The sequence below is a fragment of the Pongo abelii genome, chromosome 11 (assembly GCF_028885655.2).
Source record: "Pongo abelii isolate AG06213 chromosome 11, NHGRI_mPonAbe1-v2.0_pri, whole genome shotgun sequence".
NCBI lineage: Eukaryota > Metazoa > Chordata > Mammalia > Primates > Hominidae > Pongo > Pongo abelii.
The window spans coordinates 231,454-302,639 of NC_071996.2; the positions used below are offsets into that span (position 1 = coordinate 231,454).

The window sequence follows — 71,186 nt, forward strand, 5'->3', positions numbered from 1 at the left end:
TCATAACTTAATCCAGTCTGTGATAAAGCCGCTTCTGCTGCACCTCTCAAACTTCCATCTAATGACGAACCTTCTAAGGATGTATCTTGTGCTGCTAATGCAGATGCTGGCTCCTGTGAATTTGAGGCAAATGACCCTCTTGTCTACATTTAACATTTGGCGTCTTATCAGTACCAGGGTGAGCATCATTTTCTATTTATAACTGGTCGTTAGAATTCAAAGCAAGAGTTTCAATACCCTGATCTTGCTGATTTGACAGTTCAGTCACTCACTTTGTTTGGAAGACTAACATCATTAGAGTAGGTCTGATAATAATAATCTGAGATTGTCCAAGGAGCATGGTTCTCTGCGAGTACTTCTACATCAGACTTTTATTATCTCCATTTCTCCCGCAGCGGAGTACGTGACTGAGTTCTTCCAGCTGCGTGCGGAGCTCCTGGCGGTTGCTCGTGTCGCTCTGAGCAGCCGTCCTGTGCGAGGCCATAGCGTCTCCCGTTCCCGCACCTGCCGCCTGCAGCTCCGCGTTCTGGTTCCAGCTTCTCCGCCCTCCTTCTCCGCTGGGCCAGCTCGGGCTCGGAGAGGGGGAGGAGGGGCCACAGTGAAGGCGCTGGCGGCGGGTATGGGCCCGAGGCCGTGAGTTCGGGCGCTCGACGGCTGCGGCCTCGGAGGGGCTGCTCGGGTCCGAAGCGGAGGCCGGCGGAGCCACAGCCACGGGGGCCGCGGGAGGAGCGTCGAAGTCCAGGGGCCAGAAGCGCTCCAGCTGTTCCCGAGATGAGCTGCAAACAGTATCCAAGAGTGTTTTAAATCGAGTTTCCCTGTGGCTAGATATGACCTGCTGCTTACTCTTATTTTTTTTCTCCATTCGTTGAGCTATGATTGACAAATTGAAAAGTGTGTATTTTTAGGGTGTGCAATAGAGTGTTTTGAGATGTCAGTAGTCTTTACATTACCTCAGTTAAGCTAGTTAGCATATCTATCCCCTCACATAGTTAATACGTTTCTGTATGTGTGGTGAGAGCACCTGAGATCTACTCTTGTAGCAAATTTCAAGTACACAGTGTTGTTAACTATAGTCAATATTCTGTACATTAGGTCCCAGCAGTTACTCACCTTGTAACAGAAGGTGCCCCCCTTCCATGGAAATCTCCCCACTTTCCCCACTTCCTAGCCCATGGGAACCACCGTTCTACTGTTTCCATGGCTTTTTATTCTTTTATTTTTATTTACTTTTTTAGATTTTACATACAAAGGAGATCATGCAGTAGTTGTCCTGTATTCCGCTTATTTCACTTAGCATAATGTCTTCAAGATTTATCAATATTGTAGTAGATGAAAGAGTTTCATTTTTATTAAAGCTGAAATTATGTATCAGTTTATTTATCTGTATCAGAGGAGTGCACATACCCTTGCTGATCCTGATTTTATGTCCTTTGGCTATATACTCCAAATTGGGATTAATGGTAGTTCTAGTTTAAAAATTTTAAGGAACCTCCATACTGTTTTTCATAATAGCTGCACCAATTGACATCCTCAGCAACAGTGGACAAGTGTTCTGTTTTTCTACACCCTAACACTTTTTATCTTTTGACTGTTTGATAATAGGCATCCAAACACCACGATAAGGTGATACCTCATTGTGATTTTGATTTTAATTACTCTTATAATTAGTGATGTTGAGCATTTTTTATATACCTACTGGCCATTTGTATATCTTTGGAAAAATTGCTATGTGTATATTTTGCCCAATTATTAATCAAGAAATTGCTTTTAATTCTGCTGTGGGTTCTTTTTTTGTATTGATTAGTATGACATATATTTTAGATAGTAACATATTATCCTATATATGGTTTACAAATATTTTCTCCCATTTCCTATAATGCCTTTATATTTTGTTGATTGTTTCCTTTATTGTGCAGAAAATTTTTACTTTGACATAGTTCCACTTGTTCATTTTTGCTTTTGTTGACTGTGTTCTTGGTGTCATATCCAAAACATCATTGCCGTGACCAGTGTCAAGGAGGTTTTTCTCCATTTTTTTTTAAGAGGATTCATGATTTCAGTTCTTATGTTTAAGTCTTTATTTCATTTCAAATTCATTTTGTGATGATATGAGAGAAACGTTCACTTTTTTCTGTGCATATCTAGTTTTTCCTACACCACTCCTTGATGTGTTTATCCTTTCTCCATTCTGTGGGATTGGTTGACTGTATATCCTTGAGTGTATTTCTGGGTCCTCTATTCTGTTCTATTGGTTTTTATGTAGGTACTATACTATATTGATGACTACAGTTTTGTAATATAGTTTGAAATCAGGAAGTGTGAGGCTTTCAGCCTTTTTGTTCTTCTCAGCATTTGGCTATTTGAGGTCTTTTGTGGTTCCATACTAATTTTAAAATTGTTGTTCTACATTTTAATAAAATGGCATTAAAATTTTGATAGAAATTTAACTCTGTAGATCACTTTGTGTAGTATGGATATTTTAATATTATTAATTTTTAGAATCCATGAACACATATTTCTCATTTTGTATTCTTCATTTTCTTTCCTCAACATTTTATAGTTTTCAGTATGCAGATCTTCCATATTCTTTGTTAACTCATTCCTAAGTATTTCATTCTACTTGATAATATTGTAAATGGAACTATCTTTATTCCTGTTTCAGATATTTTGTTATTACTGTAAAAAAATGCAACTGATGTTCATATGTTAATATTATATCCTGAGAATTTACTGACTTGGTTAGTTATAACAGGTTTTTTTTTTTTTTTCCTGGTAAAATGGTGGTTATTCTGAATTCTGGTTAAACTTTAAATTGATAATTGCTATTATCATTTCACAATTATTTAAAATATGACCAGATGGATTCCTGCTTTCATGAATTCAATGGAATTCAAACCTTCCCATTTAAAATAATTTTGTCTGGTTGACCTAGGCCCCGGGGATTGAGGGCACCCCGTGGGAGCCCAGAGATTCGCTTGGGGGTGGGAGGGAGAAGCCATCAGAGAGGGGGCTGAGCTGGGGAAGCAGAGAGGGGCTCCGGGGACAGCCGGGAGGAGAGAGGGTTGTGTCGGAGACCCAGTGGGGAGAGAGAATGGGCCAGAAAAGGAGGAAGGGTGAGATTGGGCAACAGGACGGCTTCCCGGCGTGGCAGGGAACTTTGCTGAAACTGCGGGCCCCAGGGAACAGCGCGGGCAGGGTGGGAGGGAGTGGAGAGGACCCGGCACACCCCAAGGTCAGTGTGGAGAAAGGGACATTTCCCGGTTCCTTCGCCTCTGCCCAGCGTTCTGCGGGCATGGTCCCCCCAGGGGCAGGGCAGGGGAGGAGGTGGCTCCCGGCGGGCTCGGAGAACTAAGGGGCGCACACCCGCTTCGCAGGGCCGGGGTGACAGGGGAAGCCTGAGACGGCTGCGGATCTCGCTGGCCCCGTGGGTGGGCGCGGGGGGCGCGGGGGGTGCCGAGCACAGGGGGCCAGCGCCGGGGCCTGCAGGTGGCCCTGGAGGAATCTGCTGCAAGCACCCGCCCATGCAGCGGGCCTTCCGGGAGACCAGTGTGGACAGCGCCCTGGACACGCCCTTCCCAGCTGGAACATTTGTGAGGCTGGAATTTAAGCTCCGGCAGACAGAGAAGCGGCGGGAGGAAGGACTGGAAGAAACCCAAGTGCAAAGACCTGCCCGAGAGGAGGAAGCAGAAATGCCTGACCTGCGTCAAACTGGACTGTGAGGATAAGGTTCTGGGCACGATGGTTCGCTGCCCTCCAGAGACGCAGACTCGGCGGGAGCCTGAGGAGCACCAGGAGGCCCGGTGCAGCCGGGCGGAGCGGGCGGTGAGGACCCCACAGCTGCTGGTTCCCCGCACAGTTCGCCTTCTCCAAGGCACGGCCCCTAGCGGAGCCCAGCACTGAATCGCATGGCGCCCCCTGGAGCCCTGGCGGGGGTAACCAGTGGAAGACCCCACCTCCCAGGGAGAGGACCCCACTGTATCCCCAGATAATAAAACTGTTCTTTCCCCGCAAAAAATAAATAAATAATTTTGTCTGGTCTTTGAAAATGTGTGTCCTCCGTGTACTGGTCAAAATGCTGCCAATTTATCTATATGCCTAATTAGTCAAACTTTTTAATGAAGTTATTTAACATTCTTTTTTATTATGAAACAAAACAGTAAATTTGTTAGTGGTTTTAATATCATCTAATATGATTGAAAATATGTCAGTTTGTCATTGGCAATGAATCTTTGTGTTATTTATTTTACTCTGTTACATATTCTGTCCATAAAGGTCTAAGTGGCTTAGAATCTTGCCTAACATATTGGATGTGCTAAGTACTAACTACTCGAAATCATCAAATTATCTTTCTATACCATTCTTAAAATACAATATTATTTTTTATTTATTTTTATTAAAATTTTTTGCCTAATGTAATTATTTATGAAAATTATGAGGTCTATTCAGTTTGTCCTCTTGATAAAAGCCAAAGTTTTTTTTCTCTCTTTTTTTTTTTTTTTTTTTTTGAGACAGAGTCTCCCTCTGTTTCCAGGCTGGAGTGCAGTGACACAATCTCGGCTCACCACAACCTCCGCTTCCCGGGTTCAAGTGATTCTCCTGCCTCAGCCTCCCGAGTAGCTAGGACTACAGACATGTGCCACCACGCCCGGCTAATTTTTGTATTTTTAGTAGAGATGGGGTTTCACTATATTGGCCAGGCTGGTCTTGAACTCCTGGACCACGTGATCTGCCCGCCTCAGCCTCCCAAAGTGCTGGGATTATAGGCTTGAGCCACCGCACCAGGCCTTTTTTTTTTTTTTATCTCTTTATTAGTGCGTTAGAGAGTATAAATGCAGCTCTCTCACAGAAGCATGTTGCATAGTGATGAAGCATGGGCTTTTGGTGTGACAATCATCTGAATGTTGTTTATTGTCCCAATTAGTTATTTTCTCATTCCTAAACCCTCTCCAACCTCCCATCTTTCTGAGTTTCCAGTGTCTATTTTTCCAGTCTGTATATCTAAGTGTATGCGTAATTGAGTTCCCACTTACAAGTGAGAAAATACAGAATTTGATTTTCTGTTTCTGAGTTTTTTCACTTACAATAATGGCCTCCGGTTTTATTCATGTTGTTGCAAAACACAGGATTTTATTCTTCTTCATGGCTGAGTAGCATTCCATGGTATACTTGTATAACACATTTTCTTTATTCGATTATTGATTGATAAATTTAAATTGATTTCATATATCAGCTATTATGAATAGTTCTGTGATAAACATGTGAGCATGGGTATTTTCTTTATGTAACAAATTGTTTTCCTTTGGGTAGATACCAAGTAGTGGGAGTGCTGAATCAAATGGAAGTTCTATTTTTAGTCTATATTGAAATCTCCATACTGTTTTCCATAGAGGGTGTAGAAAGTTACTTTCCCACAAACAATGTATAAGTGTTCCCTTTTCTCTGTATCCTTGCTGATAGCTCATTTTTCTGCTTTTTAGTAATAGCCATTCTGCATGGTGTAAGTTGGTATCTCATTGTGGTTTTTAACTGGCATTTCTCTGATCATTGACAAGGTTGAGCATCTTTTACGTGCTTGTTGACCATTGACCATCAGTGTCTTTTTTTCTTTTTTAATGTTCATGTTCTTTGCTTGCTTTTTAATGAGGTTACTTGTTTTATTTTTGTTGAGCTGTTTGAGTTCCTTGCATATTCTTGACACTAGATCTTTGTCACATGCAAAACTCGTAAACATTTATCTCATTCCATAGGTTTTCTGTTCACTGTGTTAATTAGAAAGCTCATTTTCAGGAGATTTTTAGTTTAATTGAGTTCCTTTTGTCTATTTTTGTTATTGGTACATCTGCTTTTGAGATATTAGTCATAAATTCTTTGTCCAAGTCAATGTCTAGAAGAGTTTATCCTAGAGTTTCTTCTAGCATTTTTATAGTTTCAGGTATTACAATTTAGTCTTTTAATCCATATTGAGTTGATTTTTGTATATGGTGGGACATAGGGGTCCCATTCCGTTCTTCTGAATATGGCAATATAATTTTTCCAGCACAATTTGTTGAATAGCATGTCATTTCTCCAGTGTGTGTTTTTGTTGACTTTGTAAAAGATCAGTTGTTTGTAGGTATGTGGCTTTATTTCTAGGTTCTCTATTCTGTAACATTGATCTATGTGTCGATTTATATCAGTACCATGCTGTTTTTGTTACTACAGCCTTCTAGCACAATTTTAAGTCAAATAATGTAATATCTCCAGCTTTATTCTCTTTGCTTAGATTTTCTTTGAATATTCAGGCTCTTTTTGTGGTTCCATGTGAATTTTAGTGTTTTTTTTTCTAATTTTATAAAAAATAACATTGGCATTTTTGTAGGAATTGCATTTAATATGTAGATTGCTTTGGGCAGTAGAGTCATTTTATTGATCATAATTCTTCCAATCCATGAGCATGGGATGTTTTTCTCTTTTGTGTCATGTACAATTTCTTTCATCAGTGTTTTGTAGTTTTCCTTGCAGGGATCATTCATCTCTTTGACTAATTGTATTTCTAAGCATTTTACCTTTTTTTGTAGCTATTGTAAAAGGAAGTGACTTTTTAATTCAGTTCTCAGCTTGAGCATCATTAGTGTATAAAAATACTACCAATTTTTGTACACTGATTTTTGCATCTTGAAACATTATTAAATTTATTTATCAAACCTAAGAGTTTTTTTGGCGGTCTTTAGAATTTTTGTATATATCATATTATATAATCATCAAAGAGGGACAGTTTGACTTTCTAATTACAACCACTTAGATGCTTCCACCAAGATCAATAGACAGAGTCTCTGGGGAGGGCACAGGTGATGGTATTTCTTTAAGCTGGCCATGTGATTATGGCTGGAAGCATGGGCCGAGAGCCACTTAGCTAAGCATTGCCTCTCAAGTCTTTTTCTTTCCTTCTTTATTTCTTTCTTTCTTTCTTTCTTTCTTTCTTTCTTTCGTCTTTCTTTCTTTTCTTTCGACAGAGTTTTCACTCATTGTCCAGGCAGGAGTGCAGTGGCGCCATCTTGGCCCACTGCAACCTCCACCTCCCAGGTTCGAGTGATTCTGCAGTCTCAGCCACCCGAGTAGCTAGGATTACAGGCACCAGCCACCACACCTGGCTAATTTTTGTATGTTTTAGTAGAGACATGGTTTTGCCATGTTGCCCAGGCTGGTCTTGAACACCTGACCTCAGGTGATCTGCCCACTTCGGCCTCCCAAAGTGTTGGGATTACAGGCGTGAGTCACCGCACCCGGCTGCCTCTCAATCTTCAATGTGCATATGAATTATTTCTGATTCCAGGCTCTCTCTTAGTGATGTGATTCTGCAGGTTTGGAAGGGATCCATGAATTGGCTTCTTTAAAAAGTCTCCTCTTAATGCTGATGTTTCTTCCACTACATCCAATATAGTAGCACTCAGCTAGAGAAAGTAGGCACAGCACAGAGCTCCTGACACCCAACAATGTTACCACAACACAAATACTTTTGGCCCAAAGTGGAAGCCACCAATCACCATTTTCAAACATGTCATTTTCTGCTGGCTCTTTACAGTTTAGAAAGCCTAGAGAAGGCATCAATGTTTGAGTAAGTCTGCATTTGGAAAACATGTACACATGAGTTAATGCAATGTTTATTGAGCACATACTATGTGTTCAGAAGTCTGTTACAGAGCACTGTTCAGGAAACATTACATGATGTGAGTTAATCCTCATAGTACCCTGTGAGTTGGGTGCTAAGTTTTCTGTAATTTTCAGGATTTAAATGAAGGGCCTAGCGTTTCTATTTTTTCTTCCATTTTAAAAATTATTTACCTGGAAAATAAAATGTGCAGAATAAAATCTATATCGACAGATGAAAAGGGATAGGGAAAAAAGGGTGAACTGTTCAGAAAGATGTTTTATATTTATATTTACCTTCTTGTGCCTTGTGGAGCAGCTACTGAATTTGCAGGAATGGAAAACAAGTTGCTAGGTGGGGTGTCTCTAGAAGCACTGGCTTCAATGAAAAAGAAATTATCACCCCCAAATATAGAATTATTTGCTTCCACTTATCTGCTTTTCCATTTTAGGAAATTGTGGGCACCAGCACAGGAGAGGCAGCAGGAGCCCGCGCCCGAATCTCTGGTCTCCTTTAATCAGTTCTGTGACAGAAGATTCTAGGGTGAGGCCAGACCTGGATGAGGCCTTAGAAAAGGGTGGATCTCGGCAAGGCTGGAATAGAAAGTGGACCCCATATTTCTGATGTTCATGCTGGTGGAGTATTTCCAGTTCTGTCTTTCCTAAGCCTGCCCAACAGAGACTTGACTCTTAGAGCTTGTGTAATTTTAATCTGTTTTAGTAACTTCCCTGTCAATTTTTATAACACATGATAACAAGAAACTTATGCAAAACTCTTAGGGTTTTTTAGGACAATTATATGAGAAGCTAAAAACTTATTTTTACCAAGATAAAAGAAATAGAAATAATCACAACAATAACAATAATTCTTCTGTCCATGAATAGCCCTTCAGGTGGTGACATCGGAACTCAAGGAACAGCATAAGGGAAATGGAGCAAATGCAGCCAAGGCCCCCTGTGCAGCTCCCTTCTCCCTTCCAACTACAGGATGCTGAATTCAGCCATTAATCCATTTGCTCTAGATGAAAAGTTTCTGGACAGTAGAAACCATGAATTCTTCATCTGTTTTTCTGATGGTCATGTGATATAGTTTAGATGTCCCCTCCAAATCTCATATTGAATTTTAATCCCCAATGTGGCACGTGGGGCCTGGGGAGGAGGTGGTTGAATCACCAGGTGAGTCCCTCATGGCTCTGTGCTGTCCTTGTGATAGTGAGTACTCTCGAGATCTGGTTGTTTAGAAGTGTGGCCCATCCCTCCCCCATCTTTCTTGTTTCTGCTTCTACCATGTGAGATGCCTGCTTCTCTTTCACCATGATTGTAAGCTTCCCCAGGCCTTCCCAGAAGCAGACCCTGGTGCTATGCTTCCTGTACAGCCTGCAGAACCATGAGCCAATCAAACTCTTTTCTTATAAATTACCCAGTCTCAGGTTTTTTAAATAGCAATGCAAAATAGCTTAATACGTCATATGAAAAGAAAGCAATTGATATATTTACCAGTTTGAGTATTTACCAGTTTCAGTCTCCAGACCTCTGCCTTGCTTCAACTCAAAGAACAGGAAGGGAGCAACCCCCATCTACTGCTCCTGATTATGGGAGAATTTTCAGTTCATCTTAAAACATTTCAGTCAAAAGCCTCGTGTTTTATGTAGAAGAATGAGGGTGTCTAAAAGAATGGGTCTCTTTAAGTATTTATTTTTTCTGAGACAGGGTCTCTTTCCCTGTCATTCTGGTTGGGGTGCAGTGGCTCACTGCAGCTTTGACATTCTGTGCTCCAGCAATTCTCCCACCTCAGCCTCCCAAGTAGCTGGGACCACACGTGCACACTACCACAACCAGATAATATTTGTATTTTTGGCAGAGATGAGGTTTTGTTATGTTGAGCAGGCTGGTCTCGAACTCCTGAGCTCAAGTGATCCTCCAGCCTCTGCCTTTCAAAGTGCTGGGATTACAGGTGTGAGCCACCACACCCGGCAGATGGGTCTTAACTGATTTTAATCAGGATACCTGAGCATGGAAGACATGCCCTTAATTTTTTTCCTAATACAATATTTGACAGTTATATAACTATGATTTTTTTATTCCTGTGATTCATAAGGATAGGATAGTAAAAGGCCTTGAAAGCCTGTAGGAAAAAAGTGCTATATTGTGCTTGAAACCATCTTTTACTCTGAAAGCAAGTGCCATCCAGATACACCTGTTGAGAAGATATTTTCTCCTGCTGCATTTTAGTCAAACAGCTGAGTGTGTCTTGAAGTTGTTTTTTGATTTTTAACATGACAAGTGTATTTTCTAAGACCCCAAACTCAGGAGTGGCCATGGGGTAAATCACCGCTGCACACAAGGAATGCATGCGCAGCAAATACATTTCTCACCCCGAACCAGGGGTTGTTCCCCCTGGGTGCACACAGGAATCACCAGGGAGGCTTTTAAAATTACCTAAACTCAAAAGGCAATGGATAAATGAATTCAGAATCCCTGCGGTGGGACCTAAGCCACAGTGCTGTTTAAAGCTCTCTGGGTGACTATGGGGTACAACCAAACCCCCAAACTGCTGCTTTAAATCAGCCTCTTCGGGTGAACCAGTGGCAAATGGTTTCCGGAAATGAATGGTTTAAATCAGCCTCTTCCGGTGATCTAGTGGCAAATGGGTTCCTGAAATAAATGGAAATATTTGCTGCTGGGTTGTGCTCTTCTGATCTTACCTGGATTACCTACTTTTCCTTGCCAAACTGACCTCTGCTACATATTTTATTCCTGATTCAATCCAGTTCTACTCATACCAAATGCATAGTATGCACTAGGTGCCCTTGCATTGCTGAACCTCACTCTGGGGAGAGGACTTTGCTGAAAAATAATTGCATCCTAAAAAAACTCAAAATACTGGACTCGAATGATCCTCCTGCCTTGGCCTCCCAAAGAGCTGAGACTGTAGGCATGAGCCACCATGCTTGGCCTATACTCTAAAAACTTAAAACTATCTTACTTATTAAATTGATGTAAACATGGGAAGACCTAGAAGATCACCGAAGTGTTACAACATAAGTAAATACCTTGGAATATTAATATCCATCTGATGATGCCCTGAGCAAACATGTCCCACTTTAAAACAATACAAAACAGTGCTATTATTCTGAGATATAAAGTTAAAATTTTGTGCAAATAGGTAATATTTAAATTTTTATATATGTATAATATTCATGCAGAAAGACGTATACAAAGAAATCACGTAAAGTTCAATGAATTATTACAAGTGAACACGTGTGTAACCTAGAAATAGAACCAGCTTCACTGATGTCCTGGCAACCACTTTCTCTCTTTTTGCTCCCCCAAAGTCACTAAGATCTTAAGAGCTAACATTGTAGATCAACTTTGTATTATTATACATGTTTTATTACAGAAAATTTAAAACATACACAAAATAAAAGAAACAGTACAATAGGCCTGCTACCCAGGCTCAACGACAACTAATAACATGTCAATTTTGTATTATCTACACTTCAACTCATTTCTCACATAGACTTTGTTATTTATTATTATTTTTTGTGGTATAAAATGTGTGCTTATTGAAGGTAAAATCTTGGCTGAGCACAATGGCTTAAGCCTGTGTAATCCCATCACTTTGGAATGACAAGGCAGGAGGATCATTTGAGGTCAGGAGTTTGAGAGCAGCCTGGGCTGCATAGTGAGACCACATCTTTATTAATTTTTTTTTAATTAATCAGGGGCAGTGGTGCATGCCTGTAGTTCCAGTTACTTGGGATGTTGACATAGCAGGATCCCTTGATTCTACGAGTTTGAGGCTACAGTAAGTTGTGATTGTGCCACTGCACATCAGCCTGGATGACAGAGTGAGACTCTGTCTCAAAAAAATAAATAAATAAAGGTTCGACCTTAACTAGCTTTTTACACATAAACACACCCATATAAACAATCCCTCTTTTAACAATAGAATTACCAAAATAAAAATCATTAATGTGAACCCATTTTTAATGCAGACTTTATCTTTTAATAAGTTTCTTTTTTTTTTTTTTTTTTTTTGAGGTAAGATGTGCACTCATTGAAAGGTCTAATCTTGGCTGGGCACGGTGGCTCACATTCATAACCTCATCACTTTGGAAGCCAGAGCTCAGGAGTTTGAGACCAGCCTAGGCAACATAACAGGACCTCACTGGGACAAGATAGTGAGACCTCATCTCTACAACAATTTTTTAAAAGTTAGTTGGGCATAGTGGTGCACACTTGTAGTCACAGCTATTTGGGAGGCTGACTTGGGAGGATCACTGGAGTCTGAGAGGTCAAGGCTGCAGTGAGCTGTGATTGCACCACTGCACTCCATCCAGAGGGACAGAGTGAGGGTCTGTCAAAAAAAGGTACAATTTTAACTGTACGTGTTTGACACATCAACACATTCATATAAACAATCTCTCTCTTAAAAATAAAAGTACCCAATTTGACAGTTATTAATATTCATGGGAATTACCTAGAAATTTTTTGTTTGTTTTGGTTTGGATTTTTATTGAAAGGGGACACCTAGAAATGTTTCTTAAAATCTAGATTTTGATAAAAATAAGCCTGAGTTTTTTCTTTTTTTGAGAAGGAGTTTTGCTCTGGCACCCAGCTGGAGGGCAGTGGCGTGATCTCGGCTCACCAAAACCTCTGCCTCCTGGGTTCAAGCAATCCTCCTGCCTCCCAGGTAGCTGGGATTACAGGCGTGAACCACCACATTCAGTTATTTTTTTATTTTTTGTATTTTTAGTACAGATGTGGTTTCCTTATGTTGGCTAGGCTAGCCTTGAGCTCCTGACCTAAGGTGATCCACCTGCCTTGGCCTATCAAAGTGCTGGGATTACAGGCATTAGCCACCATGCCCAGCCAAGCCTGAGTTTTGCCTGATAATTTCTCTTTCTAAGAAAGTACATCATATGGCAGTTACAAGGTCTCTTTTATCTAAAATGAATAGAATTTAATAAATAAAAATTTAAAAAATTTACCTGAGATTAAAGGACAAATCAAAACACATGTGTAATATGCTGTCTGTAGGAGTATATTTTAACAATGACATAAATTATTAATAATCACTAAATGTTATAATAATTTATTAACTAAAATGAACAAAATTTCTATTACGATATCTATGAAAATACTTTCTTAGAGTAAAATATTCTCATATCTTGAGAGGTTAAAAGCAGCAAAGATGTGGAAGCCGATGTCTTATCAAGTACTTACTTATCAAGTAAGTAGCAGACCCCTCTTCATACCTTTTACAGAGTTATCCAACAAGCAGTCATTTACATAGAGCAGACAATTTTCCTAGCTTTCTATTGAGTTTATGTGTCAATGTTGTTACAAAATTTAACTCAATTTTCTTATAAAATTACCTGACCAAATTTTATATATCATAATATATAAAAATGTATTCAGATGTCAAATAAATTTTATATCATAATATTATAATATATAATGATATCATATTATGATAAGTTCCATTTACATTCAGACAATTTCACTAGGCAGTGTCTACCACTAATTCTTTTTTCGTTCCACTATTTGCACAGGCAGCACAGCTGGGAAAACACAGACTCACCCAACACAGTCTCTTCCCCGTGTCTTTCTCCTCCTCAAGGAATCAGTTCATCAGTCAATCAAGTCATTTAGGACTGGAGGCTGAGTACTCCCTAACATAGAAGGTCTCATTCCTGCATGCTTTCCTCAGCAGAGGGGGAGACAAGAAGGTCCTTTTAGGGGACACTTGCTTGGACATAGACTAGGCTAGTTGGAGGGCTCTGACCAGCAGAGACAGACTCCGCCGCAGTAGGAAGCGATGAGGAAGCTGTTCTGAACCTGGAGCTCTGCCACATCTTGTTCCGTCTCACTGAAGCAATTTTGAGAGGCTGCCCTGGAATGCGTCTTGCTGGTGGATGTTGAGAAACAACGTGGGCTTTGATGGGATTCAGGTGGTGTCTGCGGTGTGAAGACAGGAGCTGATGTTCAGAATCTAGGCTGTTTTTCTTGTGATCAGTTGATGGTTTACCTGTTTGAAACCAAGTCCATTTTCAGTAGGGAGCTTGAATAAATTCCACAGAACACAATGGCGCTCCCAGGATGACTGAGGAAGTGTGAGAAAGGGGGAAAGTTTTTCCACCTAGACTTTTTGCTGCCTCAGGAATCAGGGGCTGATTAGGTTAGCACTGGCTCAACCTAATCAATTCAATTTTATTGCATTTGATCTAATTATCTTCCCATTTTTAAGGTAGGAAGGGCCATTTCATTTGGTATTTATTTTTTCTCTGCATTTTTATTTCATCATATAGGTGTGGATCTAATACAATCAACCATAATTTAACATTTGTTGTTTCCAAGCATTTAAGAAGTTATAATATCTATGCATACAATGTTAACACTATGTATAATAAATTCTTCTTCTGAGCAAAATATATAACATATGTCAATATAGGCATGTTTAATTGTGCATCTTGAAAGGTGAACAGGATCATAAAACCTTCCAGGTAGGAACTGAAACAGAAATTGGAAGAAAAGATTCCCCGATCTTCCGATCCCTGTGCTCCCAGTTCTTTGTTTTCTTGACACTGTAAGAGGACCCTGAAAATGTCTCCCCTTAACTGTGTCTAGGTCCCCAGTAGAACTACAGCAAGAAACTTCTGATTGAGGCTCTAAGAAGCGGCAGAAATGAGAAAACTCTTCAGCCAATAAGAGTAAGCCACGCCCAGCCGAGGGAGGTATAAAAGGCAGGTCTTTCAGAAAAACCCACACTCTGCCTTTGGACGTGTGAGAGAGCGCACCTTTGACTTGAGCTTCAACATGGGAAAGGGAAATGAAGACGCCGATCTCCACTGCTCCTCCATCCAGTGCTCCACTGACCAGCCCCCTTTCCAGCAGATCTCCTTTACAGAAAAGGGCTCAGATGAGAAGAAACCATTCAAAGGAAAAGGCAAGACCGCCTTCTCCCATTCCAGTGAGAAGCACACACAAAGGCAAGGTAAGGCCTTGGGCTGCTCCTGTGGAGGCTGGAAGGAGGGTTGGAATCAGGGATACTGAGCTATATGTCTTTAGTAGGGTTTTATTTTGAGATTTGGGGATGAGAAATGGCTTGGTGCTCTCAGGGGACTTTGAGAAATGTTTTCACTCGTGACACTGGCAGAAGAGCTTCACATGAAAGACTGATCTGCAAAAATGCATCAGAGATAGACTATGGGACTCTTCCTAGGGAGAGGTGACTCATCTAAACTTTCTTTTGCAGCAGGATCAGAGCCCAATCCAAACAAGGAGAATTCTGAGGAAACCAAGCTCAAGGCCGGGAACAGCACTGCTGGATCAGGTAAGATTTGGCTCTTTCAAGGTGAGAAGGGACAGGGTAGCAACACAGGCTCCCCTGGCAAGGAAACTGGGAGCTCCTTGGCAGCGAGGGCCGTACAGATCCTTGACACTGGAGAACAGAAGAGAGCTGGAGTTTGCTGGTAACCTCAGCTCCTGTGTGTCCAGGATGGACTAGGAATTTCAGGGTGTTCAGTTGGAGGCACTTTCTCAAACTTTCATTGTGTTCACAGAACCAGAGTCCAGCTCATACCGGGAAAACTGCAGGAAAAGAAAAATCAGTTCCAAGGACAGCTGCAAAGACAGAGCAGGTAGAATCTTGGTGTTTGTTGTTGTTGTTGGTGGTGGTGGTTTTTTTGTTTTTGGTTTGCCCCAAAAAGCAAATAATCAGGAAACTTTTATATGAGGCTGGAGCGGAAAGGGAGTTACTTATTGACAAGTAAATTTTTGAGATCTTGGCACTCTGAGAATATCTGGGGACTCACAAGCGGTTCAGCCTCACTTCATTCCAGTGCTGAGATGGACAGGAAGAAGTGGGAGAAACAAGTGGGGTTCACCTGGGTGCACAAGGGGTTCTGGAAATCAGGGTCTGTGGGGACTGCTCTGATGAGTCTCTCACATGCTTTCTTTGCAGGGAACTGTCCAGAAGAGGAGTGCAGCTTGACGTTGAATAAAAAATCAAGATCCTCCACCGCTGTGCACAACAGTGAAATCCAGGAGACCTGTGATGTCCACCATAGGGGACGTTCCAGGGTTCGCACTGGGCGCAGCAAGCGGCATAGATCTCGGGCCCTAGGAGTCCAAACACCGTCACTTCGAAAAAGCTTGGTGACCTCTGTGCGAGCTATGTCAGAGGCTGTTTATCAAGACCTAGCCCAGGTGTGGGCACAGCAGATCCATTCTCCACTGACCTGTGAGCAGCGGATACTGCTCACTCAGCTCCGGGGGCCTCTGTGTGCCCAGGTGCAGACCTTGTATTCCATGGCCACCCAGGCAGCTTATGTCTTCCCTGCTGAGAGCTGGCTTGTCCCAGCCACACTGCCTGGTCCTGGGGATTCAGCCTTGGAGAGAGAAACCCATCCCTTCCCTGGGCAGGAGATAACTGAGCCTGTCAGTGGATCAGATAAGGCTAAGCTGGGAGCACCCTGACCCTATTCAGCAGAGATGCAGCTCTAGGAATGAGAACAAGGACCTGCTTCTTCTCAGATTCTTCCAGATGACTAGCAGTGACAATTTTAGACACACTGTGTTAATAAATGACAGAACCTGAAGAAGTCATAGGAAAGAAACTTGAGCGGTATACTCAGAATGCTGAGCCCTGCATTTTGCAGACCGCTAAGGCTATAGACAAATTTTATATTTCATGTTACACATTTGATGCCTTTTGGATGTCTGATGACAGTCGTGCATTTCTATATAATCAGAAAAATATTAGATTGTAATTGTGAATTTGCATATTTTAGATTGTAGAAAAGTAAATATAAAATTATATGCTCTTTTTTTTTTTGAGACAGTCTTGCTATGTCACTCAGGCTGGAGTGCAGTGGCACAATCTTAGCCCACTGCAACCTCTGCTTCCTAGGTTCAAACAATTCTCATGCCTCAGCCTCCCAAGTAGCTGGGACTACAGGCATGTACCGCCATGCCTGGCTAATTTTTTTTTCTTGTATTGTTAGTAGAGTTTTGTCACGTTGGCCAGGTTGGCCTCGGACTCAAATGATCTGCCAGCCTCCGCCTCCCAACGTGCTGGGGTTACAGGCATGAGCCGCTTTACCAAGAAATTGCTTCTCTTTTAATCCAGAAAATGTTGTAGGCTCTCACTCTTCCAGCCTGAACCCATGGAGTACTAATATCCACAAACCATTAGTAGCACTCCCTGTGGGAAAATGTCTATACATTTTTACAGTTTGATATAATTATAGTAAAATTACTATGCAATGTTTACTTTTAATATTTCTACATAAAATTTAAGTCAAGATATATTAAATGGTAAATGTTTGTACTTATTTATTGACATGTCTCATGTTTTATTTCATTTTAAACATCCTGAATTTATATTTTATTGTATTTTATACATTTCAATTGATTGTACTGTATTGCAGCATATGACTACAACACAGTGTATTTGTTATATTTGATGTATATTCTACTTGTATTTTGTACTGAGATCATACAATCTTTCATTATCTAAGTGTATTAATGACTTGTTTGGTTGCTTTATAATTTTCATTTTATGTAATGAAATAAACATTAATGTTGTTTGGAATTTTAAATTTATTTCATATGGAATTTGTATTTAATAAAGATGTGAAAAAGAGAATGTCTTATCTTCACTTCTGCATCATCCTAACCCTGACCTCCCCACAGTCCGCAGCTCTTGTCATAGTCCGGGAATAGTGTTCTGTCACTACAGGAAATGGGGCCAATTCAATGGTAATACACAGATACAAATTGGAGATATAGAGATTTTATTCTCAAGCACTGCAATAGAAAAGAATCACAGTAACGCGAGTCACACAATTTTTGGGTTGACACGGCTTATGAGTTATGCTTACACTACGCTGTAGAATAACTCTGAAATAAATTTATGTTTATTAAACAAATGCACATACATAAATAACATGTCTAAATAACAATATACATATCTTAATGAAAATGAACTTCATTGCTAAAAATGTTAACACACAGATACACACAATGGGATCATATAATGTTGAAAAATAGAGATGGAGAGAGGAACAGAAACAGAGAGAAAAGGAGGAATGGAGCGAGAAAAGGACAGATGGACAGAGGGACATTGGAAAGGAGAAAGTGGGGAGGGGGGAGGAAGGGAGGTAGGGAGGGGGGAGGGAGGAAGGGAAGGACAGAGAGAGAAAGGGAGCAAGAGACAGAGAGAGCAAGGCAGAGAGAAAAGCGGTCTTCTGCCTCCAGGACCAGCAGGACCTCGCACTCCCGGAAAATGTTGGGTGCCCAGTGCAGGCTGAGTGCTTGGCCCACAGCCGTGTCTGCCTGCGGGGCGCTCACGGGCCCTCCGGATGGCCCGCCTGGGTCACTTCATCCCGGAGCGATTCGGACGAATTCCGCCTCCCGAGGAATGAGCGAATTGCCCAGAGAGCAATGAGCCGAGACTCGGGTGATTGTCCGTTTTCATCCACATGGTTCACAGATGACATATCCCCACCTTGAGCCTGCAACAGACCGCGAGGGGGATAGTCCCGTCCACACAGGAGTCACACTCAGGCCCACCCCTTTGCCTTCTGCAAGGGGGCCTGTTGCTCAGGTGTCTCTGGCCCCCGAAAGCGTGACCTCATGACTGTTTGTTTCCCGAGCTCTGTGGGGACCCAGAAACCTCCAGCGAAGCGTGGAAAAGCAGCATCCTGTCTTCGCTCTCCTTTCCAGTTTCCAAACAGGTCACAGTGGAGACTCCCCTTGTTGCAGGAAACAGGAATCCGTCGTCAGGCCGTGATGCATGGGACGTTTCTTTTCTCTGTAGTTTCGCTCTCGTTTTCTACATGAAAATGAACGAGATCCACACCCTTGCGTGTGTGAGACTATCACGGCAACGGCGACATCCACAGGCATTGCCGCCTTCACGGAGAGGGCCTGGAAAACTCAAGACTGTCATGGAAGTTCAGTTCCACACTCCACCCTTCAGGGTGGTTTCTGCCTGGAAACTGGGAGTCAAGACAGCGGCATCCAGTTTCCATAGAATTACTGGAGAACCTCAGAGAGCCAGCCCCAAAGCCCCTCTTTACCCTCCAATCTGGCCCTACACCCACCCACCCCACAAGGCCCTGGTCCCTGTGGTTTTCGGCTTCGGAGGGCGGGCTACCCCGGGACCTTGGGCCCCGAGCTCATGCATGTTCATAACGGGGTGGAGGTGGTACGTCTTTCTAAGGGCTTCCTGGCTGCACCTGCGCCCAGTGCACAGCCCGGCTGAGGTGCCCGGGAGCCCGCGGGCCTCTCTCTGCCCGTGTCCGTCCGTGAAATTCCGGCCGGGGCTCCCCGCGATGGCTCTCCCGACACCTTCGGACGGCACCCTCCCCGCGGAAGCCCGAGGACGAGGACGGCGAAGGAGACTCGTCTGGACCCCGAGCCAAAGCGAGGCCCTGCGAGCCTGCTTTGAGCGGAACCCGTACCCGGGCATCGCCACCAGAGAAGGGCTGGCCCAGGCCATCGGCGTTCCGGAGCCCAGGGTCCAGATTTGGTTTCAGAATGAGAGGTCACGCCAGCTGAGGCAGCACCGGCGGGAATCTCGGCCCTGGCCCGGGAGACGCGGCCCGCAAGAAGGCAGGCGAAAGCGGACCGCCGTCACCGGATCCCAGACCGCGCTGCTCCTCCGCGCCTTTGAGAAGGATCGCTTTCCAGGCATCACCGCCAGGGAAGAACTGGCCAGAGAGACGGGCCTCCCGGAGTCCAGGATTCAGATCTGGTTTCAGAATCGACGGGCCAGGCACCCGGGACAGGGTGGCAGGGCACCCGAGCACGCAGGCGGCCTGTGCAACGCGGCCCCCGGCGGGTGTCACCCTGCTCCCTCGTGGGTCGCCTTCGGCCACGCCGGGGCGTGGGGGACGGGCCTTCCCTCACCCCACGTGCCCTGCGCGCCTGGGGCTCTCCCCCAGGGGGCTTTCGTGAGCCAGGGAGCGAGGGCCGTCCCCGTGCTCCAGCCCAGCCAGGCCGCGCCGGCACGAGGGATCTCCCAAGCGGCCCCGGCACGCGGGGCTTTGTGTTCCCTGCCCTGGCTCCTCCGGACGGGGCTCTCTCCCACCCTCAGACTCCTCGGAGGCCTCCGCACCCCAACAAATGCCAGGAGGACCGGGACCCGCAGCGTGACGACCTGCTGGGCGCGTGCTCGGTGGGACAGCCTAGGCCCCCTCAAGCTGAGTCACAGGGGCAAGGTGTGCTTGGACCACCCATGTCCCACCGGAGTCCGCGGTGGGGCTGCAGCCACAGGTCGCCAGGGCGGCGTGGGAACCCGAAGACGGGGCACCTCCGCCTCCGAAGCTCGCGACCCTGGAGGCCTCCTCGTCAAGCACAGATGCCAGCCATATGCAGCCGACTCCCAACCGCTCCTGTAGCCGGGGCGCTCGTCTGCACTCACCTCCAGCCTGTTAGATGAGCTCCTGTAGACCCCAGAGTTTCAGCAAAAGGCACAACCTTTCCTAGGTCCGGTGTCACTGGGGGAGCTGAAGGAGGTGGAAGAGCCCGCTCTGCTGGAACCACTCCTCAGCCAGGAAGAACACCGGGCTCTGCTGCAGGAGCTTTAGGACGCGGGGTTGGGGCGGGGCGGGGGCAGAGCGGCGGCCTCTCTTTCGCGGTGAACCTCTGGCTCGGTATGGAGAGGCGTGTCTTCTCTTCCAGCTGACCTGTCTAGGATCCCTAAGTTCCAGGTCCAGCGAGAGACTCCACACAGAGGAGGGCTGTCATTCTTTCCTGAGCATTCCCGGGATCCCAGGGCCCTTCCAGGTACCGGGAGGTGGACTGTCTACTGCACACGCGCGGGTTTGCAGGCAGCAGCCCAGGTTTTCTAACTAGCCCAGGAGGAGCTCTCATCCCTTTTTCCCCCGCGTTCTTCAGTCGGGTTGGCGGAGACCTCAGTCCGCGAAACACTGGGCCGGGACAGAAGCCAGGCCAGTTCTCCTTTCCGGGGCTCGACTCCTCTGCCCCTTCGCTCACGATCACTTGCCAACCCGTGTCCCGCCAGCCTCCTCGCCAGCACCGCGGAGGGCCTTGCAACTAAATAAAGACCCGAGACCCCGCGCAAACCGGGGTGGTGCCCTTTCCAGGCAAGAGAGAAGGCAGGTAGAGATGAGGACAGGAACGGAGACAGAGTGGGACGGAAGGATGGAGCTAGGAAAGCATGGATGGACGGAGGGACCCTGGAAGGGAGAGAAAGAGGGATGGAGGGAGAAAGGGAGGAAAAAATCGGGGGAGGGAGGGAAGAACAGAGGGAAGGATTGACCGAGGGACAAAAGGAGCAAGAAACAGATAAAGGAAGACAGACAGAAAAACGGTCTTCTGCCTCCAGAACCAACAGGACCCAGCACTCCGGGAAAACGCTCGGTGACCAGTGCAGGTTGAGTGCTGGGCCCACAGCCCCGTTGGCCGGCGGGGCGCTCAGCGGCCCTCCGGATCGCCAGCCTGGGTTACTTCATCCCGGAGCGATTCAGATGAATTCGAATTCCGTATCCGAAGGAATGAGCGAATTCCCCAGAGAGCAATGAGCCGAGACTCAGGTGGTTGTCTGTTTTTCATCCACATGGTTCACAGATGACAAATCCCCACGTTGAGCCCTGCAACAGAGCGCGAGGCGGATAGTCCCATCCACACGGGAGTCACACTCAGGCCGACTGAAGCGTGATTCTGGATTCTACGTTTCTTTGCCCTCGGCGGAGGTGCCTGTTGCTCAAGTCTCTGCCCGCCCCCCCCCTCCCCGAAAGCGTGACCATTTTGACTGTTTCCCGAGCTCTGTGGGGACCCAGAAATTTCCAGGAATGCGTGGAAGGCCAGCATCGTGTCGGTGCTCTCCTTTCCAGTTTACAAACAGGCTATATTGGAGACTCCCCATTTTGCAGGAAACAAGAATCCATAGTCAGGCCGTGATGCACGGGACGTTTCTTTTCTCTGTGGTTTCACTCTCTTTGTCTACATGAAAATGAACGAGATCCACACACCTGCGTGTGTGAGACTATCACGGCAACTGTGACACCCACGCGCTGGCAATAGAGTTGGCAGCCTGATCCCGGGACAAAGGTACTGACAGACATCCAGACACACCCCACCACAATCACTAGCAAATCCACTCCCAAACAGACACACACGGGGGCACGCGCGGGAACACAAGCATACACACAGACACACAAAGACACAGACAGCTTGAAGAAGAGCAAGGGACAGAGAGATGGAAAGATAGAAACAGAAGGAGAGAGAGAAACAGCGATAGAGCGAGAGCCAGAGAGGGACCGGAGAAACTGCGAGAGAGAGAGAGAGAGAGAGAGAGAGAGAGAGAGAGAGAGAGAGAGAAAGAGAGAGAGAGAGCGCGGGCAAGGTGGAGAGGGAAGTAGAGAAAGGGAGACTGTGAGGGAGCTAGAGAGGGAGAGCAACAGAGCCTTGGAGAGGGAGGCTCTGCTCTGGTAGACAGGGGCCCCTTTGGCCAGGGTAGGGTGGAGGATGCCTGGGCCGGGCTAGAACAGGGGGGCAGGGCCGCCCACGCGGGAAAACCAAGGGAGCCCTGAGACGTGTTTTTACTTGATTGGTTGGTTGCTTTGGGGGTGCGTTTCATAGCGTCATTCCTTTGCTGGCTCCTCCCTGTCCTCTTCGTGCTGTGGACCCTGAGAATTGTCGAGTGCGCCCGTTCCCGTGGCGGGAGCAGTGGCGCCGAGCATGCCCACGGGCCGAGGCCTGAGTCTCTCTCATGTTCAGAGTGGTATGGCCGTAGACAATGGCAGTGGTGCCTGGCTGGTCCAAGAGCCCGGTCCAGCTAGGCCCGCCTGATTCCAGGCGTCACCACCAACCCGGGGCCACGAGGCTGGGATCAGGCACCCCAGAGCCGCTTGCCCGCGACCGGGCTGCTCTCTCCCTCTATACGCCCAAGCACTACCAGTCGCCGCGCTGCGCTTTCCGCCGGCCTCCCAGAGCGTCCCGCTGTCGCCCGAGGCCAGACCACGCGCGGGACCGCCGAGGCTCCAGAGGCCTCCATCGCCTGCCAGGGCTCTGGACTCTCCAGGCGGCCTCCCTTTAGCTGACACTCCAGGCCTTCCCCTGGCTCTCGAGCTCCGAAGCTTCTAACACTTGGGGCCTGCTCAGGACGGGGTGTGCTCCCAGGCGTCAGGGCCCAGGGCAGAGGGCCCACGGTCCTGGGATCCCCTCTGGTCCTCCGCCTTGCCGCGGAAAAATTATTTTGATTCCTCGCCGCCCCTCCTGCAAGGCCCCCTCTTGCCCCACACACCCAGATAAGCCAGGATTGCCCAGGGGCAAACAGCCGGCCCAGCCCTGCGGGCCCTTTTTCTCACAACGCCCACACCATTGTCGCTTGTCCTGAGGAAGATCCAGCCCGTGGCCAACGGGGCAGGAAGGCCCTGCTTTGTCCCGCGCTGGCACTAGAGCCCCGGCAGCCTGATCCCGGGAAAGAGGGGCTGATGGACACCCAGACACACCCCACTACCACCACGAGCAAACGTGCCCCCCACACACACACATACGCACGGGCGCACGCACGCGCGCCGGCACCCACGCACACGGACACGCACGGACACACACACAAAGACAGACAGCTTCAAGGACAGCAAGGGAGAGAGATGGAGAGATAGAAACAAAGGATGAGACAGAGATAGAGATAGAGACAGAGAGGGTGGGGAGAGACGGAGAGAATGTGACAGAAGAGCTAGAGGTGGAGGGGAAGAAGAGAAAGAGAGAGGGTGAGGGAGCTGGAGAGTGACAGCGATAGAGCCTTGGAGAAAGAGGCTCTGCTCTGGTAGACAGAGAGCCTTTGAGCAGGCCGGGGTGGGGTGGAGGGTGCTTGGGCTGGGCCAGAACAGGGGGGCAGGGCCGTCCAAGGGAGAGGACTAACTGAGCCCTGAGATGTGTTTACTCTTGGATTGGTTGGTTACTTCAGTGGTGCGTTTGGTAGGGTCCTTCCTTCGTCTGCTCCTTTCTGTCTTCTTGATGCAGTAGGCTCCGAGAGTTGTAGAGTGCGCCTGTCCATCTGGCGGGAGCCATAAGGCCGAGCGTGCTCACAGGGCACAAGACCTGGGTCTCTCTCGTGTCCCTGAGACTGGATTTTACACGAAGTCGGTGGCAATGAAAATCCAAGTGCACAGGGACGGTTTTCCTGGTGGCTGATGAAGGCAATGTCCTTTCCCGGTGGAAAGCAGCCCATGCGTTGTGGAGCGCAGGCGTGCGGAAAAGTCGGAGTAGAGTCAGGGGCGGTTGGGAAGCACTGCGACAAAAGGGGGAAAGAGGGAGGGAGCGGGGAGCCAAAAGCCTTCAGCACCCAGTATTCCCAGGGGGTCTCATATCCCAAGTACTAACCAGGCCCAACTCTGCTTAGCTTTCAAGATCAGTCGAGATCCTGTGCGTTCAGGGTGGTGTGGCCATAAAGGCCGGCAGTGGTGCCTGGCTGCCACAAGAGCCCGGCCCAGTCACGCCTGCTCGACTCCAGGCGTCACCGCCACCCCGGGGCCGCGGGGCTCAGATCCGGGGCCCCAGAGCCGCTCCCCCGCGGCCGGGCTGCTCTCCCCATCAAGGCCCCAGCACCGCTGGCAGCCGCGCTGCGCCTTCCGCTGGCCTCCCAGAGACACCCCCCTTGCCTGCGGCCAGACCACGCGCGGGACCGCTGTGGCGCCGCCCTGCTGCAGCGCGGGAAAGCCAGAGACCTCAGCCCCCTGCCCAGGCTCCAGGCACACCAGGTGGCCTCCCTTTTTCGCAGACGCTCCAGGCCTTTCCCTGCTCGGGAGCTCCCAAGCTTCCAACACATAGGGCCCGCTCAGGACGGGGTGTGCTCCCAGGCGTCAGGGCCCAGAGCCAACGGTCCTGGCTTCCCCTCTGGTCCTCAGCCTTGCCGTGGAAAAATTATTTTGGATCCCTCGCCGCCCCTCCTGCAAGACCCCCTTTTGCCCCACACACCCAGAGCCGTCAGGGCCCTCCAGGGGCAAACAGCCGGCCCAGCCTCGTGGGCCCTTTTTCTCACAACTCCCACACCATTGTCGCTTGTCCCAATGAGGACTCGCTCCGTTGGCCAAGGCCCTGCTTTGCCCCGTGCTGGCACTAGAGCCCCGGCAGCCTGATCCCGGGAGAAAGGGGCTGATGGGACACCCAGACACACCCCACCACCATGAGCAAACCCATCCCGACGCACACACAGATACACACGGGAGCACGCGCGCGGGCACACATACAAGGAGACACACACGGGCACACACACATGGACACACAAAGACACAGACAAAGATAGCTTGAAGTAAGGGAGGAGACCACCCCTCATATTGTCTTATGCCCAGTTTCTGCGTACTGAGAGTATCACAGCAACTGTGACACCCATGCGCTGGCAATAGAGTCAGCAGCCTGATCCCAGGCCAAAGGTACTGACGGACATCCAGACACACCCCACCACAATCACGAGCAAACCCATTCCCAAACAGACACACATGGGCGCACCCCTTTTAGTTAAAAACTAAAAGGCAGAAATGAAATCCACAGGCAGACAGCCCGGTGCCACACCCTGGGCCTGGTAGTTAAAGATATAACCCTGACCTAATCGGTTATGTTATCTATAGATTACAGACATTGTATAGAAAAGCACTGTGAAAATCCCTGTCCTGTTTTGTTCTGATCTAATTACCGCTGCATGTAGCCCCCAGTCAGTACCCTCTGCTTCCTCAATGGATCACGACCCTCTGACGCAGACCCCCTTAGAGTTGTAAGCCCTTAAGAGGGACAGGAATTACTCAGTCTGGGAGCTCGGTTTTTGGAGAAGTGAGTCTGCCGATGATCCCAGCTGAATAAAGCCCTTCCTTCTACAACTTGGTGTCTGAGGGGTTTTGACTGCGGCTCTTCCTGTTACAGAAGGAGAGCAAGGGAGAGAGGAATGGAGAGATAGAACCAGAGGGAGAGAGAGAGACAGCGATAGAGAGAGAGACAGAGAGTGGGGGAGGAAAGAGAGAGGGAAAGAGAGAAAGAGAGAGCGCGACAGAAGAGCACGAGGTGGAGGGGGAAATAGAGAAAGGGAGAGGGTGAGGGAGTTGTAGAGCGAGAGCGACAGAGCCTTGGAGAGGGAGGCTCTGCTCAGGTAGACAGAGCCCCTTTGAGCAGGCCGGGGTGGGGTGGAGGGTGCTTAGGCCGGGCTACAACAGGGGGTCAGGGCCCCCCTTGTGGGAAAACCAAGCCCTGAGACGTCTTTTATTTTCTTGGATTTGTTGGTTGCTTTGGGGGTGTGTTTCATGGGGTCCTTCCTTTGTTTGCTTCTTTCTGTCTTCTCGGTGCGGTGGCCCCCAGATTTGTAGAGTACGCCCAATCCGTCAGGCAAGAGCCGTGGCTCTGAGCCTGTCCACGGGGCCAGGCCTGGGTCTCTCTTGTGTCCTGGGGACTGGAGTTTACACGAAGCCGGTGGCAAAGTGCACAGGGACGGATTTCCTCGTGGCTGGCGAAGGCAATGTCCTTCCCCCGGGGTAAAGCAGCCCACGGGTTCCGGAGCGGAGGTCTTGGCTGGCTTCTGTGGGACCCGCTGCCCTTGCCCGCCCCTTCCCCCAGCTTGGACGGTTGTGGCGGCGCTGGATGAATTAATTGAATTGCCTGGGCGTCCGGGGAGCGGGAAAGACACCCGGGACCTCAGGGAACCCGCGCCTGCGCCCTCGGGGTCGGTCCCGTCCGCCCGGGTTGGAGCCGGGCTCCTGGTGGGGCTGCAGCGAATGGGAAGAGGTGGGATGCTGCTGCCTGGTGGTGCTGCAGTGGCGGACCCTCAGGGGGAGGTCCTGGGCTTAGGCTGGGGCGCAGGGGCGGACAAGGTGGAGGGATGGGGGCGGTTGGGAAGCACGGAGGCAAAAGGGGGAAAGAGGGAGGGAGCGGGAAGCCAAAAGCCTAGGGTACCCGCTATTCCCAGGCGGACTCCATCCAAGTACTAACCGGGCCCGACCCTGCTTAGCTTCACGAGATCAGAGGAGATGCGGCGCGTTCAGGGTGGTGTGTCCTAGACGCCCGCAGCAGCGCCTGGCTGCCCCAAGAGCCCGGCCCAGCCACGCCTGCCCGACTCCAGGCGTCACCGCCACCCCGGGGCAGCGGGGCTCGGATCCCAGACCCCCGAGCCGCTCGCCCGTGCCCCCGGGCAGCTGTCTCCCTCTACGCCCGAGCACCGCCGGCCTCCCAGAGCGTCCCGCCGTCGCCGGCGGCCAGGCCTCGCGCAGGACCAATGTGGCGCCGCCCTGCTGTTGCTGGGGGGCGCAGGAGGCCTCGGTCCCCTGCCCAGGCTTCCGGCTCTCGGGGAGGCCTCCCTTCCGCCCGCGATCCTGGCCTTCCCCCGCTCCCCGGCTCCCAGCTTCCACCACGTCGGCCGGCTCAGGACGGGTGTGCTCATCCCTTCACTTTTTAACTTTTTGTTGTTTCTATTTATATTTTATTGTGCTATGTCTTGAAATGTTGTTGTAGTTATTACTTTTGATTGGATATTATTTAGTATTCCTGCTTTGAATAAGAGTAGTTTGCAGACCGCACAGCTATAGTTTTATAAGATTCTGTTTTGTTTTGTATCCTATTAGCAGTGAGCATTTTTTTTACCTTTAGGTGATCATTTATTGCTCATTAATGTCCTTTTCTTCCTGATTGAAGTACTCTCTTTAGCATTTCTTTAGGACAGATATGGTATTCATGAAATACTTCAGCTTTTGTTTGTCTGGAAAAGTCAGTATTTCTTCTTTTTATTTGAAGAACATTTTCACTGTATATGCTAATCTAAGGTAAAAGTTTTTTTTTCCTTTAGTACTTTAAATATTTATTGCTTCTCTCTCCTGGCCGGTAGGGTTTCCACTGTAAAGTCTCCTGCCAGGGGTGTTGGAGCTCACCGGTATGTTATTTGTTTCTTTTCTCTTTCTTCCTTTAGAACTTTTCTTTATCTTTGACTTTTGGAAGATCTATTGAATGCTTTGAAGTAGTCTTTTTTGGGTTAAATCTGCTTAATGTCCTATAACATTTTTGTAGTTGGTTATGGATATCTTTCTCTAGGTTTGGAAAGTTTTCTGTTATTATCCCTTTGAATAAATTTTTCTACCCCTGCCTCTTTCTCTACATCTTCTTTAAAACCAATAACTCTTAGATCTGTCTTTGTAAGGCTATTTTTCTAGATCCTGTAGGCATGATTTTTTGTTTTTATTCTTTTTCTTTAGTCTCTTCTGACTATGTATTTTCAAATAGCCTGTCTTCAAGCTCGCTATTTCTTCTGCTTAATCCATTCTGCTATTAAATGGTATTAAATGGCTCTAATGCATTCTTCAGCATGCCAATTGCATTTTTCAGCTCAGAATTTCTGCTGAATTTGTTGTAACTATTTCAATCTCTTTGTTGAGTTTAGCTGATAAAATTTGGAATTTCTTTACTTTGTTATTTTAAATTTCTTTCAGTTTTTTTTTTTTAATACAGCTATGTTGAATTCTCTGTCCAAAAGGTCACATATCTCTTTTTCTCCAGGATTTGTCCCCGGTGCCTTATTTAGTTCACTTGGTGAGGTCATGTTTTCCTGGTTGGTGTTGATGCTAGTAGATGTTCTTCAGTGTCTGGACATTAAAATCTTGGCCATGCAGCACCATATGAGAGGTTTAAAAAATAAAATTAAAAAAGAGAAAAGGTGAGTATTTATTGTAGTCTTCACTGTCTGGGCTTATTTGTAGCTGTCTTTCTTGGGAAGAGTTTTCACATATTTGAAAAGACTTCGGTGTTGTGATCTAAGCCATATCTGCTTTATGGGTACTTTGTACCCAATAATGCTGTAATTCTTCCAGACTCAGAGAAGTCCCACCTTGAAAGCCTTCAACAAGATCCAGGAGAATTTTCTGGATTACTAGCCAGAGACTCTTTTTCTCTACCGTTATTTTCTCACAGAGATACAGAGTCTTTCTCTCTGTTCTAAGCCACCTAAAGCTGGGAGAAGAAAGACACAAGCACCCCTGGCCACCACACTATGACTGCCCTGGATCAGACCTGAAGCTAGCACAGCACCGGGTCTTGCTCAAGTCTTGCGGCATGAACTTTCTGACGACTGCCTATGTTCACTCAAGGCCTTTGGTCTCTACAATTAGCAGGTGGCAAAGCCAGCCAGGCCTGTGTTCTTTCCTTTAGGGCAGTGAGTGCCCTCAGTCCCTGGCTGGGTCCAGAAGTGCCATTCAGAAGTCAGGGAGTAGAGTCAAAAATTTTAGAAGTCCACTTGGCATTCTATTGCATTGCAGCTGATCTGGCACTCAAACCATAAGACATAGTCCTTCCTATTCCTCCCTTCATTTCCTAAAGGCAGAGTAGCCACCGCCACTTCAGGCCACAATGAGTACTGCCAGGCTACCACCAATGTTCCCAGAAGGCCCAAAGCCTCTTGTCAGCTTGCGATGAATGCTGCCTGGCCTGGGTCTTGCTGTTTTCAGGGCAATGGGCTCCCTACTGGCCCTGGGCAGCTTCATAAATGCCAACCAAGAATCAAGCCCTGGAATCAGGGATTCTGAAATTTTGCTTGGTGCTCTACCCACCTCTGGCCTTGCTGGTACCTAAGGGGCAAGACAAAGTCCCCTTTAATTTTCCCTCTACTTTTCCCAAGAAGAAGGAGTTTTGCCTTTTAGCCACCACAGCTGGTAATGTGCTGAGTTCACCTAAGTCTAGCAAGTCTCTGAGGGTCATCCAAGGCCCTTGATGTAGTACCTGGGTATGGCTGCTGGTTATTCAGAGCCCAAAGGTTTTCAAGTTTGCAGGCGATAAATCCTGCCAGCACATGGTTCTTTTGTTCAAGGCAGCAGGTTTGCTTCTGGCCCAGGGTGTGTCTAGGAATGTCTAGGAGCCAGAGACTGGAAAGGAGGCCTCAGGATTCTGACCAGTGCACTATCTTGCTGTGATTGAGCTGGTGTCCAGGATGAAAGACAAAGTACTCCCTACTCTTTTCCCTCCTCTCCTCAAGCAGAAGGATGGTGTCCCTTTTGGAACCATGAGCCGTGCAGTCTGGTGTTAGCGGAGTGATAATGTCAGAACTCCTTTGGCTGCCCCAGCTGGTGTCTCAGTATGTTGCATGCCCTCCCCACCCCAGTCCACTGTCCCTGGGCCCAGTTCAGCCCTAGGCCTCACCTAAGAGTTGCAGTCCTGATGGCCTAGGCTGCCTTTCAAGTTTTCTTAGACACACAGAGTGCAGGAGCACTTAGTTGCCAGGTTTCCAAACACTCAATTTCCAACCACTGGAATCTGATTCCCCTCTGGCTAGGGCTGGTTTAATTGATCCCTCTGTGGATGGGCATTAACTGCATTTGGTCTGGTTTTCCTGTCTGCTCTAACAGGACAGCACTGAGTTCAGTGCCTCACAATTGCTGTCTCCCTCCCGCAGAACCCAGAGTTGATCTCTGCACCATGCCATCACTGCTGGGGATGAGGAAATGGTGATTTCAGGACTGTTTTTTCTGTCTCTTCAGTGCCTCTTTCAGTGATCTGAGGTTAAAACCAGGTACTTCGAGTACTCAGCTGATTTTTGATTCTTATGAATGTATTTTCTATGTAGATATTAATAGTTGTTCATCTGGTGTCCTTGCAGGAGGGATTATCAGTGGAGCCTTCTTTCTGCCATCTTGCTTTACTCTTACACCCAAGAATCAGAATGCAGAACTTTTAATAAGAAAAGCTTTCAGAACTCAGGAAGGAGAAGGAAGACATTCTCGTTCTACATGCTTAACATTGGACTGTTTCTTCAACTTAGGTGCTTAGTACTGACTAATCAGGGATTATCATAGATAATTTGACTTGAACTATGCCGTTCGTTCAAATTCTTTATCTAGACAATTTAAGTACTAGCTGATTTGGCATGAAAATCTGGCAAAGTGTTTTCTTGGTATTCAATTGATTTTTATTCTGCTTGCGTTAGCAGTTTTATTAACCAGTCAGTCTCTTCATTAAAGTTCTAGGAATTCTTACCCAGTTCAAATAATGTAATTCTAAAGTTCTCAAAAACCTGTATTCAAGAGTGCTTCTCAGGGCCTTCTCCATCCTTTCATGAACCTCCTTAAAGATGCAATATTCCAGGATTTTGCAGGCTTGTAAAGTTTTCAGAAACTGCCTCAGAATTAAGCAATTTACAATGGAAATGACTTTAAACTATCATAGTTAGACATAATTGGCAAGATAATTTTATTATTTACAGGTGTGCGTCACCACGCCCAGCCTCTAAAGTTAATTTAATAAAACTTTATAAATAAATTTATCAAATGTTGTCTTTTAATCCCAGATTTTTGTGAACCTATGCTGTGCATTTTCCCCCAACTTTCTATATTTATCTAGTTTTATCTACTTTTTTTTTTACTTCTTCAATTTGAAATCTTTAAGTAACTTCAAACCAAAAAAAAATTAAAACACATTTTTATGTCTTTATAAGTTTTATCATCAAAAGCATATGTTCACAAGCCTGTAATCCCAGCACTTTGGGAGGCCGAGGCAGGTGCATCACTTGAGGTCAGGGGTTCAAGATCAGCCTGGCCAACATGGTGAAACCCCGTCTCTACTAAAAATACAAAAATTAGCCACGCATGGTGGCAGGTGCCTGTAACCCCAGCTACTCAGGAGGCTGAGGCAGAGAGTTGCTTGAACCAGGAGGCAGAGGTTGCAGTGAGCCGAGACTGCACCACTGCACTTCAGCCTGGGCAACAGATCAAGACTTCATCTCACTAAATAAATAGATAACCCAGTCTTGATTTTTTTTATACCAGTGCTGAAACAATAATACACTACAATATATTGAATTCAAAAAATTATATAAAAAATATAATAATCCAATTAAAGTGTGGACAAAAAATGTAAATAGACATTTATGAAAAGAAGACATACAAATGTCAAACAGGCAAATGAAATGGTGCTACACATTACTGATCATCATAGAAATGCAAATCAAACCCAAAATGAGATATCATTTCACCCCAGTTAAGGTGGCTTTTATGCAGAAGTCAGTAAAAAACCAATGCTGGTAAGTATGTGGAGTGAAGGGAATCCTTGTAAACTGCTGTTGGGAGCACATTTAAGGACAGTTTGGATGTTCCTGATATAACTAAAAATAGAGCTACTATATGATCCAGCAATCCCACTGCTCAGTATATGTCTAAAAGAAATAAAATTGGTAAATCAAAGACATATTGGCACTCTCATATTTGCTACAGCAGGGTTTATAATAGCCAAGATTTGGAAGGAACTTAAATGTCCCTCAACAGCTGACTGGATGGAGAAAATGTGGTACATATACCCAATGGAGTACTATTCAGCTATAAGAAAGAATGAGAGGCTGCCATTTGCAATAACATAAATGGAACTGAAAGTCTTTATGTTAAGTGAAATAAGTCAGGCACAGAAAGACAAATGTCACATGTTCTCACTTATTTGTGTGTGCTAAAATTCGAAACAATTGGTGTCATAGAGATGGAGAGTATAAGGATGGTTACCAGAGGCTGGGAAGGGCAGTGAGGGAACAGGCGGTTAGTGGGGATGCGAAATGGGTACAAAAAATTGTTAGAAAGAATGAATAAGACAGTATTTGATAGCACAACAAGGTGATTATAATAAAAAATAATTTAACTATACATTTTAAAAAACTAAAAGAGTATAATTAGATTGTTTATAACACAACCTATAAATGCTTGAGGGGATGGACACCCCATTTTTTATTATGCATTACTCTTTGCATGCCTGTACCAAGTATGTCATGTACCCCCATAAATATATACACCAACTATGTACCCACAAAAATAAATTAAAAATTGAAATTAAAATTAAAACCAAAGGGAGGAGAGTATAATGAGGCATGTGTGACCCATGGCTTGAACTAGCTTTTCAGGTTAACTTTGGAATGTCCTTATCCAAGAAGAGGGGTCCATTTAGTCAATAGGGGCTTAGAAATTTATTTTTAGTTTATTTATTTTTAGTTTAGTTTATAGCAATAACCTCTCCATCATTATGACTAGAAGTTGAAATGTGGTATTTAACAACCCTACATGATAAGATCAGATATGCCTGTTTAGTGACAGCCTCTTTTATGACAAAATTTATTTTTAGTTTATAAGTGGAAAAAAGGATTTTTAATCCTGAGCTATATCTTTCAGTCAATCAATCCCTGCAGGGAACCCTGTTCTTTTCCACTGAATAACACCACATTTCAAAGTGAGGGGAAATGTCTTGAAACTAAAAGGTACAGCCTTATTAAATTTTATTTGGTTTCAATTGTAATTAATTTAATCACATGTGTTCTAGAGTTTGTCCTCAGTCTTCTCCTACTTTAGGCCCACGATCTGTTGAATTTACTCAGCTCCCTGCTCAACAGCAGGAAATCAGTTAGAATTATTTAGAAATCTCACTGTGGCTGGGAGCAGTGGCTCATGCCTGTAATCCCAGAAATTTGGGAGGCCAAGGTGGGCAGATCACTTGTTGTCAGGGGTTTGAGACCAGCCCAGCCAACAGAGTGAAACCCCATCTATACTAAAGATACAAAAATTAGCTGCGTGTGTTGATGCATGCCTGTAATCGCAGCTACTTGGGAAGCTGAGGCAGGAGAATTGCTTGAACCTGGGAGGCAGAGGTTTCAGTGAGCCAAGATGGTGCACTACACTCCAGCCTGGGCAACAGAGAAGACTCTGTCTCAAAATAATAATAATAATAAATAGGTAAAAATAAAAATCTCATTGTGTTTCAAACAAAATTTCTTTTGAATATCAACTGTATCAACTTGCATATTACCTATAATCATTTTGTTTACTTTATATCCAATCTTGAGAAATCTTTGAGGACTAATTTCACTCTTCTCTGCCATTTTGGTAAACATACCAAATTCCATCAAACAAAATGCACAGAATTCCTGAGAAATACATTTTCTCCTTGAGGAGTAGACTTGTTGTGTTAGAGGAGCTCATGGTTACCAAGCTTCTAGTTTAATAAACATGACTAGAACACTCTATCTTAATATGAGTAGCTACGTACTCACAAGGCATCTAGAAGATTAATACTCATGGTCTGAAAATAGCCACATTTTTTAGCTGGCCACAAATTACAATTGCAGAATATTTGTGGTCATACAAGGCATCTTCCACTAAGCCTGAAAAATGTATAAATGTCCTAGGAGTGCAGCATTTTTTCTGTAAGGATAATATTAATGAGCTAGCTTAGGTCAACAGGTTAATGATCATTGTTAAAACCAATAGCCCCAACTTTAGTGAGTACATCTGCACCTTCCAAGTTTAATTATAACTCTTTCTCTTTATGGTTACTTATAAGTAGAGACACTAACAAAAGACAATGCATTCCTGCTCTTGTTTTCCGAGGATGTCCAACTCTAATGGAGTCATTTCTGGTAAACTTGCTTCTTTCACTGTGCTCTTTGACTCACCTGAAATTTTTTCCTGCACAAGGTCTAAGAATCCTACTTTGTGGTCTGTATCAGGACCCTCTTTTCCAGCAACATCTTTCAGCAACACCATGAAGGGACACCAAGACAAGACCCCCACTCCAAGGAAAACAATCCACACGGAATCAATCAGCTAACACCTGGCAAGTGGGCCATCTTTTAGAGTTGTGAAGCCATTCTGGTGGGCAAGAATGATTATCGACTACTACTTAAGTGAGAGGCCCTAGGGCATAATGTTAGGGTGAGAGACTCAGCCCAAAGTTAGAGGCCCGGGGGAGTCATACTCAGATTAGAGGTCAAGCCCACAGGGTTAGAGGCCCTTGGGAATATTGAGAAGAATGGATTTGGCTAAAAAAGATGTTTACCACTTTCTCTTTTTGGACTGTGCACCTTGTGCTCTCTGTCCCTCACCTGAGTGCTCTGCATCTTGTCACCGTTCTGCTCACCTCCTCTGTTTTGTAGTAGCCTGGAGGCTGCCCCAGGAAAGAGGCCCCAAACAGTTTAGCTTTTCCTTTCCTCAGTGATCGTCTGACTTCTAGCTGATTGCTTACTTAATTTGTCACTGGTCCAAGTGACACTGAAAAAAAGAGATATCTTGGAACCTAGTATTTTTGTACCTTAATTATCAGAAAAAATCAGCAATAACCTCTCCATCATTATGACTAGAAATTGAAATGTGGTATTTAACAGCCCTACATGATAGAATCAGATATGCCTGTTTAGTGACAGCCTCTTTTATGACAACCCTCTGCAAACAATTAGCCTCAAGATGGAGAACGTGAGACTTTTTCTTAACAGTTTTCTCTCATTTCTTAACCATAAGGTCATCTTTGATGAGCTGGTATAGGGCAGCAGGACCCTACTTTCTAAACCCAGCATGCAAATTTTTTCCTGAAAGAGTTTTGTCAGTTTTGTCATAGCAGTGTGAAAATGGACTAATACATTACAATATACAAGTTACAGCCTTCCCATTTCCCCTGTTCAGTCTAACTCCTTTTTTTGCAGCTTAATTTGTTTTATAGAAGAGAAACTAAGTGGGAGGGAATACTTTACATGTAGCTTTCTCTGATGCTTGGTCAGGATAAAAATTAAAATGGGCTTCTATATGTTTGATGGAGGAAAAGACAAAATAGGGATGGCACATAATTGATTACCCTTTTAATGCAAGTGCCTCTTAATATTAGGCTTTCCTTAGCTGGGGCTGAACTCCTCCTGCCAGTCCGACAATCCCATAAGAACACAGTCAGACTCCTTCCAGTTCTGGTGAGGTATGCAACATGTTATTAATTTCTTCTAGTTTTCCAGGGTTATCTAGTGTCCAGTTATCATCTTCTCCCTGCCCTTCGGGTCCTGTCTTACATACATACCCCACTGTTTGAACACCCGAGCTTCACCAGAACAACATGCAGTGGGGCCTCTTATCAGCTGGCAAAGTTGAATGTTTGCCCTCTCTGGGAAATGATAAATGATAATAGGAACATTATATAGATATACATACCCTTTTCTATGTCTGAATTAGCCATATGCAAGGAAAAACTAAAACAGTTTTCAGAGGTGCCTGGAAAATACATAGACAAACTTAAGAGGCTAATCTTGATGTGTGATCTGACCAGACAAGATTTACATATATTTATGTTTACCTGCTGCATGGTAGAAAAGCAGTGTGTTATTCTCTTTGAAGCAATTGTGAATGGGAGTTCACTCATGATTTGGTTCTCTGTCTGTTATTGGTGTATAAGAATGCTTGTGGCTGCATAGTATTCCATGGTGTATATATGCCACATTTTCTTAATCCAGTCTGTCATTGTTGGACATTTGGGTTGGTTCCAAGTCTTTGCTATTGTGAATAATGCCGCAATAAACATACGTGTGCATGTGTCTTTATAGCAGCATGATTTATAGTCCTTTGGGTATATACCCAGTAATGGGATGGTCCTTTGTAGGGACATGGATGAAATTGGAAATCATCATTCTCAGTAAACTATCGCAAGAACAAAAAACCAAACACCGCATATTCTCACTCATAGGTGGGAATTGAACAATGAGAACACATGGACACAGGAAGGGGATCATCACACTTCGGGGACTGTTGTGGGGTGGAGGAAGGGGGGAGGGATAGCATTGGGAGATATACCTAATGCTAGATGACGAGTTAGTGGGTGCAGTGCACCAGCATGGCACATGTATACATATGTAACTTACCTGCACATTGCGCACATGTACCATAAAACCTAAAGTATAATAATAATAATAATAATAATAATAAAGAATACTTGTGATATTTGCACATTGATTTTGTATCCTGAGACTTTGCTTAAGTTGCTTATCAGCTTAAGGAGATTTTGGGCTGAGAAGATGGGGTTTTCTAGATACACAATCATGTCATCTGCAAACAGGGACAATTTGACTTCCCCTTTCCCTAATTGAATACCGTTTATTTCCTTCTCCTGCATGATTGCCCTGGTCAGAACTTCCAACACTATGTTGAATAGGAGTGGTGAGAGAAGGCATCCCTGTCTTGTGCCAGTTTTCAAAGGGAATGCTTCCAGTTTTTGCCCATTCAGTGTGATATTGGCTGTGGGTTTGTCATAGACAGCTCTTATTATTTTGAGATATGTCAATACCTAATTTATTGAGAGTTTTTAGCATTAACCATTGTTGAATTTTGTCAAAGGCCTTTTCTGCATCTATTGAGATAATCATGTGGTTTTTGTCTTTGGTTCCGTTTATATGCTGGATTACATTTATTGATTTGCATATGTTGAGGCAGCCTTGCATCCCAGGGATGAAGCCCACTAGATCATGGTGGATAAGATTTCTGATGTGCTGCTGGATTCAGTTTGCCAGTATTTTATTGAGGATTTTTGCATCGATGTTCATCAGGGATATTGGTCTAAAATTCTCATTTTTTGTTGTGTCTCTGCCAGGCTTTGGTATCAGGATGATGCTGGCCTCATAAAATGAGTTAGGGAGGATTCCCTCTTTTTCTATTGATTGGAATAGTTTCAGAAGGAATGGTACCAGCTCCTCCTTGTACCTCTGGTAGAATTAGGCTGTGAATCCATCTGGTCATGGACTTTTTTTGGTTGATAAAATACCTAGGAATCCAACTTACAAAGGATGTGAAGAATCTCTTCAAAGAGAACTACAAACAACTGCTCAATGAAATAAAAGAGGATACAAACAAATGGAAGAACATTCCATGCTCATGGGTAGGAAGAATCAATATTGTGAAAATGGCCATTCTGCCCAAGGTAATTTACAGATTCAATGCCATCTCCATCCAGCTACTGATGACTTTCTTCACAGAATTGGAAAAAACTACTTTAAAGTTCATATGGAAACAAAAAAGAGCCCACATTGCCAAGTCAATCCTAAGCCAAAAGAACAAAGCTGGAGGCATCACGCTACCTGACTTCAAACTGACAAGGCTACAGTAACCAAAACAGCATGGTACTGATACCAAAACAGAGGTATAGACCAGTGGAACAGAACAGAGCCCTCAGAAATAATGCCACATATCTACAACTATCTGATCTTTGACAAACCTGACAAAAAACAAGAAATGGGGAAAAGATTCCCTATTTAATAAATGGTGCTAGGAAAACTGGCCAGACATATGTAGAAAGCTGAAACTGGATCCCTTCCTTACATCTTATACAAAAATTAATTCAAGATGGATTAAAGACTTAAATGTTAGACCTAAAACCATAAAAACCATAGAAGAAAACCTAGGCAATACCATTCAGGACATAGGCATGGGCAAGGACTTCATGTCTAAAACACCAAAAGCAATGGCAACAAAAGCCAAAATTGACAAATGGGATCTAATTAAACTAAAGAGCTTCTGCACAGCAAAAGAAACTACCATCAGAGTGAACAGGCAACCTACAGAATGGGAGAAAATTTTTGCAATCTACTCATCTGACAAAGGGCTAATATCCAGAATCTACAATGAACTGAAACGAATTTGCCAGAAAAAAACAAACGAACCCATCAAAAAGTGGGTGAAGGATATGAACAGACACTTCTCAAAAGAAGACATTTATGCAGCCAACAGGCACATGAAAAAATGCGCATCATCACTGGCCATCAGAGAAATGCAAATCAAAACCACAGTGAGATACCATCTCACACCAGTTAGAATGGTGATCATTAAAAAGTCAGGAAACAACAAGTGCTGGAGAGGATGTGGAGAAATAGGAACACTTTTACACTGTTGGTGGGACTGTAAACTAGTTCAACCATTGTGGAAGTCAGTGTGGTGATTCTTCAGGGATCTACATCTAGAAATACCATTTGACCCAGCCATCCCATTACTGGGTATATACCCAAAGGATTATAAATCACGCTGCTATAAAGACACATCCACACGTATGTTTATTGCGGCACTATTCACAATAGCAAAGACTTCAAACCAACCCACGTGCCTATCAATGATAGACTGGATTAAGAAAATACGGCACATATACACCATGGAATACTATGCAGCCATAAAAAATGATGAGTTCATGTCATTTGTAGGGACATGGATGAAGCTGGAAAGCATCATTCCCAGCAAACTACCACAAGGACAAAAAACCAAACACAGCATGTTCTCACTCACAGGTGAGAATTGAACAATGAGAACACATGGACACAGGAAGGGGAACATCATGCACCGGGGCCTGTTGTGGGGTGGGGGGAGGGGGAAGGGATAGCATTAGGAGATATACCTAATGCTAAATGACGAGTTAATGGGTGTAGCACACCAACATGTCACATGTATACATATGTAACAAACCTGCACGTGGTGCACATATACCCTAAAACTTAAAGTATAATAAAAAAAAAAAAAGAAAAAAGAAAAGCAGTGTGTGATGGGAGTGGTAGAGCACATGCTAATAGGGTGGCAGCCTGCAACCAGGGACATGACACCTATCAAGTAGGAGGCACAGCAGTGCCTGACTAGGACCCAAAAGAGAACTAGAATCTAGAAAAGACAAATAAATTAGGAAGAAAGTGGGATATAGAGAGAAAAAATTATGATCATTTGACTCCTTGAAGGAATAAAAAGAAGTGTGATAAAGCTTTTTAATTTTTATAAAGTCTGGAAAATTACTCGGAAAAGATGAAAACCTAGCCTTATTACAAGGGTGGATAATTTAGACTTTGAGAAAATACACTAACGCTGACCCTTACTCCAAGAAGGGACAGGCTTTGCTAGGAGTTTACTTTATAGACCAGCCTGCTTCTGATATCTGCAGGAAGCTGCCAAAAGCAGCCTTTGGCTTCCAGACTCCCATGGATCAGATTTTAGATTTGGATTTTGCAGTTTTCCATCACAGGAATAGGGCAGAGAAAACATAAAATAAACCAAATCTGTCAAGAGGCCCAGCTTCTAGCTGCAGCCTTGTGCTCTCCACCACTTCAGAGGCAGCCCCTTAACCCTGGCCCTCACAGAGGAAGTGAGAAGGTGAAAGTCCCAGTCTGTGCCTCTGGGCCACTGTGCCATGGATATAAATCAATGTGCCTTCTGTAAGAAGGTCGGCCACTGCCGAAGGAAATGAACCGTGCTTCCAAGGGAGCCATTCTCAGAGCACAGCAGACTCGCAAGTGGGAGGGCCTGATACTTCCTGCCACTCCTATTGGACTATTAGCTATCGAGAGATGGAGGAGCCTCAGGTGACTCTTGAAGTGGCAGGTAGGAGTATTAACTTCTTATTAGGTATGGGAGCAGATGACTCTGTCCTGATTCAGTACAATGGGCTCCTGTCTTCTCATGATGGACAAGCCCAAAATAACTGCTTTTGGTATCTTCTAAGTTGTCCCCCAGGGCCTCTGGGCTTCTCACCTACCTTTGTTAGTACTGTCTGAATGCCTGACCTCTTACTAGGGAGAGGTTTATTGACTCAGGAGACCAAGTCATGGTCACCTTCACAGATCATAAAGCATAGCAAGGGTTACTTTTGTTCCTGACCGCTCGGGGAAAAAAAGAAGTTAAGAATGAGCTGTCACATTTACCACCTGAGGTATTGTCTCAAGTAAATCTTGAGGTTTGGGCCACACAGGCTCTGGGAAATGCACTAAACACCTCCCCCATTCAAATCCAACTTCAGCCTAGTTCTCCTGCCCTCAGAAGTGACAATACATTTTAAGGCAAGAAGCATGAGGGGAAATTCAACCCCTTATTGCCAAATTCTTGCCATATGAGTTATGAAGGCCATGAGAGTCTCCTTACAATACTCACATATTACCAGATAAAAAGCCTAATGGCAAGTACAGATTTGTCAGAACCCTTAGAGCATTAAGAAATGCAGTTGTCTCCATACACCTCATTGTCCCCAAAACTTACCAAGTCACAGTGGATGCAAGCTGGTTTACATTCTTAAATCTGAAAGATGCATTTTTCTGCATCTCAATGCATCCAGATTCATAATATGTTTGCCTTTGAATGGACTGATCCAGATATGGATTCAGCCTCAAAACTAACCTGGACAGTCATCCCTGAAGGGTTCTGGGATAGCCCCCACTTATTTGAAAATGCTCTAGCTAAGGACTTAAGAAATCTACAATTGGAAAGGGACACAATTATTCAGTATGTAGGTGACTTGCTCATTGCTAGCCCAACTAAAGAAGACTCAAATAATAATACTGTTAAGTTGGTAAATTTCCTGGGAACTTGCAGATATATGGTATCACCATACAGGGCTCAGATTTTGACTCAAAGACTTAAATATTTGGAATCTATCTTAACCTCTGGAACTGATCAACATCCCTAGAAGATAAAAACGTTATTTTAGTCATCTAAGGGTCCTAGTCCGACGAATGACTGTGGGCTTTTTTAGGAGATGGCTGGGTACTGCTGCTTATGGGTGCCTAGATTTGGATATGTAGCCAAGCCGTTATATGATACCCTGAAGGGAAAGATTTAGGGCTCCTAGAATGTAAGTAGAACTGCAAGCAAACCTTCAATACTCTCAAGGAGAAATTGGGCTCTGCTGCAGCCGTGGGAGTCCCCAGGTTGGATGAACCATTTTTTCTTTATCTGACCAAAAAGCAAGTCATAGGCCTTGGGTAATCTTGTCCCAACACTGGGGGACATTCCAAGGCCAGTAGCCTAATTTTCTAAGCAGATAGTCCAGGTGGCCTCAGGATGGCCTTGATGTCTTAGAGCTATTGCTGCTACCACTTTTCTAGTAGGCAAAGCTAATAAACTAACATTAGAACAGCACCTACAGGTTTTTGACCCCACACCAAGGGAAGAAGGTCTTAGAAACTAAAGGGCGCAAGTGGTTAATAGGAGAACATTTATGAAAGTGTCAGGCCTTATTGCTAGACACTCCAGACATAACCCTTAAAGCCTGCCAAACCACAAACCCAGCTACTTATCTCCCAGAGTCCGAAGGTGCTCCTAGCCTTTCTGGCATACAGATTGTATTAGTCTGTTCTCATGCTGCTAATAAAGACATATCTGAGACTGGGTAACTTATAAAGAAAAGAGGTTTAATTGACTCACAGTTCTACATGGTCGGGGAGGCCTCACACTCTTGGCAGAAGGCAAGTGAGGAACAAAGTCACATCTCTTACATGGCAGCAGTCAAAAGAGCTTGTGTAGGGAAACTCCCCTTTATAAAACCATCAGCTGTAATCCTAGCACTTTGGGAGACCAAGGCAGTGGATGACCTGAGGTGAGGAGATGGAGGCCAGCCTGGCCAACATGGTGAAACCCCGTCTATACTAAAAGTACAAAAATTAAACAGGCATGGTGGTGGGCACCTGTAATCCCAGCTACTCAGGAAGTTGAGAAAGGAGAATCACTTGAACCCAGGAGTCAGAGGTTGCAGTGAGCCAAGATCATGACAATGCACTCCAACCTGAGCAACAGAGCAAGACTGTCTCAAAAATAAATAAATAAATAAACCATCAGATCTCATGAGGCTTATTCTCTGTCACGAGAACAGCATGGGAAAGACCCATCCCCTGATTCGATTACCTCCCACTGGGTCCCTCCCATGATATATGGGAATTATGGGAGCTACAATTCAAGATAAGACTTGACTGGGGACACAGCCAAAGCATGTCACAGGTTATGAAACAAATGTATTCTAGCAGGCCAGACTTAAGAGAGATGAGCCCCTTGACCATCCCAAGGCAGAGTGGTTAACAGATGCAAGTTGTTTTATGCATCAGGAAAACAGGAGGGCTAGATATGCTACTATTAGTCAGCACAAGAGAATCAAGGCACAAGCCTTGCTGGCCTCGACCTCAGCTCAAAAAGCTGAGTTAATTGAACTTACTAGGCCCCTGCAGTTGGAAAGGATTTAAAAATTAACGTTTACACTGATTCCAAGTATGATTTTTTTTTTTGCTTCATGCTTATGCTTCAATTTGGAATGGGTAGGGACTCCTGACCCCCAAGGGCTTTTCCATACAACATCATTCAGATTCTGAGTTTGTTAGAATGCTGCTTTGCTGCCAGAAAGTGACTATAATTAATTGCAGTGGACTTCAAAAGAGAGACTGACCATGTAAAAGCAAATGCCCTTGTAGATGCCGTAGCCAAGGCCCCTGCACTGAAAGGGCCAGTGAAGCTTATGGGCGTGCTGGTCAGCATACATAGAACTGGGCCGGAATACCCTGAAGAAGAACAAAAATGGGCCAGGGATTGCATTTCATTCCAGGGCCCCTCTGGCTGACTGAATGATGGTAATAAATTATTAATGTCAAGTACCAATCACAGGAACATAACTCAGCACTTTCATGATTCTTTTCACCCTAGAAGGGATTGTTTCTGTTAATGTCTCATTTGTTTATAGGGGTAAATCTTTTCAAGACACTAAAACAGGTGACTCAGCACTGTGAGCTCTGTGCCTGACATAACCCAAACGGCCAGCAATTTTCTCCTTCTCCAGTTAAACATGTCCAAAGTTGAGGAACCTATCCAGGTGAGAACTGGCAACTCTAATGTGCCCCAATGCCTTTCTGCAGGAGATTCAAATATTTGCTAATGCTTATTGATACCTTCACTGGTTAGATCGAGGCATTCCCCACCCCATCTGAAAAATGTTTACCGGAAGAAATAACTCCTCAGTTTGGGTAATCTAAAAGCCTGCAAAGTGACAATGGCCCATCTTTCACAGCAGGCGTATCCCAACACCTATCCTCAGCTTTAAGAATCCAATATTACCTTCACTCTGCTGGAGACTGCAGTCCTCTGGAAAGGTGAAAGGGCTAATCCTACTCTAAAGAAGACTCTAGCTAAATCAGAGGAATGACTATCTCTAACACCCATAGCTTACTGCGGGTTTGAACTGCTCCAAAGTAAAACGTATAATTAAGTCTGTTGAGTTAACATACGGAAGGCCTTTCCTAACCACAGATCTCCTAATAGATGAAAGGACGCATCCATTACAAAAATATGTCATCAATCTAGGACACTTGCAAAGGCACTCTGTGAATATGGAAACAAGAGTCTTCCCCTCCCACATGGGAGGAAAATTCAGTTTCAGCTCAGCTAGGGATTTAGTCTTACTAAAGAAGCGCGAGGAAGTTCTCCAGCTGAGCAGCTTTCCCCAACGTGGAAAGGACCACGCAAGGACACCTGAGCTTTCCAACAGACGTTCAACGCCAAGGGATTCACAGGTGGGTGCACCTGTGTGGAAGCAAAGCTGTTGCTTATTCTGGGAGCCCAATCCGAGGCTGGGGGAGGTGAGCGCAGGGCTATTTAAGCTTTGGCGGAGGGCAGGCTGGGTTGCTGCGCGCCTGCTCCTCCTTCTCGCCTTTCTCCTACAGCCCTGATCCCGCCTTGGCCATGAGGGAAATCGTGCTCACGCAGACCGGGCAGTGCGGGAACCAGCTCGGCGCCAAGGTTGGCAGCGGGGGCTCTGAGGGCCCAGCCCGGGCCTGCCGGGGGAACCAGGGAAGATGTTGGCAGTGGCGGGGGCGGAGTCCCTGCATTGCGGCCCTTGGGATCCCTGCCGGGGACGCGGTGGAACTAGGTGCTGGCGAGACGGCCGGGGTGGACCCCAGGGACATGGCGGCCTAGGGATGGGGGTGCGGGTGGGAGAGGGGCTGGGGCGCCCTCATGACTCAGCCCTGGTCTGTCTGGCCCCTCCCGTCTCTGGCAGTTCTGGAAGGTGATCTCTGATGAACACGCCATGGACTTCGCTGGCACCTACCACGGGGACAGCCACCTGCAGCTGGAGAGCATCAACGTGTACTACAACGAGGCCAGCGGTGAGATGCCCTCCTGGGAACGAGGCCCTCCCCCTCCTGATGCGCTCCCGCCCCACGCAGGTGGCAGGTACGTGCCCCGCGCTGTGCTCGTGGATCTGGAGCCCCGCACCATGGACTCTGTGCACTCAGGGCCCTTCGGTCAGGTCTTCAGGCCAGACAACTTCATCTTCGATGAGCTGCGGGAGAGGGCTGGGGCCAGGGCAGCTCAAAATCTAGGAGTGGCCCAAGGTCATCCTGTGGGAACTGTGGAGCCAGGGCCCCTGAACATCCTCCTGTCCTCCCAGTCGAGTCGCTCAGTCCATCTCTCCTAAACGGGCTTTGGGAGGAAGGCCCGGGTGTCTCCTCAAGGTGAGGAGCTACTGATGTAAACTCCCTGCAGGGAGCTGAGTTGGGGCCGTGGCTGCTGCCTTCCCTGAAAATGGGCAGGAGCTACCTGCAGCAAGGTCTGTTAGCCCCTCTCAGGTTTGACTCCTGACTTAATTCCTAAAGGGGAAGCTGCTGTCCTGTAACTCCGAGGGAGGGGGTTTCATTTGCTCTACCTGCAGTGAGGTCTGTTAGCACATCTCAGGTTTGACTCCTGACTTAATTCCTAACAGGGGAAGCTGCTGTCCTGTAACTCCGGGGGAGGGGGTTTCTTTTGCTCCACCTGCAGGGCGAATGGTGCTTTCACCTCACACGTGACACTTGGCCCTTTTTGCATTATGGTGGTGACCACTGATGACCGTAAACCTGGCCATCGAGTGACTGGCTGTACTGTCTTACAGGTCAGAGCGGGGCTGGATACAATTGGGCCAAGGGACACTACACAGAAGGCGCGGAGCTGATGGAGTCAGTGATGGACGTCGTCAGAAAGGAGGCTGAGAGCTGTGACTGCCTGCAGGGTTTCCAGCTGACCCACTCCCTGGGTGGGGGGACTGGGTCTGGGATGGGTACCCTTCTGCTCAGTAAGATCCGGGAGAAGTACCCAGACAGGATCATAAACACATTCAGCATCCTGCCCTCGCCCAAGGTGTCGGACACCGTGGTGGAGCCCTACAACGCCACCCTCTCAGTCCACCAGCTCATAGAAAACGCAGATGAGACCTTCTGCATAGATAACGAAGCGCTGTATGTCATATGTTCCAGGACCCTAAAGCTGCCCGCATGCACCTATGGTGACCTGAACCACCTGGTGTCTGCGACCATGAGTGGGGTCACCACGTGCCTGCGCTTCCCAGGCCAGCTGAATGCCGACCTGCGGAAGCTGGCCGTGAATATGGTCCCGTTTCCCCGGCTGCATTTCTTCATGCCCGGCTTCGCCCCACTGACCAGCTGGGGCAGCCAGCAGTACCGGGCCTTGACCGTGGCTGAGCTCACCCGGCAGATGTTTGATGCTAAGAACATGATGGCGGCCTGCGACCTCCGTCACGGCCGCTACCTAACAGCGGCCCCATTTTCAGGGGTCGCAGCCCATGAGGGAGGGTGGATGAACAGATGTTCAACATTCAAGATAAGAACAGCAGCTACTTTGCTGACTGGCTCCCCAACAACGTAAAAACAGCCGCCTGTGACATCCCACCCCGGGGGCTGAAAATGTCGGCCACCTTCATTGGGACCAACGCAGCCATCCAGGAACTCTTCAGGCGTGTCTCAGAGCAGTTTACAGCAATGTTCAGGCGCAAGGCCTTCCTCCACTGGTACACGGGCGAGGGCATGGATGAGATGGAATTCACCGAGGCCGAGAGCAACATGAACGACCTGGTGTCTGAATATCAGCAATATCAGGATGCCACTGCCGAGGAGGAGGTGGCCTAGAACTCTCCTTTCCTAGGTAAAGGGGGGAAGCAGTGTGGATCCTTCACTGTGTTCTGACAGCCATGTGTCACTACGCAGTTGTTCGTTTGTGTCTTCACCTCTCCTGCTGCTGCATTTTAAAGCACTTTCGTAGTATACAGTTTTGCCTAACGTATTTTCACAGCATCTGGCTTCACCGCCAACTTTCCATGAGCCCTCTGGCTACTGCTGCCAGATGCGCATAGTTGTCCTGCAAGGCTGAAGCTGTCTGGGCTTATCACGTGCCCAGGAACAAGCATTCCAGTGGTTCCAGGAGGGGTCGGCATGGGCTGTGGACATGGCAGGCAGGCTTCACACGGACTTGGGGATGCCCTGGGCCTTGGGCAGCGATGTGGTGGAAAACCTGTTCCTGAAGGCAAGCCTTGGCTTATCCCGTGTGCCAAACTTCTAGGGGACCAGCGGGCCCTCTGTTTCTGGAACTTTAAAAGGGGTCAGCGACCCTTATGGACAATGTCTCCAAAGTCCCATCTCGGGATAGGAATGTGGTCACAGCTGGCTCTGAACCAGCAATGAAGGCTGGGCAAGTGGGAGCCCAGCCACTCCATCACCATGACGGCCTGGGTGTGTTTGTGTGGCCTCATGCTCTTAACGAGGTGGGCATGGGATATCTGGCAGGGATACACTGGGCAGGAATCGAGCCCAGTGTAGACTTACATGCACTGAACCCTATGTAGAAGGGGATTAGGTCCCGGGGGCCGTAGATGTGGTTGCTGGGCCTGTGACATGCACTGAACCCCATGTAGAAGGGGATTAGGTCCCGGGGGCCGTAGATGGTGGTTGCTGGGCCTGTGTGCTCAGGGCAGTCTCTCCAAAGGTGCAGATGGGGTTTCTGAGCAGGACCTGGGGAGACAGGCAGGTAGGTACTCACAAGTGCTGCTTCCCCCAGCTGGCAACCAGTGAGAAAAACGCCCGAGTGGAGGTCTGACCTGCCCCAGTCTGGAGGGCTAATGGTCTCCGGAAAGGTGGGTGATGCGTACTGTCTGCTGTCTCCTTGTCCCCACTCCAAAACTTCAGGCAAAGATAACCCAAGATTGTCAGGATGAGCCTGGTGAGTGTGGCACCTTTGGGGACAGGCCCATCAGCCTGGCAGAGTCTCCTCCCCAGGCTTCTCAGGGAGCCTGGACTGCAAAGCCTGCTTTGGGGAAGCTGTTAAATAAGAGGTGTGTGTGTGAGCTGGGTGCTGGGCAGCCTGCACGGACAGGGCTCTTCTCCCTGGCTCTTGTAGAACTTGTCCATTGTCTGTGATGACCACTTGGTAACCCCCACCCCCACCCTCACACCCACCCCCACCTCCATCACACAGATAAGATGAAGCCAGCATAGCCTGCGGGTGAGCAGATGTACAGGTTCTACCCCAGGTCCCCTGGGCATACCCACCTGCCTTTGACGTGTCCGGGAAAACAGGTGAGGCCCCTTTTTCTCTGAATGTTGGCAATAGTCTATTGCAGCCAAATGGGGAACAGGCAGGCAGGAGAGTGCCTCATCTTGAAAGAAGTGGCTCCTGGAAGCAGCTGGGAGGTGGGAGAGGTCCCCCATGCTCCCCCAACCTGTTCTTGGAGCAGGAAAAGGGGCCTCTGTGACACCCCCCTCAGTGGCTCTCCCTCTCTGAGGGAGGGCCTTGCCCAACCCAGGTGCTCTCCCATCTGAGATGGTCTTGCATGGACCTGGTTGGGTAGGTTCAGATGCAGCAACCATTGGAACCTGCCCACACCTAGTGTCCCCACTCACGTGTGGGGCTAGACGTTCCTCCCTCCCATAGTGGTACAGCCAGTGGCAGAAGGGGCAAGTCACTGCTGCAGTTCCCACCTGGGTCTGAGTGGGGGGTCAGGCTTGGTGCCCATGTATTTCCCAATTACCTGGTTCCATGTGGGGCTTCATGGACAGGAGTGGTGCTTTTCCCGGCCTCTTTTCCACATGCCAGCTACAGGCCCAGGTTTCCCAAGTTTCTGGAGTCCCTCTTCCAGCCTGGCAAGCATGGTGTGTTGTGGGGGAAGGACATCAGGCCTACAGGCAGCAGAACCTGTCTGGGTATGTTCTCTACCCCTGGAGGCCCCTGGTTGTTTACTTCTTTGGGTGAGAGTCGGCTTAGAATCTCAACATTCTTGTAGGACTCCAGAACTGTACAGACAGGGGCCCAGGAGGGAGCAGGGGCTGGGACTGGCAGCTAACCAGTGGAGTGGGGGTTGTAGGGCTCAGTTTGGTCTTGCAGGGAATTCAGAGAGGCTTGGATTTGCTGAAGCTCTAGATGAGATTGGACTGGGATATGGAAACAGCATGGAGCCGGGGCCCTTCTGCACACTGGAGTCTGAGTAGTTGCACCCTGGTGCATCCATAGGTGTTCCCCACCTGGAGCACAGCTGTGGATAGAAGCCGGGAGAGCTGTGGAGAGAAGAGGAGGAGGAGGGAGTCTCGGGGCAGCCCCAGCAGCCAGGCAGGGCCTCTGCAAGTGAGATGCAGATCCAGCCTGTTGGCCACTTAGCAGCTGCTTGGCTGGCTGCAGATCATCTGACCTCTGCTCACCAGTAAATGGGGGTTGCAGTAGCACTTACCTTCTCAGATTTCTGCAGCTTGAAGGGGCAGCAAACACCATGTGCTAAGAAAGCGCCGAACTCAGGCAAGCTTTTCCAAGAGCACCTTATCAGATTAACATCCAGCCTGTACAGGATACCATCAAATCTCCCCACCCCTCATTCCAACGGAAGAAAAGGGAGTCTCTGTCCTTGGGGAGCAAGCACAGGCCTATCTATGCAGTGGGCACATGGCCCAGGTGGGGGAAAGGCCCTTGGATACGTGCTGGTTTCACCAACCATCTGTGGGTTGGGTTTGGCCTGGACCCCTGTATCCCAGGAGGCCAGCAGCCCCCTGCATGGGAGAGGACTTGGGAAGGTGGGTGGGAGGGCTGAGCTTTGAGGGAAGCCATTATTTGGCCTCATGGGAAATGGTGCAGGTGGTTGTTGGTGGCTCAGTTTTGCAGGACCTGGGTGATGACCCAAGGAGTGAAAATTGTCTTTTTATGAGAAATTGCCAAAATTGATGCAAGCTCACGGTTGAAAAGGTGCGTAATGCTGATAGTGGGCTTCATCTGCCCCTTCCCCACAAGTAACTGGTGTTCAGAGGTGGATTTGGTTCTTTCCCAGCCTTTCCCCTTTGCATGTAGCTGTGCATGTACTTTTGCGTGTACACACACATGTTCCCTGGAGGGGTTTTATTTTTTTATTTGGGGGGGTAACTAGTGAGGCAGATCTTGTCTTTTAAGTGTGGGGTCCTCTATGGAGTGGGCATCAGGTACTTCCTAGCTAGCCCCTGCCAGCTGTTTGGCTGCCCCAGTTTCTGCCCTTCACAGACATGCTGGCCACCTGGTGTGACATTCAGTGGCCTTGTTTGCAGCTAGTATGATACAAGTGGATCAGGTACATTATAAACTGAAAAAGAACACAACATGCAGAGGGAAAGGATAAATGACCATGTGTGTCCTGCTCTGCTGAAGTCCACAGCACATGACTGAGATAACATTTTTTCATCTAACATTTGGGCCCTGAGAAACGGCATCTGTTTTACTTTTTATTTATAACAGAGTTAGAAGAAATACTACCAGGATTTCTTTTCCATTATCCCCAATTCCCACTTTGCCCCCTCAGGTTTACCTACCTCAGAGAGAAAGACGAGCTCACCTGGTTAATGACAGCCTGAAATTATTTGAGCCAGGTCACTGTGTAAAGGTCAGACTGCTTCTGTCTCCTTGTGCATCACTTGCGCAGATCAGATATTTCATAGCTCCCTGTATACAGGGAGATGTGTTGCCCTCCTAGCTGCTTTCTTGGTTTGATACATGCCTGAGAGCATGTGGGAGCACTTAAGGTCTAGGCTCACGGGAGGACTGTTCTGCCGACCCCAGCTCATCTCTCCAGCTCAGCCTGCATGCATGCCTTCCTTCATCTGATTCCAGAGTAGGGATGGGAGGTCTCACATTGACCTCAAGTTTATGTGACTTTTTCCACCTCAGCTTTCCCAGACAGCCCCTGCTGTGGGACTTGTAAGGAGATTTGTGAAGTCAGTATCTACTTTTCTTGTGTGGGTGTTTATAAATTATTCCCCTGGAGGGGAATAAATGTTAGAGTTACTCCAAACCCCTAACATACAAACATGTAAGCCTGGCCCTTTTTTGGTGGTAAAATATATATAACATAAAACTTACCATTTTAACCATGTTTAAATGTACAGTTCTGTGGCATCCAGTATATTTAGTGTTATCCAACCATCTAATTAATCAAATTTATCCATATCTACAACTTTATCATCCTAAAATGAAACACCATACCCATGAAGAAGTCACTGACTAGAAGACTGATGTATTTGACTCCATAAAAATTGAAACTCTGTATGAGAGAAAAATGCCTCCAAGTCAAAAGTCAACAGACTGGGGAGATCTGCAACATACATGACAGATAAAAAGCTAATTTGGGATATATACATACATATGGATATATGTAAATATCCATTTTAAACACCATTTAAAAAATACCATCCTTTCCCCATTGAATAGTGTTGACTCCCTTGTTAAAAATCATGACCATATTTTTTGGTTCTTTATTTCTATTGCATTGGTCTTTATGTCTGCCTCTATGCTGGTACAGCATTGTTCTGGGTACTGAAGCAGTGAATAAGTTTGAAACCAGGAGGTGTTAGTCCTCTAACTTTCTTAGTTTTTAAGATTGATTTGGCTACTTGGGATTTTTTGAGATTTCATTTGAATTTTAGAATAGGTTTTTCTATTTTTGCAAATATTGGAATTTTTATAGTGATTTTATTGAATCTGTAGGTGACTATAGACAACAATGGCATCTTGACAAGGTTTTGTCTTCCAGCCCATAAACACATGATGTCTTTTCATTTATTTGTGTCATCTTTAATACTTTTCTGCCATGTTTATAGTTTTTGCTGTACAGGTTTTTCATTTCCTTGGTTAAGTTGGTTTCTAAGTATTTTATTCTTTTGATACTATCATACATGATACTGTTGTTTTGATTTCTTCAGATAGTTTATTATCATAGAAATACAACTGATTTTTGTGTATTGATTTTGTATCCTGCAGCTTTGCTGAATTTTATTTATTGAGTCTGACAGTTTATTTCACAGAAACTAAAAGACTTTTAATATATAAGTTTATGTCATCTGCAAACAGATAATTTTACTTTTTAAAAAACTGGAATATCTTTTATTCTTTTACTCATGTTTTAACTAACTGGAACCCTCAGTACTATATTAAATAGAAGTAGTAAAAGCAGGCATCCTTGTTTTTGCTCTTAGGGTAAAAGTTTTCAGTCTTTCACCATGTTAGCTGTGTTTTGTTTTTGTTTTTGTTTTTTTATATGACATTATGTTAAGATGATTTCTTTTTATAGTTTATTAAGTACATTTTATCATGAATGTGGGTTAAATTTTGACAAATGCTTTTTCTTTGATTAAAATGTGATCACATGAGGGTTTTTTCCTTTATGTTAATGTGATATTGTGCTGATTTTCATGTGTTGGAACATAATTTTATTTCAGGAGTCAATTATACTCATTCATAGTGTATAATCCTTTTAGTGTACTGCTAAGTTTGAGTCGCTGGTATTTTATGATTTTTGCATCAGCATTTGTAAGGGATGTTTGTTTGTAGTTTTCTTATGGTGCCTTTGTCTGGCTTGGTGTCGGGGTAATACTGTCCTCGTAGAATAAGTTAGAAAACATTACATCCTCTTCAACGTTTTGAAAAAGTTTGAGAAAAACTGGTGTTAATTCTGCTTTAAACGTTGGGTAGAATTCAACAGTGAAGCCATCTGGTCCAGGCTTTTCTTTGTTGTTGGGTTTTTGATTACTGATGCAATCTTCCTGCTGAATCTCCTTGCTGAATAGGTTTATTCAACTTTTCTGATTCAGTCTTAGGTTTTTTGTTTCTAGGAATTTGTTCATTTTATTTAGGTTATTCAAGGTTTTAGTGTACAATTCCTTATGGTACTCTCCTACATCCCCTTTTTACTCCAAAAATTTGTTAGTAATGTACCCATTTTATGTTTGAGTTTAGTAATTTGAGTATTCCCTTTTTTTTAGTCAGTCTAGTTAAAATTTTGTCAGTTTTGATCTTTTTCAGAGAACAAACTTGGTTTTGTTGATTTTTGATATTGTTTTTCTGTTCTCTATTTCACTTATTTCCACTGCTATCTTTATCATTTTTTAAATTTTGCTACCTTTTAGTTGTCCCTCTTTTAGTAATCCCTCTTTTTCCCTCTGTTTTTAGTTCCTTAGGAGTAAAGTTGTTTCAGTATCTTATGTTTTATAATTTATAGCTATAAATTTTCCCCTTATGGTACTGTTTTTGATGTATCTCTTAAATTCTGGTATTTCATCCAGTTTTCTCTCCATCCTTTATTTGATACATGAACAAATTACACGAGGGAAGAATACCACTGTGTTTTCTTAAATACTTTTCAACTTCAGTAACTCATGCAAGGATCAAATGTGAGAGAAATAGAGAACCTTAGGATCAACTTAAGTATTAGGAAAAAAGTACTGAAAAATGAGGTGGGGTAGTTTCCAAACTGACCTGCTCAGCATCGAAAGGATTCTTGTTTCTTAAGGAAGCCATGAAGTTTTATCAGCTTAAAAGTGAGTGGTTGGTAAAATGAATTTCTTTTTCTTTTAAACTTATTTTTGAAACTTCTATTCTTGTTTGTGGATTGTGGTTTGTTAGAATAGTGATTATTTTGTTTTTGAGATGTTTCTTGTATTTTTGTTTTTATTTTTTTAAGGCAGAGTCTTGCTCTGTCGCCCAGGCTGGAGTACAGTGGCTCAATCTCAGTTCACTGCAACCTCCACCTCCCAGGTTCAAGTGATTCTCCTGCCTCAGCCTCCCGAGTAGATGGGATCACAGGCGCCCGCCACCACACCCAGCTAATTTTTGTATTTTTAGTAGAGATGAGGTTTCACCATGTTGGCCAGGCTTGTCTCAAACTCCTGACCTCAAGTGATCCACCCACCTCAGCTTCCCAAAGTGCGGGGATTACAGGTGTGAGCCACTGTGTCCAGCCTGTTTCTTGAATTTGATGATGAAAATCTGTTATTGACAGGCACCCAGCCTGTTTCTTGTATTTGATGATGAAAATCTCTTATTGACAGTAAGAGGATGGGGGCTTAGGTTAGCAACAGGGTGTTAGAAAAGCAGCAGTATAATTTTGGTTCTCAAAACAGTTGATGTCTTATTCCTTTTTTTGAACATGGGTTTTACTTAAAAAGGCCAGCCATTTTTAAACTTGATTTTATTGTCATGTTCTCATTTTAAAATTCATCTTGGGGTTTGTATGAATTGGCAGCCCTATGTGGGAAATTTCAGTTTTGCATATTTTCAGATTATTTTCATTTTTACATCAGAGATTTTGAACAGATGCTATACAAAAGTATTCATGTATTTATTCAACAAAATTTAGTGCTGGTCATGTTGCAAGCACTTAGTGAACTTCATGCTGTACGTGCCTCAGATACTTTTGTGAATGTAATGGCAACATCAAAACCTTTGCCCTTATGCACTTTATAAACCTTTAATTTCAAGGCATGTTGATGAGCGGGCATCTGCTATAACGTGCTTTCACGGTCATTTAATTCACCATTATTTGGGTATACCTTATATTAAAGCTGATTACTAAAAATTGGAAACTATTTGAACATATCTTTGTCTTGCCTTTTTCCTTAACATATGTAGATCAATGGAGTAACTGAGAATCAATTTTAGGGATAGTTATAAAAATCTTAACTTTGCAACTATTACTTTGTCCTCAATGTAATAACTGCAAAAAATAATTTACGTTTCAAAGGCTTTAATCTTTGTATTTTTTTTTTTGAAAAGGAGCCTTCACCGAGATTCCTTAAAAATTCTTGCTCTTACAGTAGAGGCTTATAGGCTCATGGATATGGTCCTCTAATGGATCTGTACCACTTCAGTTCTCTAATTGTCGCCCTCCTGTGGTGAAAATTAAAGCTTATTTTCATTTCATGTCTAGGATGTAGTATGTTCCTGTTGGGAAAAGATGATGTTGCTGAGAAATAAGTGCCTTCAGTATCACTGTGTGTCACTTAATAAATATGACTAATATATACTTTTACCAATTGCTACAACTTGATGCTTAAACAGCTATCTTTAAATTATACTTTTTCTTTGGTTAAAGTAATTATAATACACATTAATTATTTTTACCTAATTTTCTTATGTAGACTGCCATTCTTAGAACTAAAACTTTCAGATGTTTATATTACAAGTACAATTATTATTTATTTTTATTATTAATGTCATCTTTTTTTCTGTAGCCAAATGTAATCAACTCCCTTCCTTTCACTTCCTTTTTTGAATCAGAATATTACACTTATACAAGCAAGAGCAACAGGTCTATATCCAGATCACTGCAGTGCTTAGAAGATACAACAGAAGATACAACTGCAGTGCTTAGAAGATACAACAAATTAGGAAATCCAAATTTCCAGGAAGTCTCTGCACACACCTCTAGTACAAAAGATGCTTCAGAGACTAGAGGGTCAGAGGGCAAAGAGAGGAAATATTCAACTCCCAGCTCAGGTCAAAAGGGAAGAAAGACTGGTGTTGAAAGAAATCCAAGAATGACTGTGTCTGCAACTCACCCCTTTCTGTAAAGTATTCATGGTGTTTTAGTTAAAATGTTTGTTCTTATGATGGTCAATAATATTAATAGTTATGCTTTGTAAAATAATTTATTCTTATAATTAATGGATCATTCTAAATTATTATATGTTTAGTTGCTGTAGTAAGATGACATCAAAGATTTGCTGCCTGTTAAATGTTTCTTGGATCTTTGCTTTATTTTTATATTATGATCTGTGCTTCCAAAGTTGAGGGGTAATTTTATTGTTTATACAAATGTAGAATAAAGCTTAAGTTTGGGGAGAAAAATAAAAGCTAGTGTTTTCCTTTCAGCTTTATAGAACAGTCATTTCTATAAATGTTTTTTATGTAGCTTTCCTAGTTCCACATTTAAAAAGATAAATATGGGGATCTACACAGATCTCAGTAAATAATAGTTGTTGATTAATAATGCACTTATTATAAAGCTTGAAGCAGAATTTTGCTCAGCCTACATATCTTTTATGGTCAGGCTACTATAATTATGTAATACCCAGTTAAATTTCAATTTCAGATAAACAAGGAATAATGTTTTAGTATAAGTATATCCCAAATATTGCATGGGATATATTTACACTGAAAAAAGTATTTGTTTATCTGAAATTCAAAATTAACTGGGCATGCTATATTTTCTGTGGCAACCCTGTTTTATGGAGAACAGAGTAAGTCAGCTAAATTTTAGAATACTTAACCTGGTGTTCTAGGTCTTTCCTTTTTGTAATTATTATTATTTGGAGTCAGGGTTGTGCTCCATCACCCAAGCTGGAGTACAGTGGCACAATCAGTGCCCTGCAGCCTTGAGCTTCTGGGCTCAAGTGATTCTGGCACCTCTGCCTTTGCCTCCCAAGTAGCTAGTACCACAGGTATGGGGGCCAGGCTAATTTTTTTTTTCTCATAGAGACAGTGTCTCAGGCTGGTCTGGAAGTCCTGGGCTCAAGCAATACTCCCACCTCTGCCTTCACCTCCCAAATAGCTGAGACCACAGGCACACACCACCACCATAACCAGCTTATTTTTTTATCAGGTTGGTGCAAGAGTAATTGTGGGTTTTGCCATTGAAAGTAATGGCAAAACCCGCAATTACTTTTTGCACCACCCTAATTTTTTGTGGAGACAGGGTCTTGCCCTGTTGTCTAGGCTGGTTTCCAACTCCTGGGCTTGAGTGACCCTCCTGCCTTGGCCTCTAAAAGTGCTGGGATTACAGATGGGAGCCACTGTACCAAGCTACTTTGTATAATTTTTAACATAAACATAAATGTTTTGAGAAATAGAAATGTTAAAACCCTTGGAGGAAAATGTAAAGTATACAATAGAAAAAAAATTTTAAAAAATTATCAAAATTTTCAGAGGAACAAAAAATATCCACTTTTTACAATCTTCAGGATTCAATCCCGTTATATCAAACATAAAAAGAAACATATTCAAGGAAAAAGGCAATCAATCGAGACTGACCTCGAGATGACCCAGATGTTGGAATTAGTGTGGATTTTTAAAGTAGTTATTATAATTCATACTAAAATCAAAACCCCAAAAACTCTTATAATAAATGGATAGGAAATCACAGCAGAGAAGAAGAAACTACAGTAATAACAAAGGCTCACGTGGAAATTCTAGAAGTGAAAAAGTTTTCAAAATTAATAATCAGTCGTGTTCAGGAGCAGCTTGGAAGTGGTAAAGAGTCAATGAACCTTAAAATACAATTGAAATGATTCAATCTGAAAAATGTGAGCAGTCATAGGTTGGGGTGAGGGAGCTTTTCCTTTGGTTAGTGCTTTTAGGTAATCTTGGTTTTGATAAGATTACTAGACTGATCTGTCAGGGGCATGCTAAGCCAGAGTTTATCTTGGTTTCAGTAGTGCTTTAAACAAAACTCATGATAACCTTGTGTTCAAGATAGAAGAAGAATGGACCAGATGACAATATTTAGATGCAGTTATTCTTAATCTCCGTTGCTCTCCCAGTGGTCTAGCTGGGGTTTGTATAAAGTGGAATGGGAGGAACAGGGAAGGAGTCCCCACCTACCCTCTCCCCTTGTCCACTTGTCCTCCTTCACTAGTGGATAAAGTCCACGGGAACAGGCAAGTTATTTTAAATCTGTATCTTCTGTTGTCAAGATCTGTAATCAGTTCTGCTCGCTGGACTGGGGACAGGAACCGAGGGAACATGAGGGTGAACGAGGTGACATGGAGTCCAGGAACACACTGTGCCTACATGCAGAATGTTTGTGCCAGGAAAGCCAGTCAGCAGGCAGATGTTCTCAGATACCAAGCTAGTGTTGGGAAGCAAGATTCAGTCTCTTGAAGGCGGTGTTCCTCAATGTGTGGTTTGTACCACTTGCTTCAGAATGACCTGGAGTACCTGTTAAAATGCAAATTTTCAGCCCAATGCTAGACCTCCTAAGCCTGCATCTCTACGGATGGGTCTCAGTAGTTGATGTTGGAAACGTGCAGGTCCCTAGGAGATGCTTATGCATATAAATTTGAACTGTTGTGTTTAAGGGTTAGGGAGCTGGCAAAAGCAAGGAATAGACTAAGCCCTTGGGTAGGAAGGCTTCACAACCTTGGCACTGTTAGCATTCTGGGCAGAAGAGGATTCTGCCACATGCTTCACACCATCCCTAGCCTCTACCCTCTAATACCATATCCCAGTTGTGAAAACCAAAAATGTCCCCTGGGAGGCAAAATAGTCACCAGTTGGGAACCAAAACCACTGCTTTGTATCAGAGTAGTTAACTTTGTTCCTAATCCAAGGATCAGAACACACGATGAGAGAAAGTCTAGCTATTGGAACTGGAGTGCCAAGTTGGAGCTAGACCTACAACAAAAGCACCAAAAGCTCCTTTATAGGGCTGATACTGTGCCTCAGCTACTTAGCTTGTACAGATGCCATGTAACTCTAGATTTGGTGACAGAAGGAATTTAAAGTCTAGAACAAGTTAGAGTCTCTCAGGTTAGGCCAGCACACAACGTGGACTTTTGACAACATCCAGATGCTTGAACCAACCTCAGTCCTGAGGCAGAATTTCCCATGGCATCTGATACACAGCCTGGATTTGAAACACTCACTGGGATTAGATGCCATGGGAATATTGTGTTTAGGAAGTCTGAAAGAGACAGGCTTCAACAAAGCAGACGTATGCAAAACGTAGCATCTTAACTTTTTTTTTTTTAACAGAAATGTTCATAGCACCTTTATTTGTAATAGCCTAGAACTAGAAACAACCCAGATATCCTTCAACGACTGAATGGTTAAACAAACTGTTCTATATCACCACTATGGAATATATTTTTTTTTAATTGTACTTTAAGTTTTAGGGTACATGGGAACAACGTGCAGGTTTGTTACTTATGTATACCTATGCCATGTTGGTGTGCTGCACTCATTAACTCTTCATTTAACATTAGGTATATCTCCTAACACTATCCCTCCCCACTCCCCTGACCCCAAAACAGGCCCTGGTATGTGATGTTCCCCTTCCTGTGTCCATGTGTTCTCATTGTTCAATTCCCACCTATGAGTGAGAACATGCTGTGTTTGGTTTTTTGTCCTTGTGATAGTTGGCTGAGAATGATGGTTTCCAGCTTCATCCATGTCCCTACAAACGACATGAACTCATCATTTTTCATGGCTGCATAGTATTCCATGGTGTATATGTGCCACATTTTCTTAATCCAGTCAGTCATTTTTGGACATTTGGGTTGGTTCCAAGTGTTTGCTATTGTGAATAGTGCCACAATAAACATACGTGTGCATGTGTCTTTTTAGCAGCATGTTTTATAATCCTTTGGGTATATACCCAGTAATGGGATGGCTGGGTCAAATGCTATTTCTAGTTCTAGATCCCTGAGGAACTGCCACACAGACTTCCACAATGATTGAACTAGTTTACAGTCCCACCAACAGTGTAAAAGTGTTCCTCTTTCTCCACATCCTCTCCAGCACCTGTTGTTTCCTGACTTTTTAATGACTGCCATTCTAACTGGTGTGAGATGGTATCTAACTGTGGTTTTGATTTGCATTTCTCTGATGGCCAGTGATGGTGAGCATTTTTTCATGTGTCTGTTGGCTGCATAAATGCCTGCTTTTGAGAAGTGTCTGTTCATATCCTTCACCCACTTTTTGATGGGGTTGTTTTTTTTTCTTGTAAATTTGTTTGAGTTCATTGTAGATTCTGGATATTAGCCCTTTGCCAGATGAGTAGATTGCAAAAATTTTCTCCCATTTTTAGGTTGCCTGTTCACTCTGACGGTGGTTTCTTTTGCTTTGCAGAAGCTCTTTAGTTTAATTAGATCCCATTTGTCAATTTTGGTTTTTGTTGCCATTGCTTTTGGTGTTTTAGACATGAAGTCCTTTCCTATGCCTATGTCCTGAATGGTAATGCCTATTTTTTCTTCTAGGGTTTTTATGGCTTTAGGTCTAACGTTTAAGTCTTTAATCCATCTTGAATTAATTTTTGTATAAAGTGTAAGGAAGGGACCCAGTTTCAGCTTTCTATGTATGGCTAGCCAGTTTTCCCAACACCATTTGTTAAGTAAGGAATCCTTTCTCCATTGCTTGTTTTTGTCAAGTTTGTCAAAGATCAGATGGTTGTAGACATGTGGCATTATTTCCGAGGGTTCTGTTCTGTTCCATTGGTCTATATCTCTGTTTTGGTACCAATACCATGCTGTTTTGGTTACTGTAGCCTTGCAGTATAGTTCGAAGTCAGGTAGCATGATGCCTCCAGCTTTGTTCTTTTGGCTTAGGGTTGACTTGGCGATGCGGGCTCTTTTTTGGTTCCATATGAACTTTAAAGTAGTTTTTTCCAATTCTGTGAAGAAAGTCATTGGTAGCTTGATGGGGATGGCATTGAATCTATAAGTTACCTTGGGCAGTATGGCCATTTTCACAATGTTGATTCTTCCTACCCATGAGCATGGAATGTTCTTCCATTCATTTGTATCCCCTTTTATTTCATTGAGCAGTGATTTGTAGTTCTACCTGAAGAGGTCCTTCATGTCCCTTGTAAATTGGAGTCCTAGGTATTTTATTCTCTTTGAAGCAATTGTGAATGGGAGTTCACTCATCATTTGGCTCTCTGTTGGTCTGTTATTGGTGTATAAGAACGCTTGTGATTTTTGCACATTGATTTTGTATCTTGAGACTTTGCTGAAGTTGCTTATCAGCTTAAGGAGATTTTGGGCTGAGACAATGGGGTTTTCTAGATATACAATCATGTCATCTACAAACAGGGACAATTTGACTTCCTCTTTTCCTAATTGAATACCCTTTATTTCCTTCTCCTGCCTGATTGCCCTGGCCAGAACTTCCAACACTATGTGGAATAGGAGTGGTGAGAGAGGGCATGCCTGTCTTGTGCCAGTTTTCAAAGGGAATGCTTCCAGTTATTGCCCATTCAGTATGATATTGGCTGTGGGTTTGTCATAGATAGCTCTTACTATTTTGAGATATGTCCCATCAATACCGAATTTATTAAGAGTTTTTAGCATGAAGGGTTGTTGAATTTTGTCAAAGGCCTTTTCTGCATCTATTGAGATAATCATGTGGTTTTTGTCTTTGGTTCTGTTTATATGCTGGTTTATGTTTTTTGATTTGCATATGTTGAGCCAGTCTTGCATCCCAGAGATGAAGCCCACTTGATCATGGTGGATAAGCTTTTTGATGTGCTGCTGGATTTGGTTTGCCAGTATTTTATTGAGGATTTTTGCATCGATGTTTATCAGGGATATTGGTCTAAAATTCTCTTTTTTTGTTGTGTCTCTGCCAGGCTTTGGTGTCAGGATAATGCTGGCCTCATAAAATGAGTTAGGGAGGATTCCCTCTTTTTCTATTGATTGGAATAGTTTCGGAAGGAATAGTACCAGCTCCTCCTTGTACCTCTGGTAGAATTAGGCTGTGAATCCATCTGGTCCTGGACTTTTTTTGGTTGGTAAGCTATTAACTATTACCTCAATTTCAGAGCCTGTTATTGGTCTATTCAGAGAGTCAACTTCTTGGTGGTTTAGTCTTGGGAGGGTGTATGTGTCGAATAATTTATCCATTTCTTCTAGATTTTCTAGTTTATTTGTGCAGAGGTGTTTATAGTATTCTCTGATGGTAGTTTGTATTTCTCTGGGATCAGGGGTGATATCCCCTTTATCATTTTTTATTGTGTCTATTTGATACTTCTCTCTTTCCTTCATTAGACTTGGTAGCGGTCTATCAATTTTGTTGATCTTTCAAAATACCAGCTCCTGGATTCATTGATTTTTTTGAAGGGTTTTTTGTGTCTATTTCCTTCAGTTCTGCTCTGATCTGAGTTATTTCTTCCTTCTGCTATCTTTTGTATCTGTTTGCTCTTGCTTCTCTAGTTCTTTTAATTGTGATGTTAGGGTGTCAATTTTAGATCTTTCCTGCTTTCTCTTGTGGGCATTTAGTGCTATAAATTTCCCTCTACACACTGCTTTGAATGTGTTCCAGAGATTCTGGTATGTTGTGTCTTTGTTCTCATTGGTTTCAAAGAACATCTTTATTTCTGCCTTCATTTCGTTATGTACCCAGTAGTCATTCAGGGGCAGGTTGTTCAGTTTCCATGTAGTGGAGCAGTTTTGAGTGAGTTTCTTAATCTTGAGTTCTAGTTTGATTGCACTGTGGTCTGAGAGACAGTTTGTTATAACTTCTGTTCTTTTACATTTGCTGAGGAGTGCTTTACTTCCAAGTATGTGGTCAATTTTGGAATAGGTGTGGTGTGGTGCTGAAAAGAATGTATATTCTGTTGATTTGGGGTGGAGAGTTCTGTAGATGTCTACTACGTCTGCTTGGTGCAGAGCTGAGTTAAATTCCTGGATATCCTTGTGAAATTTCTGTCATGTTGAGTTGATCTAATGTTGACAGTGGGGTGTTAAAGTCTCCCATTATTATTGTGTGGGAGTCTAAGTCTCTTTGTAGGTCTCTAAGAACTTGCTTTATGAATCTGGGTGCTCCTGTATTGGGTGCATATATATTTAGGATAGTTAGTTCTTGTTGAATTGATCCCTTTACCATTATGTAATGGCCTTCTTTGTCTCTTTTGATCTTTATTGGTTTAAAGTCTGTTTTATCAGAGACTAGGATTGCAACCCCTGCCTTTTTTTTTCCATTTGCTTGGTAGATCTTCCTTCATCCCTTTATTTTGAGCCTATGTGTGTCTCTGCATGTGAGATGGGTTTCCTGAGTACAGCACACTGATGGGTCTTGACTGTTTATCCAATTTGCCAGTCTCTGTCTTTTAATTGGAGCATTTAGCCCATTTACATTTAAGGTTAGTATTGTTATGTGTGAATTTGATCCTGTCATTATGATGTTAGCTGGTTATTTTGCTCATTAGTTGATGCAGTTTCTTTCTAGCCTTGATGGTCTTTACAATTTGGCATGTTTTTGCATTGGCTTGTACCCGTTGTTCCTTTCCATATTTAGTGCTTCCTTCAGGAGCCTCTGTTAGGGCAGGCCTGTTGGTGACAAAATCTCTCAGCATTTGCTTGTCTGTAGATTTTATTTCTCCTTCACTGATGAAGCTTAGTTTGACTGGATATGAAATTCTGGGTTGAAAATTCTTTTCTTTAAGAATGTTAAATATTGGCCCCCACTCTCTTCTGGCTTGTAGAGTTTCTGCCGAGAGATCCTGTTAGTCTGATGGGCTTCCCTTTGTGGGTAACCCAACCTTTTTCTCTGGCTTCCCTTAACATTTTTTCCTTCATTTCAACTTTGGTGAATCTGACAATTATGTGTCTTGGAGTTGCTCTTTTCAAGTACTATCTTTGTGGCGTTCTCTGTATTTCCTGAATTTAAATATTGGCCTGCCTTGCTAGATTGGGGAAGTTCTCCTGGATAATATCCTGCACAGTGTTTTCCAACTTGGTTCCATTCTCCATCACTTTCAGGTACACCAATCAGACGTAGATTTGGTCTTTTCACATAGTCCCATATTTCTTGGAGGCTTTGTTCATTTCTTTTTATTCTTTTTTCTCTAAACTTCTCACTTCATTTCATTCATCTTCCATGACTGATACCCTTTCTTCCAGTTTTTCTTCCAGTTGATCAAATCGGCTACTAAGGCTTGTGCATTCATCACGTATTTCTCATGCCGTGGTTTTCAGCTCCATCAGGTCCTTTAAGGACTTCTCTGCATTGGTTATTCTAGTTATCCATTCATCTAATTTTTTTTCAAAGCTTTTAACTTCTTTGACATTGGTTTGAATTTCCTCCTGTAGCTCAGTAGCTTGATCGTCTGAAGCCGCTTTCTCTCGTCAGTCATTCTGCATCCAGCTTTGTTCCATTGCTGGTGAGGAGCTGTGTTCCTTTGGAGGAGGAGAGGTGCTCTGGTTTTTAGAGTTTCCAGTTTTTCCGCTCTGTTTTTTCCCCATCTTTGTGGTTTTATTTACCTTTGGTCTTTGATGATGGTGATGTAGAGATGGAGTTTTGGTGTGAATGTCCTGTTTGTTTTCCTTCTAACAGTCAGGACTCTCAGCTGCAGGTCTGTTGGAGTTTACTGGAGGTCCACTCCAGACCGTTTGCCCAGGTATCAGCAGTGGAGGCTGCAGAACAACAGATATTGGTGAACAGCAAATGCTGCTGCTTGATCATTCCTCTGGAAGTTTTGTCTCAGAGGAGTACCAGGCCATGTGAGGTGTCAGTCTTCCCCTACTGGGGGGTGCCTCCCAGTTAGGCTACTCAAGGGTCAGGGACCCACTTGAGGAGGCAGTCTGTCCATTCTTACATCTCCAGCTCCGAGCTGGGAGAACCACTACTCTCTTCAAAGCTGTCAGACAGGGACATTTAAGTCTGTAGAGTTTTCTGCTGCCTGTTGTTTGGCTATGCCCTGCCCCCAGAGGTGGAGTCTACAGAGGCAGGCAAGCCTCCTCGAGCTGCGGTGGGCTCCACCCAGTTCGAGCTTCCTGGTCACTTTGTTTACCTACTCAAGCCTCGGCAATGGCGGGCGCCCCTCTCTCAGCCTCGCTGCCACCTTGCAGTTTGATCTCAGACTGCTGTGCTAGCAATGAGTGAGGCTCCTTGGGTGTAGGACCCTCCTAGCCAGGCGCAGGATGTAATCTCCTGTTTTGGGGTCAGGGGAGTGGGGAGGGATAGTGTTAGGAGATATACCTTAGCCGTTTGCTAAGACTGTTGGAAAAGTGCAGTATTAGGGTGGGAGTGACCCAATTTTCCAGGTGCCATCCATCACCCCTTTGACTAGGAAAGGGAATTCCCTGACCCCTTGTTCTTCCCGGATGAGGCGATGCCTCGCCCTGCTTCGGCTTATGCTCGGTGCGCTGTACCCACTGTCCTGCACCCACTGTCTGACACTCCCCAGTGAGATGAACCCGGTACCTCAGTTGGAAATGCAGAAATCACCCATCTTCTGCGTCGCTCACGCTGGGAGCTGTAGACTGGAGCTGTTCCTATTCCCTTATCAGCTTCCATTCCAGCCCACAAGGACAAAGGTGTCACATACATATCCACTGTGGCTAACCTGTCCTCAGCAGGGGGTTTCCCCAGTACTACTCTCCCCTCTGTTCTGAGCCTACTTGCTTCTTTGTAATGTTTCCACTTTCTGTCCCACTCCCTAATAGATGATTTGTCCTCTCTGCCCAGCCCCCTAGTTCTGATATTTGGATTGTCTGTGATCTGGGTAGTACTTTGGAGGTAGAACCAAAGCCTTGTTGATTGATTGGATTGGGAGTTTCTAACTAACTTTTATTAAAGGCACGGATTAAGCATCTATTATATAAAGTAAAGTAAGATTATGATCCAATAAGGCAGATTCCACAAGTAGCACAGGAAGAATTGGTTTCTAGTACACTTCATGCTTCAGGACAGGAAATCCAGAAAAAATTCTGTGGTACGTTAAATGTGTACTGTAAGTTTCATTTCCATGTGAAAACTGTAGTTAGCTAAAAAGTACATCCACGAAGAATCCTGACTAAACTTGTTTAATCCTGGTTAAACTAGCTACTAGGTAAACAATAATTTCACAACAAATCAAGAACTCTGAAAAGCATTTCTTCTGAATATTTTATTCGGAAAAAAACACAAAAAGATGAGGCAGAAACAAAAATCCCAGTCACTTGCAGTATCTGTCGGCTTTCAATTTGGCTCTCCTGTTTAAACAAAGAAAAATAATAAAATTAATCTATGTAAAACATGCCATATATATTCAGCTGCTACTAAATATAAAAAGCTTTAAAACTGTGTGTTCAATTTTGGTTATTACCACAACACTTATATTAAAATATGTATACTTTTAAATTTGGTTTCTATAAAAAATGGATTCTAATCTTATAAAAGTTATTTCCTAATATTCAATAAATGTTGCCTAAGGGCTTTTTCAATCCAAATAGCAATTTTAATTATTCCGGAATTTAAGGGTGCTCTGAATTTCCATTTAACAGGGTGAGAATGCTGTATTATTACAAGTGATAAAACTTACAGGACATACAGCTTATTCTGTTTTAGAGTCCACATCCTGATTATATTTTATATCCTCTTCTTGATTTCTTACTAGATACATATTCATTTGCTCAGCTGGAAAAAATTCTTAACATTATTTACTGACTTTAGGTATGAACTCTACCAGCTAGTTAACAGGAAATATGTAATTAAACATTGCCTTTATCAAGTAATGTACAAAAAGGGTAAGAGTAACTTTGGAACATACGACTTGAATGAGCGGCTGGTGATTATCAAAATCTGGCACTTAATTGATTTATACTTGTACACTCACAGCTAAACATCTCTGTTTTTCTGTGTTGTAGCTCTAGGACATTACTTATCTACATAGGAAGAGTAATAAATATTAATAATGTGCTAGGATGATTAGGAAAACTGAACCCTCAAGAAAAAAAAGCATTTAGCTCAGTGCTCTGTCCTACAGGCTACATGGTGTTGCCTCTTCTTGTCCATCAGTTTTCATTTTTTCAGACAGGGTCTTGCTCTGTCACCCAGGCTGGAATGCAGTGGTGATCAGAGCTTACTGCAGCCTTGAACTCCTGGGCTCAAACAATCCTCCTGTCTCAGCCTCCCAAGTAGCTAGGCCTACAGGCATGCACCACCATCCCCAGCTAATTAGGTAATTTATTTTGAAAGCACTTTGAGAAGCACTTCACTGTCAAATCTGTAGGTTTAAAAGGAAAAGCATACATACACATAATTGATTTCACATTGTTTTACATTTCCTTTGTCTTCTTCTGGAATGTCATCTTTTTTCTTGGTTTCTCTTTCAGCGCAGGATCTAATCTAGATATTGGAAAAGAGAATCCAACGGGTTATATGTTTCTCTTCCACCTTCCCCACTTTACATATCACATAAGAACATTCGAGATGATTTCTTATGCAGAAGAAAAAATTAACTGAGCAACAATATTCAGAAAAAGACCGGCTCTGGCAATGTGTTTTTACTTCATATATATAATCTATATGAGTAAGTGCTATCACATGCTTCCTCCTCAGCCCTTGTGTCAGAAACACTACAGACAAAATTATTTCAGAAACATTTTATACATCAGATCCTGCTAGGCAATAAAGCAATCATTAATTTAATTTTGTCCTCCAAGTGAGTACACTAGGATCAAATTATCCCTAGTAGACAAGTGTCATTTGATCAGATTGAAAGCTCAATAGCTATTTTACATTGCACAGGCTATTACCAAACTATTAAAACTTTTAACATTACACAACTTGATTTTAATTAATTGGAACCCACCTCTTTTAGTAGCTTCTTATGTCCTCCTAAGTTGGATAGATGTTTACTATCACATGTCATAAGTTAATTAATCTGCATTCAACAATTAGGATCACCCACAGAACAGGCAATGGGCAATGGTAAGGATTCATGTCTCCTAAGGGATCTCTGTGGCCAGAGTCCAGTTTCAGAGCTGCTTAGAAAGTGATGACAAATAACATGTTTGTGCCAATGACATCTTTGTGACAGTTTTGATTTGAGGGGTCCCAGAACTCAAAACATTCCCTGCTAGGGCCTGTAACACAATGCTACCTTTAGTAAGAGGGATCTGTGTTCTGGTAGATAAGGCAAGGTCCTAAAGGTGAAGGGCTGACAGAGATTAATTAGGACAGCCTGCAATTAAATGGTACGAAAAGTGTCCTAAATAATCACTGTTCAGATATTCCAAGTAACTGACCAACCAAAGAGACCCAGAAAACTTTGTATTTCATCTGAAAATTGCTTTAAATAGTGAAAAATGCAATCTTTGTGTATCTTTGTGTCTTTGTATAAGTGAACAGCACAGCATATGTTTGCAATTGTTGCCTTCAATAACACTTTTGTGATGATATCCAGATGAAAAAAATTTAAACATGATACAATAAAATATAAATAAATTAAATTAAATGCAAGTCACAAACCCATCTGCATTTCCTCAATGACCTGTTTCCTGAGAAGCAATGTGCTATGAAATACTGAGAGTGGCCTCTGGAGTCAGCTGAGCCTCGGTACCCATCCTGTCTTAGCTCACCTTGAAATCACTGTGATTTCCATGAACTGACTGACAAAAACCACGAGGATGTAAGGAGGGTCAGAGGCTGTATTCCTGTCTGTAAGGCTGAGCTCACATCCACCTGACAGGAGCATTATGGAAATTCAAGACTACAACGCATGTGCCGGATGCATGCAGTGAAAAAATATAGCATTTCACTTCTCTAACTGTAAGAAAATATCTACATTTTAGATTGAAATTGTTTGAGCTTTAGATTTGAAATTATCTGAAATCAAAACTATTCTAAAAAGAAGATCAAACATATGACCGGAAATCTAACATGAATCATGTACAGAGAATTGAGAGATGCTTTTAAATTACACTGACAGTAGAGAAAAATGTAACAAATTTTTATGCTCTAATTATAAGAATGAAGGGCATTTTAGAAAAGGCATTTGCCCCCTCTCTTAGAGCCTTCCACTCTGGCCCCCACTATGCCAGCAAATATGGGTCAGACTGGATGCAACTTGTGATTCCCAACAGAGACAAACAAAGCAAGGTTCACGATGCTCAGTACTGCGTTGGAATGCCAAGACACAGAAAAACCATGTGTCAAGAAGGGGGGAGTTATTCTTTAGACACATCCTGGTATATGTTTACCATTAAAGATCAGTCGCTTTTGTGAGTCTAAGAAATTAAGCCTTAAATGTTTTCATCAAATTCCAGTTAACTACCTGATTTACCTAGGTTATATTAACAGTATTATTTAGAATTTCACCTTGATATGAAGATGTCTGTTTAACTTTTACAATGATGTAAAACAAACAGTAGGATTAGGGAGGGCACAGGCCACTGGTGAAATGGATAACGCGTCTGACTACGGATGAGGGAATTTAGCCTGGAATAAGGAACTTTTATTTCCAGCTTAGTGAGGCACACACATTTTAAAAATAAAATAAAAATCATGTTTTATGTGATTCATGTTTCTCCTAATGCAAAGAAGACAGGTACTATTAATAAAAATATTTTTAAAATGTAAGGGCTAAGGCCCCAGAAGTTCTGCTATGATTTTTTGTTTCATAGAGTGATTATCATCACAGAAGCTCAAGCATTACATAAATACAAACGCATATACCCCGACCTGGTAATTCTGCTTCTGGAAATTTATCTTCAGGTCCACCCGCACATCTACAAATTGATGCATATTCAATGTTACGTACTGCAGCACTGTTTATAAGAGCAAAAGACTGGAAACAGCCTAAATTTCCATCTATAAAAGACTACATAAATTAAGGTACATCCCTAAAATGGAATATTATGTGGCTGTTAAAAAAGAGACAGAGAGAAAGAGAAGAAAAGCAAGAAAAAGAGAAAATTTTGTACATTCAAACTAATAGTAGAAAACTCTCCAAGATACCATTTTAAGGAAAAAAAAATCAAAAGCTGAGAAGACTATAGAGGAGGCTGCCTTTAGTGTAAAAAAGTTGAAAATTATAAATGTATTCATATGTTTATAAAGAAATTTTAGGAGGCTATAAAAAAAACAAAGGGAAAGAGGAACAGGAGCTGGGAAACAGGTGAGTAAGATGCATGGCAGGCATATGTCTTCATCTTCATATGCTTTTATTTAAAAATGTTGGATCACGTGTACATGTTATCTATTTTAAAAATTAGATTTTAAAATACAAGCAAGAAAACAAGAAAATGAAAGCTTAAAAAGAGCATGTGGAACTACCAGAAAAAGATACTAATCCATGGAGATAATGGCAAGGTAGCTCCTAGATGCACTGATTTCTCTACCACATTGTATAAACAAGCCATCCACTATGGCATTTATAATTAATAATGAGTCTATTTGAAACAGCACATTATAAAAAGCTATTAACTAAATCTTTAAAGTGACAGTAAATGATGATTTAACATTTTAAAGAGATACAGTCACATCGCATGTGTGAATGCAGTCATCCGTATAAAATGTCATCTTTACCTTGATCATTTCTTCTTCTCCTGCTGTTTTACTTTTTGCTTCTATGTCTCCTGCTTCATTGCATCTAATAAAGCAGTTATTTGAGGCCAATAAATCCATTTTCCCCTAAGTGAAACAAAATAACAAAATAGCCATGAGGATACTTCTTCTAGAAGAAACATTAAGTGTTTAGACTGAATTAATTTTTCCTCACTGATTTAAAAATCACAGAAAAGAACTTAAGAGAGGAACGTGGAAAATATAATACAAGAACATATAGAAAAGGAAACCAAAATCACCTTTCATTTTACTATTCAAAGATTACCACAATAAACATTTGTAGTGTATCTTCCTAGTAGGACTAAATTCTAATTAGATGAGGTAGGATTGCTTCCTTTCTAAAAGATCTACGGAAGATAAAACTGTTTAGTTCTGTTTGAAAAATTAACTTTAAAGACAGGAACATAATTATGAATGCATACTTTATTCAAATATTAGCATTTTAAGTAACATTTATTTTCTTCAGAATTAGAAAACATGAAAAGGTATATACAATGCCTTTGGTGTTTTGACTTTAAGAATCAATGTCTGAGGGACTTTTGTGTGTGAAAATAAATATTCATATACTTTTTTAGTTGTTTAACGTTTGATGTATTACACTGCTATTAAACAAAACTTTGAAAACTGATTTTCTTGTGTATCTAAATCTGGGTTATAAATTTGGTTAGCTTAACTCCCATAACAAATAAAATGTTTATTTATATCTTGTATTTCGTTGATTCTTTTGGAAAACTTGGAATACCATAACATTTAGACAAAATATTTATAAATACAATGATTACAAAATATGTTAACCTTATATCACATCCAGTTAAAAACGTGCTGATAACATGGATTTAATATCTTGGTCAAGTCACAAGGGCTGGGTGGTCTCTCATCTGGATGGCTCCTGGTGAGCCCTGGAACATGGCGGTTCACATCGCATGGTGTGGTCCAGGCGATTTAAACCTGTGCCACAGATTATTCAGCTGAGTCCTTTTTGCAATAGAGTTTTAAGACCCTCTTTCATTTAAATTTAAATTTTTGAAACTTAGTGTCCTTCCTAAAATAAAATGAAATGAACTTTCCTAAAGTGTTGTATTATTAGTACTATCTAAGTCATCACCCTGGCCTTATGAAATATTGGCATTTTCTACTGGTGTAACTTTTATTAGAAGTATCTCATCATAACTAGTAGGATCATCTCAAAGCGGTTGCAACACATTACAGGTAATGAAATCAATGTAGTGTTTCCTGAATTGTATTGGGTGGGTGGGGGGGGGGAAAGGAATACACACAGACACACAGAGGAAGGGGTAAAAGAGAATAAGAAATATCAAGGTGCATAACACATGGATTAGTAAGTATTGTTAAGTACAACTCTTGCTTCGGTTATACATATGTGTGTGCTGGGCTGCAATGTAAAAATGCATTTCTCAATGGATTAGGTCAAAATAGTTTTCAAGTCACTGACAAGATTTTATCCTAGGGGATGAGGAACTTAGTCTAAGTGATTACCTCTTTCTGGTAGGATGTTTGTTTAATCTGTCATCTTAGAAAACACTGCTGACTTCCTATTTTCAGTTCATTATTGTATACTACCAAAGCTGCTACTCAAAGGCTGAGCTTATCTTCTATTTGCTTGTTCTGCGTGGTGCCCACTGGTCCTTACTGTTTCTGATATAGTGATCTACTTTTTAAAGACAGTTTAGCACTCACATATTTTTGTTCAATCTTTACTTCTCACACAAACAGAAAAGGGAAATTATGTATTCTGTATCAACAAAGATTTAACAAAACATCCATATACTACAACTGTCTACTTACTAAAATTAAGAATTAGTATATTATCTTTTTTCTTCTTATATTAAAACTATCTTTTCATAAACTATTAGCTTATGAACTGAAAGTCTTTTAGAGATAATTTACTTCAATGAA

At 43.7% G+C, this 71,186-nt stretch overlaps 2 protein-coding genes, 1 long non-coding RNA gene and 3 pseudogenes across 7 annotated transcripts in view; 4 read left to right on the top strand and 2 right to left on the bottom strand.

Annotated features, from left to right (window-relative positions):
• LOC129053721 (angiogenic factor with G patch and FHA domains 1-like) overlaps positions 1-1,199 on the bottom strand; it is a 2,698-nt pseudogene extending 1,499 nt beyond the window's left edge.
• A 13,229-nt stretch (positions 1,200-14,428) lies between these two features.
• Positions 14,429-16,138, top strand: LOC100434283 (protein FRG2-like-2). Of its 2 annotated transcripts, none has more exons than XM_054545775.2 (4): positions 14,429-14,626; positions 14,888-14,965; positions 15,195-15,272; positions 15,596-16,138. In XM_054545775.2, exons 1-4 carry the CDS (start codon positions 14,449-14,451, stop codon positions 16,108-16,110), a joined length of 849 nt encoding a protein of 282 aa, XP_054401750.1. In that variant the 5' UTR covers positions 14,429-14,448; the 3' UTR covers positions 16,111-16,138. The 2 variants fall into 2 exon arrangements, with proteins under 2 accessions (XP_054401750.1, XP_054401751.1); XM_054545776.2 differs by having other exon boundaries at positions 14,891-14,965.
• A 2,833-nt stretch (positions 16,139-18,971) lies between these two features.
• On the top strand, positions 18,972-20,228 carry LOC100445839 (double homeobox protein 4C-like; annotated as a pseudogene).
• A 7,203-nt stretch (positions 20,229-27,431) lies between these two features.
• LOC129053727 (uncharacterized) lies at positions 27,432-30,886 on the top strand. The gene is made up of 4 exons (XR_008518518.2): positions 27,432-27,514; positions 28,135-28,291; positions 30,020-30,136; positions 30,224-30,886. It is a non-coding gene; the product is annotated as an uncharacterized LOC129053727 (long non-coding RNA).
• A 12,970-nt stretch (positions 30,887-43,856) lies between these two features.
• LOC100449497 (tubulin beta-8 chain-like) lies at positions 43,857-46,029 on the top strand (annotated as a pseudogene).
• An 18,780-nt stretch (positions 46,030-64,809) lies between these two features.
• Positions 64,810-71,186, bottom strand: part of LOC134759569 (protein FRG1-like) — a 20,866-nt gene continuing 14,489 nt past the window's right edge. For 3 of the 4 annotated variants that reach the window (XM_063712648.1, XM_063712650.1, XM_063712649.1), the window contains 3 exons: positions 69,231-69,335; positions 65,956-66,047; positions 64,819-64,912 (listed from right to left, as the gene is read on the bottom strand). In XM_063712648.1, coding sequence (XP_063568718.1) covers positions 64,876-64,912; positions 65,956-66,047; positions 69,231-69,335 — 234 coding nt within the window. In that variant the 3' untranslated portion in view covers positions 64,819-64,875. Of the gene's footprint in view, positions 64,913-65,955; positions 66,048-69,230; positions 69,336-71,186 lie in introns of all 4 variants that reach the window. The other variant, XM_063712647.1, reaches the window with a different exon arrangement.

Excerpts from the sequence above, each read along its gene's own strand:
- LOC100434283 (XM_054545775.2), top strand. The coding sequence starts at position 14,449 with ATGGGAAAGGGAAATGAAGACGCCGATCTCCACTGCTCCTCCATCCAG. Across the intron at positions 14,966-15,194 it reads GAACAGCACTGCTGGATCAG|AACCAGAGTCCAGCTCATAC; the intron begins GTAAGATTTGGC and ends TTGTGTTCACAG. Across the intron at positions 15,273-15,595 it reads CAGCTGCAAAGACAGAGCAG|GGAACTGTCCAGAAGAGGAG; the intron begins GTAGAATCTTGG and ends CTTTCTTTGCAG.